The sequence below is a fragment of the Cucumis melo genome, chromosome 5 (genome assembly GCF_025177605.1).
Source record: "Cucumis melo cultivar AY chromosome 5, USDA_Cmelo_AY_1.0, whole genome shotgun sequence".
Taxonomy (NCBI): domain Eukaryota; kingdom Viridiplantae; phylum Streptophyta; class Magnoliopsida; order Cucurbitales; family Cucurbitaceae; genus Cucumis; species Cucumis melo.
Window position 1 is genome coordinate 23,932,343 of NC_066861.1, and position 64,269 is coordinate 23,996,611.

Sequence of the window (64,269 nt, forward strand, 5' to 3'; positions counted from 1 at the left end):
CACGTGAGGTGAGAGACTCAAATCTCTAGGTAAGGAGGTCATGCTAATACCACTAAACTAAGCAAATTTTGACCCTAATCTATTCATTCAATATGTTATTAGTAACAAATCATCAAATTCTAAATATATCTAATTGATTTTTAAATGTTTCTTAAAAAATATAGTCTCCAACTTTAATGGTTATGCTTAAAAAAAAACATAGATTACGATTTTTTTTATGTAATAGTATTTCTCTCTATTTGATCATTTTTAATGAATTATTAGTCGTAAAAAATGAATATTTGGATTATACTAATTTAAAAGTTCAATAACATATCAGCTAAAAGTTTGAAAGTTCATAAACTATTTGAACCATTTATTCACAATCTGAAACGCTCACAAGTAAACTTATATTTTTTTACAAAAGAAAAGAAAAACAAATCTTATAACTATAAACATCGTAAATATCTTGGTCTTAATATTACAACAAATTTGATGAAAATGTCAATAAATATCTATTCAATGAATATTTATGAAAAAAAATATAAAAATACAAAATTTAAATTATTAAATATATTTTATTACTTTAAACAAGTTAACCTGTCTATTATCTATAGTATATATTTACACTAATGACATCTTATTGCTTTATTTATATAAATATATAGTATGGACTTTTTTCACGATAAAATGTCAATAGCAAATCATCTCTCGTATCAACGATGAGTCCATAAAAACATAAAAACATCAATGAAAATATCGACATGTCCACAAAAATTTAATACTGCTAGTTAAGTAATTATTTTGTGTAAGTCAAAATGTGATTTTGGATTTTTTTTTTTTTTTTTCTAACAAAAGAAACACTCCCTTTGTGTTGTGTACTAAAAGAAAATTTTGGTTTATGTTAGATAATAAATAAGAAACAATAAATTTTGAATTGTTTTCTAACAAAATTGAGTTAAGGTATAGAAGGAGGAAAAAATCCTAGACGTATACAATACGACGTAGTATGATCAATAAGGGGGTGTAGCTCATATGGTAGAGCGCTCGCTTCGCATGCGAGAGGCACGGGGTTCGATTCCCCGCACCTCCATTTATTTTTCATACTTTTTTCTTTCGTTTTTCAGCTGTACATGAGAGTGCTTTCTTCTCTAATTTATTTATTTTAGTTATTATTTATTACCTACATTTATGATTTAATTAAATGGTGCCAAAATATATATATATATATATATATATATATATATATATATATATATATATATGTGTGTGTGTTAATTAGTTGATTGATTTTCTTGTAAATATATAAATTGTTAGTTTGTTGGAGAAGTTTTTTCACAAATTATTTGTCTAACATAGCCTTTAAATCTTGGGACAGTTAGAAAATGAGGTAATCAAATTCAAAATATTAGCGCATATGATAACATATTTAAACAAAATGGTAAATATAGTTAAAGTCTATTAGTGATTAACTTTTATCTTTAGTATTTGTCTATCACTAGAGATTATAGAAGTTTATTGGCAATATAATAGCCTTTGTTACATTTGCAATTTTTTAAAGAAAATATTGTTATACATTTGGTTAGTATCCCTAACATTGTTACCTAGTATAGTTAGTACATGTTTTTTAAAAAGTTGTCTATAAGCTTGGACAGTGGGGGAAGAATTTAAGCATAATTGTACTAAAGAGCAATGTTAGAGATAATAACCAAATGTATAGCAATATACCTTTAAAAAAATTTACAAATGTAACAAATTTTTTTAACTTACGTCATAGTTTTTATGGGCTAGCAGTTTATTGTATTTGTAAATGTTTTAATTCATTTTTTCGTGTCCGAACAAAAGTCAAATATTACGGCGTTCCTTTTTTTTTTTTTTTTCTATCTCTCTCTATTTCTCCCTATCATCTCACTTCCCTCCTGCCCATAACATTCTTAGACCAACAATTTTTATTGCTTGCTGTGTTTTTATATGCAGTGAAAGGATTTAAAGACTTTCTTGAAAACCTTCATTTTTTTTTTTCAAAAAGAAAATGTATACTTAAACTTTCTTCAATTTCTCGTTTCTTAGCTCTTAATTCTTTAGATTAATTCATATACTGCCCTTAAGCCACATTTTTTGTACTTTCATATTGGGATTTGAGGGATACTGAAAATCAACACTAAGTTGACCCAAAAATAGATCAATATTGTTATTATTAGATTTATTTTGAAATTCAATCCAAGCATTATTAATGTTTAATCTTACACTTTTTAAGAGTAACGACTTTTCATATCATTTTGAATAACTAAACACCTTTCTAAATATTTTGATAATGAAAATATGGTTTTAACATTTTCAGAATTAGTGTCGATGAACTTCAATTCTCAGTTAAAAAAAAAAACAATTTTAATCTTTCTTTCATTGTATAAATTTCATCAAGCAACACCAAGACATATAATATAAGGCAAAAACCATATAGAGTTCATGAACATCATCCATACATTAGCATTGAGCTTATAGCTCAAAATAATTTAAATCCTTTATTTAATTGATATCATATATATTAAACTTAAGAACAGTACACTAAAATCCTCTTAGGAATGATAACAAACCAGCATTCTATTAATTTGCCAAGCATTATTCCAACTTGAAGGCCTTCCAAATGAAACCTTCTGCGTATTTCCCACGTTTAATGAATCGATGAAAGATGATGGTGATGAAGAAGACGACGACGTCGAAGACGACGACATTGGGTCCCGAGGACTAGGAGACGCCATGAACTCACAATCAGAACTAAGAAATGAAAAGGTTTCCAACTTATCATTATAGTGATCTATAGGAGTTGTTTGAGCAGCTCTCCCACCATCCCTACTCTTCATGATCTTCTTCCAAAACCTAAGCCTCATCCGAGGTAGGGATCGAGATTTTGGTTGATCGATGCAAGCTGGTTTTGGTACCCCGAGGCTGAGAACCGCAGGCGGAGGGCTGAGAGGTGGAAGCAAGTCTTGAGGGGGAGGATCTTTGGGAGTTCCTGGCTGTGTTTCCCATTTGAAAGGGACTCCTTGATTAGCTGTTCCAGAGTAATAAATGCTATGAGAAGAACAACCAATTGAAGATGTTCTTGATATAACTTTGTTCTTCATATCCCAATGGAATAATTGCCCTTCCATTTTCCCCTAGAATTTGAGTGAGTTTCGGGTTGGTTTTATCGAAGTTTTTCTTTTTTCTTGAAGTTTTAGTGTTTGAAAGTAGTTGTATGAGATGAAAGTGGTTTTTTGAGGTTGTATATATAGAGAAATGGATTCAATAGGAAAGAAGCTGTTTTTGAGGATTGTGATGGAGTTTTGTGGCACATGATCCTGTTATTATGAGGATTAATTTATAAGTTATAAGCATGTGTAAAGTTTTTGTTTTTATTTTTTCTTCTTCCTAATTGGTTTGTGTATTTCTTGTTCTACTTAGTTTCTTCATATTTGAGTTTTAATTATTCTTTCCATTTCTTCTGTTCTTGGGAATTTAAATTTTGTAGCATATTATAAAAGAAAAAAGAAGTTGACATCATTTCATCATATTCAGTTCTGACTTTTGTGATTACAAGAGTTGATGAGTCATCTCACGCTACAATTTTCTACACAATTAAAACCTATATGGATTCTCGTCATATAGTTAAGTAGGTTAGAAATTGAAACTAAAAGGAACAAGAAAACTATTCTGAGATTGTTTAGGCTAGTAACTGTTCTGTTTTTTTAAATTAAGCTTATAGATATTACTTTCGATACCAACTTTTTTTTCTTTGTTATCTACATTTTACCGATGCTTTAGAAAACAAGTCAAATTTTGAAAAAGAAAATATATATTTCTCAAAAAGTGGTTTTTGGAATTTGGAATATAGCTAAGAATTTGATCATTGTATTTAGTAAATATGTAAATCATGGTAAAAAATGGAGGGAAACTAGGCTTAATTTTCAAAAACTAAAAATAAAAAACAAAATTGTTATCAAACACAGGTCTTAGTGTGTTGAGTTAAATTCTAAAGTCGAGGGTTAATATGTTAGAGTTAGAAAATCCACGAAGATACAAAATTGTTTAGCGTTTAGTTAGGAAATACTAAATGGGGGGAGAGAGAAAAAATATGGAGCTCTACGATAAATATATAAACTTCAATAGTAAACACAATTGAAGTTAGTAGAGTTGAGTTATTTAACACCAACTTATAAAGTCAACGAGTCAAACCTTCTATAATTTCAGTGAGATGAAATTCAAATAAGGAAGATATAGATAATAATATATATTTTCATATTGTGATGTAATGATTCCATCTGTCATATTTATAAAAAGATTAAATACATGTTTGAAATGATTTAGATGAGAAAACTTTAGAGAACAAATCCGTAACTTGATTTTTCAAAGTCATGCAACAAACAATATTTTTACAAATAATTTTCTCACGAATAAAATGATAATCAATTTCACCTCGACCGGTAAGGAGAGGAGCTCATTGATAAAGTCAAAGAATATTGCTAATTAACAAGATAATAGAGACAAAAAAATGACTCTTTTGGCTTTCAATTCTAACGACAAGTCCATTTTCTAAAATATTGTTTTTGAAAAATCGTATGCAAGTGAAAAGCCAAAAAAGCCCTCATAGAGTTCAACTATCAAAATTCTCATCTCCCACCGATAAAGAAGAAAGAAGATGGAAGTGTTTGAACTAGTTTACACTACTTTTTATAAACAACCACTCCTAAGAGAAAGAGTCTTCCCCGTTGCTTGAACTATCCAATTTAAAACCATCTGTTATGTGCATGGTTCATATAGGCCAGCACATGGAATTCAATAGTAAATTAGTTCATGATATTATGTATTTCAAAAACCTAATATTGTGATATAAATACAAAAAATTAATATTGTTCAACAATTTCAAATTGTATCGTAAGTAGATAACAAAAAAAAAAAAAATTAAAATCAACATTAACTAACCTAATATTAATGACTAAATTCAATATTTATTGAAATTGAAATTACATGGAGGAAGATTAAAGGTATAAAAACCAAAATGAAATTTAAGACTTCGTTTGATTCGTGATCCTAAACTTATTTTAGAAAACAAAAACAAATTCTTAATTTCAGTTTAAAATTTTAAAATCTAAACTCAAATTTCAAAATTTATGTTTGATTATGAATTTAAAAATGAATTAGTGTATTTTGTATTCATAATTACTGAAAAAAAAATATAAAAACAAATAAAACTGCAATTTATTGTTTTTGAAAAATGAACTATTTTGAGGGTAGTTTTTCTTAAAATCGTTTTTCAAAAAACAAGAACGCAAAACATTTTACTTCACTATTTTACTTCACTTTTCTTGTATCTTTTATTTTTTAAAATATGAAAACAAAAATAAACCACGAACAAACATAATCTTTTAACTTTATTTTAATATCCAAATGTGTTTGGATCAATCTACAAGTACTTCGAGATTAATAATCTCTCCAAACAACCTGACTATCCCGAGTACAAAGGAATCAATAGTTCAATACAAAAATCCAAAGCTCAAAAGAATAGATTATAGCGAGGCTATAGTAGGCCAAACCTAAGTTTGCTTTAGTTTCTTACTTTCAAGTTACACAAACATTAACTTATAAACCAAACACTCTCTACACTAAGCTTCTCCCCCTACCCTAAAGGCTTGAAATAAGGTCGAGTAGGTCACCAAAATTGGTTTTTTTTTCTCTTTAATGATTTGTATTTCTTGAGTTGACTTTGAATCGATTGAAGTATTATTTAAAAAAGAGATGTAAGAATAAAATATTTGGATGGCTAAAACGAGAAATGGAGAAATTGACCTTAAAAGAGAAGCAAAGTATTCTTTTTGGTATTATATTGGGATTGATCAATTCAATTAAAACCATAAAGCTTCAACTGTCTGTCTAAATGCATCTGTACAATATCTTACTTCACGGGTCACTTGAAAGAAAACTTAGAAACTAAATCTAAGTTAGGGTTTCCTAGAATGTTTTTGTCTAAATTATCAATACATCTACGCTTGAGTTTCCTAGAATGTTTTTTTTTTCCTGGGGGGTTCTAAAATATCAATACATCTAAATTTGAATTCCCTATAATGTTTTTGTCCAAGATATCGACACAACATTATTGGGAGAAAGATTTGCAAATTAAACACTATCTCCCATTTTAAAAAAATGCCAAACTTGAAAAAATAAATAAACAAAAAGGAAAAGGAAAGAGAGAGAGAAGATGGAACAATTTTTTTTAGTATGTTTTCGTTAAATTTATCCTTTACATTGAATTTGCTAAGGTAAATAGGAAAAATCAATGTAGATCAATATTATTTTGGTTCTTTAATTTTTTTTTTTTTGGTTACTAAGACATCTTTGAATAAATAATATTTGCTTTTAGTTTTACATTTAGAAGTTAAGTTTGTATTCTCCTAATTTTTCTCAATAATGTTTTTTTTGCCATTAGAGAAATACTTCACACTTCAATACCTCATCAAATTCTAAAACAAAAACAAAAATTCTGAATCTTTTTTTTTTTCAAAATGTAAAAACTTATTAATGAAAAGCTTAGTTTTCAAAAACTCAACCAAATAAAATATCAAACAAAGTCTAAATTCTCAATACTCTCTAACTTAAATTTTGTTAATCATATATGTTTTTCTTAGTTCAAGATGGAGAATTCAAATCTCTAATCTCAAAAGGTACATACTTTATCCTGAGCACTGCTAATGTCCTTTACCCCTCACACTCGTAGTAATAAAGCAACCAAACTTTCATTGAGAACATACGAGAGAATACAAAGAGCATAAAGAAAAAAGTTCCCCAAAAAAAACATAGATTAATACTAGAAGAAAAACTTGCTAAATAACATTTAAGCCAAAAATAAAAAGAACAAATAGCACAAGGTAAAAAAAAATTGCATATATAACTCAAAAATTAATAAAAGACTAAATACTCATGCAACCACCATTTTGGATACTACTGAAAGCTATCACTGAAATCAACAATAGCAACAACCAATTACTATCCCGATTAGTTGCTATCACTAATAGCTACTATAAGTTGTTATCAGTAATAGCCACTATCATTTATAAACTTCTAGTCGTCATTATGAGCATTTCCTCCCAATTTTCTTAAATTGAAAGCTATCAATACCAAAGATAGCAATTAACAACTGCTAAAAGTTGCTTTCATTGATAGATAGAGATATTATCGATCATAGTTTTCAATTTGAGAAATGTGTTATAAGTTGCTATCATTAATAGCCTCCACCAATGATAGCCACCAAAAAGCAGACTTGCATTTTAAAAGATTTTACATTTAATTGATTGGCAATAAAAGCTGTCTTTTTAGTTTATTTCCTAAATTGTAATATTGGATATATTTTTTTTTATAAAAAAAACTTACAAACCAAAGCCCATAAGAAACCATGAAATTGGGGGAAGAACCAAGCATCATAAGTTCGCTCAACCCCTGTAAAGATTCTATTGTTTCCCTAAAAGCTATATATTTCCCCACACATTTTTAACTTGTCCATTTAGATCATGTCGCCCCATAAGGTAGGTGAACCAGAGAGCACCTCATCAAGCAGTTGCTAAACCATTCATGAAAAATAAGATAACAAAGACAAGAAATATTTACACGCAAAATTCAAACGTTTCATTCACCAAATTTGTAGACCAAGACAAAACTACAAATTGAACTCAAATATACCGTTAAAATCCCACAATCTAGAGTCACAAGAACTGAGCCACCTATTAGGGACTCAAACGCTACAAAAATCATATTAGCAGCAGTCACAATTGGTTTGGAAAATATATATTTCATAAATAAGCTATAGAGTGGCTTTCTTCTTAAATGTATGCTCTAAGCCTCATTAGCTCTATTACCTCAAACATCATGGTGATTTTAAAATAGTTAAAAATCACTTTTTGACATGTTCAAAATCTCTCAACATATCTATTGTTTGACGTGAGTGAACAAAACAAAAAGTACGTTTGAAAGTGGTTTTGAAATTCAAACATATCAAAAGTTATTTTAACCTTTCCAAAAAGACTCCCTTAATTCTTCGACCTCATTTCTAGGCAAATACACAATCTATCTAACACTAAAAGGTCTTACTTTTATGGTTTGCATCCTATAAATTTAAGAAATCAAAACAAATATAAATATAAAGGAAACTACGCGACGAATGGGGCATTAATAATTTAAAGGGAGAAGGCTACATACTAATTACACATTAGTAATTAAGGTTAGAGCTATATATTCGTTTAGTGTGTGTATCAATCAAACAAGTAGAACAAGACTCCTGAATCACCTAGTTAAGAATTGCTATACAAAAAGATGGGTCTTACTCGTTTGCTTGTCCTTGCGGCAACTCAACTCTATAATACTCTATAGCCGCTGAGCTTGTTTGTTCCCTACTCCCTGCACGTGAGACCAGAAAGGAAACCAGTTTAACAACATTGTGAGAGGTCTAAAGTAGGCAAGAGAATTACAAATTAAGGTAGACTAGACAATTTCTGTAAATATAATATAATTCGTTTAATTCAATCATACCCTTAGACTTTGATAAGTTTCATTAAACTTTGAAGGTGTTCCAACAAATCTCTTTTCTGTTAGAATAAAGGATAGGAATGGACATGGCAGTTGTTAAAATGACTTTGGAAGATATACGGATGTTAGAGGATTAAAATTGATTTTAGGATTCATTTCATCTCAAAAGATATTGTTAGCATTATCTAAATGATCCATTTTGACACAACGACACGTCCATTTACATTAATAATGTTTGTAAATGATTGTAAATGATGCACATGTGCTTTCCTAGTTTTCCACATCCGTAGTCGCATAAATTTTAATCTTATAAAGAAAAACTCTACTGGGGTATTTTTTCTTAGAACTTTCAAAAGCTCGAACACAAAATTGAAACTTCTCATAATTCCTGAGTATTGCGATTTTAGAATCCCATTACATGGGCTCTTTTGTATATCCTTTGGATAATTTCATTCATCAATGAAATCGCCAACGAACACAAACGAAGAGAGAAGTTAACTAAAGAGATTTTGATTTGTTTTTCAACTGGTGGCCAGAAGAAAAGTTAGATTTCATATTCCAGTTTAACGTGGCAGACCATCTAAAGCAACCAATAACAAGACACGACTAGAATCGGAGGGAAATAGGACTTTAAACTTTATCCTGCGTATTTCATTTTCTATTTCTTATTTTGGTTTAAAGTTGTGTCTGTGTGTATTAGTTTCTACTACGAACCTAGTGGGTTTTTTTCTAATAGTACATATTCTGAGGCTGCAGTCGTGTTTTCGGGTGTTAAACATCTGGAGGTAATTTTGGGTTCTGCCAAAAAATCTATTCAGCTAACAGTTCTGCAACGCTATGGCATTATGCCAAATGCCATAACATGGTAGAAAAAAGATAAATAAAAGTTGTACCACATAGCATGGCGACGGCCGACTATTAAGTGAGTAAAACAGAATATCACATAGTAGTTTACAGTTTATTGTGGAAAGACTACTCGCGCACAATAAACCCAAATACTAATTATGATTAAAATTTGAAGAACAAAAGACAAAAAGGGTCTACTTGACAAAAAGCTGAATGATACCTACCTCGGTGGGAGATGAAATGATGGATTCTCTGCCAGAATCAAAAGGGCCATTAAGATTTCTGAAAAAGATGTTGATAGTATATCAATTTAAATCCAAAATACAATAATATGTGTAAGGAAATACGTTAATACCTTGGCCTCTCCGACTTGGCAAGATGTTTAGACATGATCGATGCCTGAAATAGAAACCAATTGTACAGTTATTAAGTACTAGAAACTTTTAGCTTCCCGAAAAAGATCATTGATATGCAGGTTTGAATCATTTGATCAGATGGATAAAAGAAAATTTAGGCTGAAGAAAGAAAGTCCAAACATTGAGTCAGACAAATCATCAGAGCAACTGCAGTCTCAATACCATGTTTTTTTTGTTTTCAAACAAGCGGCAAGCAGCTTTACCAGCACATCAAATTCAGAGAGATGCATGCTTTCAATGTGTAAGAAGTAAGAACTACAGATCAAAAGGAACAATCACAATTGATTTATACAGTTTGAATGCTTTACACACTACATGTTCAAAGACAAAAGGGCAAGGCCCCAAAATATTAAATGTCATAAACATCTACTGATATGCAAAGTCTAAAGATCTTTTGTTTTTCTGCAGACAGATATGCACAAGGCAACCGATCCAAAATATGACAATAAAATAAAACAAAGAATGGCATGTTTGAAACTTAAGAATAGCTCATTAACCAAATTGGAAACTAAAGAGAAGCTTGTTGAAATTGAAAATGTGACACAAGTTTTATTTTTCTGAGCAAGAAAAGTAGAGTACCTGCTCCTGAATTATGCTCCTTGCCTCTACAAGTTGTGCTTCTAACTCAAGTTCCCTCTCCGTAGCTTCAGAAGTAACTTCAGATTCTTTCTGAGCATCTTGCAGCTGACCCATCCGCTCCTTCAAATTTCAAGATACTATTACTGACAAGCATCCATCTCTGTCAAGAAGAAAGTGATGTAGTGGAAAAACAAATCACCTTTATAGAAGCCATCTTATTCCGAAGGCTCTCTTCAATCTTATCTCTTGCCATATGAAAGGGAAGGTCAAAAACATCCTGCAATAGAACAATAGTAGTCATTTAACCAATGCATTAATCAGGTGACCAAATGAGCATTGTTCGGCTCATACCGTCCTCCCACCAAATGGAGACTGTGCACCTTCACTTTCAACTCTTTCATTAATTGTGAGGGGCTGCTTAGGTAGTCCATTAGGAGCATTTAAGAAATCCCGCATGTCAACCTGCAAATCATGGTACAAGCTGAACTGAATGCTCATTGGCATAAGCATCAAAAGTACAGTAAAAGCAAAACTCAATCATACAACAAAAACAGACTATATATGAGCTTAAGCAACCAAAAAGATATAGGTCAAGAATTCAAGAAATAAGGAACAGATTATGTTTAATAAGGGAGAAACAAAATCCAACTTGTACAAATATTCTGGAAATCAAATGAAATAAATGGAGTGAACACAAACTACCATCATAAACATCCAGAAGGTTCAAATGTTGTACGAATAGACTAATGAGATTCAAAAATACCAGTCATACTTGCATAACAGACTGAAAAATTGTAATGTTTCCAAAAGAGGCCACACATCTCAAGTCCATTATAATAAAACCTAATGTTTGTCAGTTTCTGGTATCAACAATGCATGAGTAGTGTTGAACATGCTTCCGTGTCACTTACATTTCTTGGTCTGTGAACTACCATGGCCTTCCTCTATTCTCATTCATTCATCATTCGATCAAACAAAGTTAAAAGATTTGGACCTTTTCAATTTTAAAAAAAAAACAAATAATTCAAAAAAGTCTAAAAATTATACCAAACAAGGAATAATTAATTAAACATAACGGAAGGGATGACTCTTAAGAAAACAAATTACCAAAAGCATATCCCCATCCAAATTTAGGGGTTTTCTTGTCTCTGAAACAATGAACTTCAAGAATTAAAATTCACAAAAATAATTTAGTAAAAGAATGGCAGAAAACCTTGACATTATAAAATCCACCATAACAGAATAGATGCATTCTGCAAATTTATTTTATTGCATGCCCACCCCTTCCGAGATTTATTGTATAAAAATTTTCAGTAAACGTATAGCACAGACAGTAACAAAATGGTTGCAAACCTGCATTGACCGTAACAATGTCTTTAAATCAGCATTCTCTGACATCAATTCTTGATTTTTTACTTCATAAGCATCCACCTGACCGTGAGACAATTGTGAGAATATTTTATTTAACCACTAGAAAAAATACTAAAAATCAAGCTCATGCACAGAATTTTTTAAGTAGAGTTGTTAACATACTATCTTTTTATAGAAATCGTTATCAGTCTTCTTGCCATTCCAAGTTCCCCGTTGTCGCCCTTCTTTCTGCTCATATCATAAATTATAAAAGCCACTAAATGACTGGAATGATCCATTATCTATAGAACATTAATAAATAACTAAAATATACCTGTAGCAAATTCATTATCTCCATTCCTGATCTAGATTCCTTCTTTTTCTCCATTAAGACTTGGTTTAGCCTTTCCTGCAAACATGCAACAGCTCCTATCTGTAAATAATAAACTCCTCCAACAGAATCCAACCTGAGCCTAGAACTGAAAAATAACTCAAAGATATCTCACCTGCAATTTGATGTACTCCTTTTCTTTCTTCTTCATCTCATGTATTTGTTGAGTTCTTACTTGCTTTGCACACAAACAGAAAACAACGTTAGTACTAAAATTATTACATAGAAACTAGTATGTATCTCACAGCATCCAACTACAATAACCTGATTTCCAATAACCATTCTCTGAAATTCATCCTTTTCCTGCTGTAGCTTGTCAATTTGAGCTTTGAAAGCAGCCTTAGATTTTGCTTCCTAATGGAAAATAATTTCCTTGTTCAGTACTAAATAGAGAGAAATAATAGAATTTAGACAAGTCTCAAGATTGTACTGTTCGTGTAATTGTTGCAATCTCCCTATCTTTAGCTTGTACTACCGACTCTAGCCTCTCAACTTTGGTCTCCAATCTTGATATATCTGAAAGTAGCCTGCCACAAGAAAATGAAGGGACATGTGAATAGATAGAAAGATAAATTGATATGATAGTATTTCAAGGAGCCATGATGTGAACTAGGAGATGACACTCCATCATATAAATGAACATAAACAGTCATTTATAGGTCGTTTTCCCTTTTGTGTTGCCCGAGTTCATCTTTGTTTATTTGTTTGGATGACGTTGTCTTTCGCTTATTTTGCTCTTAGTAAAAATACTCTTATACTCTAAGCATTAGTCTCATTTATTAATAATAAAGAGGCTTGTCACCATTTACAAAAAAAACATAAACAGTCATCAAAATTCAAGAACGAAAACAAACTACAGATTTGATGCAAAGAAGTGAATGTCCTCCAAAATATTGAGTAATAAGGAGCTAACCACTTCAAATCAGAAAAATGATTTGCATCCCAATGAACAGAAAGCTTTCTAGACCACTTCAAATGAACTACTAAAGTAAAGATTGTATTGACTGTTCGAGAGAGTATTGTGCTTTATTTTCTCTTCTAGGGTTTTGACTGATAAATCTTTCAGTAATTGTGAGCTATCTCTAAAATGTATCAAATGGAGAAATCTTTCGTAACTCCTTTCGTTTTTGTAGGCTGATATTAGTTCCATTTCAATTATCAACAAAACTGTTTCCTATTAAAACCAAAAAAAATGGAAGTACTTACAATAAATATCCATAAGATAACCAAACAAAGCATCATTTCATAAATTTATTAGCATAGTCATACGAATTTACTCATAATTGAAGCGTTTGGTAATGTCGTACAACACATTAACTTCAGAAAATGCCGTTACCTCTGTCTCTGTTCATTAGCAGATTCCCTAAACTCAATGTCACGCTGCCTCTGCTGAAGCAAAAAATATATACAATTGCAAGTCCTCGCAATCGAAACCTACATAATTCAGTACACACATCACAAACAAAACAAAAACAAAAACGTAAAAAACAGAAACCAGCTTATTTACAAAAAAAAAAAGTTCAAAACAAACCGGATCATTCGAGAACAGATCGAGCGAAGCCGGAAATCCAAATGTGATAAGTGTCTGGTTCAAATACTTAGCGCAATGGTCCAAGTTATTAACATCCGCAAAAGTATAGTCGCTGAAGCAAATACAACAAAACCTCAAAGCATCAACACATTTGGCTTATACGTTCGTCAGAAATGCAAATGTAGACAGAAAAAGGTCCGCAAAGCCCTAAAATGCAGAGGAAACTAACCCGACGGAGTAGATAGACTGCGGAGATTGCTGAAAAGGAAGAAGCAAAAAACACAGAGGAAAACAGAAACAGAATGAGACAGAAAAGAAAAGAGATGAAATGAAGTATCGAAATGTGAGAGTTTCTGAGGGAGATTACTCTGAGATCAAAGTCTGTTTCAGTAGCTGCCATTGTTGAGGGGTTGAAGAGAGAGAGAAAGAGAGAAAGAGAGAAGGGAGTTATGAGAGTGGTTGAAACATGGAAGGAGGAGGAGGAAGAAGAAAGGGCGGATCAGGTGGTGGATAGATCCATGGGAGAGCGGTGTAGAAATTTAAAAGGAAAAAGTAGATACGAAAATTTTGGAGTTTGAAGAGAAGGGGTGGTAAAATTTTCCGTTAACGGACGTCGTTTTGTTTGTGCTCCTCCTATCCTTTGATTTAAAATAATCATGTGTGGCCCGGTGACGGCAAAATTTCTCCGTCCCCATCTTCATTCCCTCTTTCTTTTCTCTTATTTTCTTTTCTTTTTTTTCTTAACTCTCAAATTTAGAAAAATAGAAGAATAAATTGAGATCAGATCTGTGTTTCATATCATCCTACTAATATAAAAGTATGATTAAGAAATATTATTCTTGTTATTTTTTATGTTTTAATTATAGGAATTTTAAAAGTTAAAAAAACTTATTCCGAAAATTTTTGAATGAATTGTTCTTTGGACTGTCTTGGTATAATAAGTAAAATGGTATAATAAGTAAAATGTATAGAGATTTAAACTTTTTAGTCGAACAAAATTATTGAAAGATTAATAACCAATGAACTATATACACGTGTTAGAAGAACATGCTTATGATATTTAGATGAATGGAAACATCATATATCAAGAAAGAAATGAATCTTATTGTCAAGTAAATCAATTTTTTTTTTTTTTTTTGTTATTAATAGATTAGATTAGATTTCATGTAATTACTGATTAATAGTTGTTTAGTAAAGTCTTCATGTGTTTGAATATGCTAATAAAATGTAGGGTGTATTCTATTCAATTTTGAAAATAAAATATAGATCATTATTTGAAAAAAAATGAAGTATTTGATAATCACCTAAAGTAGATATTAAAAATCTATTTTAAAATATTTTTAATGTTCACTTTACATATTTTTTATTTTTTATTTAAAAAAAAAAGAGTTAAAAATTAATATTGTGTAAATTAAATTCAAGTTACTACTTTATTTGGGTTGGTACAACATGATTTGAATTACCATTAACCTAAGCTTACTTTGACATTAAATTACTACGTTTAATTATATGTTTAAATAATCTACGTCATACTTTTTTCACTAAAAACATATAACTATGAACGGCTCTAAATCATCCAAACCTAAATATTTAATGATTGTGTTACATTTGATTTATTAAGAGTCATTTAGACGAAGAAGTTTACATCCCGAATAATTGAAGATATATAAATAACAAGCATGCTTATACATCTAACTAAATCTCATCAAAGTACACACAAATTTCTTGACGTAGATGTGTGAAAGTTCAAAATTTAGACCCATTAAATAAGATTTCTAACATCTAAATTATTGGACGATATTGAAATTGTTATATAATGTAATAATGCACCTTCGTATAATAGAAATTAGAAAAAAAAATATGGTAATTAAAATCAATACATGCATACATATTATAAATAATACTATATTAGTTTTGGTAATGAAACTCAATACATGCATACATATTATAAATGACACTATTAGTCTTTTTTTTTTTTCCTTCTAATAACATCTACCACAAAGAAATTTCTTAAACTTGTACTTCAAAAATTAGTAAATTATTTTAAAATAATAAAATTTCTAAAAAATATTTACAATTATAAATTAACTATCATGTTATAGATCAAGATAAATCAAACTATTTATATTTTTTTCTCTTGTTTATTGGGACATGTTAATAAATTATAATATTTTATTATATCTTATAAATATTTTGATTTGTTTTTTTATACTTGAAAATAGCCTTTAATTTTTTTTTTCAAACAAGTATATAATTGAAAATTAAAGAATAACCAAATGAATGGAAGGGATGGAATTGAAGTAAACATAATAAAAGTAAACCCTCCACGTGTGTTGTTTATGACGTGGGGAAAAAAGATAGAATTATTAATCTTTTCTATGAGAAGAAAATAATTATTAATTATTAAAAGTTACCCACAAATTTTGTGGGTGAAATTTGGAGAGGAGAATAATTTTGTCATAATTCAACCATTCCTTCAAAGTAATGTTCTCTCCTCTCATAATGAAAATTGAAAATATCAATAAACTAAAATATATATATTCAACATATCTACATAATATGCTATATTTAAAATTAGTTTGGCAGAGAATCTTTACATTTTTCTTTTATCTTTATATTTTTCATAATTTTCTATATTGTTATTTTGTCGAGTGATTGTAGTTTTTCGAGTACATGTGTCCGATTGAATGATAGGAGATATAACCTTTTCAAATTTTAGTTTACAAACTAAATTTTATATGTTTAGAAAAAAAAAAGTAGTCAAATAAGTATAATTAATGTTGATGATAAAATGGAGCTAAAACGGATGTATTTGTGAGATTTCGAACCTGACTTGATGTTTCTTTGATTAATTCAATTATGTTTTTACTAGATTTTGATTATATTATCAGACGATTGGGGATTTTATAATCCCGCTTTGATTAACTTATAGTTTGTGATTGATTATATGATAATTACCGGAAGCGATAAGTTGGGTTGACTTATAATTTGAATTAGATGAATATTGACCTAACCAACTTAGGATTAAATCAATCTAATAATTAGTTAGGCACTTGAAAGTTAATTGTTCCACTTAACTTGTCTTAAATTTTGATAACATTAGTATAATTCGACTAAACTCATGCGTATTAGACTAATTTGGTTATTTAGGACAATTTATTTAGCTTTTCTGATTAAATTGGTTTGACGTAAGCAATAAACCAAGTTTAGTGATGATAGTTTGATTAACAAATATTTGATTAGAGAAAATCTATTTAACCCAATCTTGACTTTCTAACATTGGCCTACAACTTTTTGTTCTCTGCTCTTTATTTTTTATTTTTTGCAATAAACTGTTCTTTGCATCAAAACTCCTTATTGAGTACTTAGGGTTGAAGGTTATATTAAAGAAATTTCACGTGCTTTCTATGTTCGACTTGGTCTTGTCACTAAAACTAGTGTTTGTAATAATTCGGTAAATCATTTGGTATGAATTTATATAACAAAAATTTATACGACCAACATGTGTAAAAGAAAGAATAAAATAAATACTTGCATTTACCTTTCGAAAAAAACAATTACGAAGAGATTCAAGTTTTTGAGGAAGCAATATATATAGGGAAAGAAAAAACTTAACCGAATAAAAATAAACATTATTGCATTATATAAATTACAACACTTAAAAAATTAACATATTAATTTGATAATTTAATTAGCACAACAAACTTTCTCCCTTTCTACTAAATAATTCTCTTTTTTAAAACGATAATACAAGAAAATTTAAATAAAAATTGTTACATCATCTAACTTTTAAGAGTTCACAATAACTAAAACAAAGTAGTAATAATATTTAATTATTATATGCTACAAAACCATTATTTAAAAAAAATTAAAATTACAAGATTTTACGAGTATTATACCTATTTATTTTTTATTAATATAAACAAACATGTTATCGAGTACAAATTTTTAAATATCTATTTTGTCGTTACATTATTTAATAATGTTTATAATGTCCTCCATTACAACTGTATTCAAATTAGTAGGTACACAATAAAGTTATGTATATTTTTTTTGTATTATATAGATTATAGATATGAAACATTTCAAACTAATAGTTGACACATACTATAGGAACGGACAACACGTTAGTTGTCATACTACAACTATTCTGGTTGAAATAACATATCTTTTTATGTATAGGAGTGATCTAGACTATAAATATGAAATATCACGATCTAATAGTGAATATATGTTTAAAAGGAAAGCTATCTTTTACCCTACTACAAATATTTAGATTGAATTCATGTAGTGTGAATCAAATTATGCATAATCTACTCACGAAGAGAGTGAAAATACATTTGAATGAACTATCACTTAGCTAAGAAAAAATATTAAGGTTTGGGGTCATTAAAAAAATTAATTTGCACCACTAAATTGAGTTTTGGAAACAAACAAATGACAAACTTCAAAGGTGTCATGTGCGTTCTTTTCGGGGTTATTTGATCAACAACAACAAGATAGGCTTGATAAAATGCCAAACTCCCCCTGTTTTTGCCATTCTCACAAATATACCGATAAATGAAGTCATTCGAGGCCATTGTCATCCAAACAAGTTCAAGCCCTTGATGGAGAATTGAGTTGAGTAAAATGTTGGACCCATACCTAACTTTGGCCGCCCTAGTCGAAATCCAATTGATGAGCCCAAAAGCAATTGGGCTCAAGCCTATGTAAGCTTCCGATACTTCCAAATATAAAAATGGGCTGATAAGAGAAATGACAAAATAGCAAAACAGAAAATTTTTAAATAAAAAATGGGAAAACAATATCTCAAATGCTCCGATCTCAGTGACAAATGTGATTTCTAATTATACTTGTAACAAAATTCATAAATACCTTATAATTAATACAAACTATGCACCCACACTTAATTTTCTAATTTCTCCTAAAAAAGAAAATAAACTATCAAATAATCTGTAAGATATCACATCCCATTCAATTTGTGCATACCACCATTTCACATCTCATTTATTATTTGGAGTTTGGAATCAATTGAAATCCCTAGCATCTCCTTCTCCACTTCTGAAAACCCAAACATTTCGTTGGTCCATCTCCTTTCCTTCGATTAGCATCTCATTTCCTTCACATCTTCTTTGTTTGCGTCGCAATATCTTCTTCGTTCGATTAGCATCCCCTTCGTGCCGCCATATCTTTGTTCGCCGTTCACTGTTCCTGACTTTTCGGTTCGCCATTCCTTGCTTTTCGTTTGTCGTTCCTCACTTCTCCCTTCGCGGTTGAATCTTTAACGTTGAAGAACGGGTCAACTTCCTTTTGTTGGCATAATTTTAAGGATTCAAGGTAATAGTCTTAATTACATTAAGGTGAAATGTTTTAATTTTAAAAAGATTTGAAATTTTTGAATTACAACCGTGACTTGTGGAGTAAAATTAGGGTGGGATACATATCAAACATTATATGTGGCATAATTGAAGAATCTAAAATTAATGTGTATAATTTGTATTTTAAAATATTGTTAAAAATTTAAATTAAAACTAATTTTACAATAAATAACAAATATATATATATATATATATATATATATTAGTTGGAAGGTCCGATTAATATATATATGTACATTTTTCATAAATAATTTAAAAAATAAAAAAATGCTAAAATTAAGGGATTATCTATTGTATTCTGCATAATGTTAATAATCTAAAATTAATGTATTTATATATGCTTTTTCATAAATAATTTGAAAAATAAAAAATGTTAAAATTAAGGGGTTATCCATTATATTTGGCATAATTTTATAAATTCAAATTAAGATGTATGTTTTTTATAAATAATTTAAAAAATAAAAAAGGTAGAATTAATGGATTATCTATTATCTTTCGCATAACTTTAGGAATTCAAATTAAGAATCCGTGTTTTTCGTAAATAATTTAAAAAATAAAAAATTGTGAAATTAATGAATTATCCATTATCTTTGGCATGATTTTAGGAATTCAATTTTGAATCTAAAATTAATTAATTTATGTATGCTTTTCGTAAATAAATTGAAAAATAAAAAGGGTGAAATTAATGGATTGTCCATTTGGCATAATTTTAGAAATTCAATTTAAGAATCTAAAAATAATGTATTTATGTATATTTCTTTTGGTATAATTTTAGGAATTCAATTTATTAATCTAAAATTAATATGTATAATTTGGATTTTAAAATAGTGTAATAATTTTGAATTAAAAGCAAGGGTGGAAAATAATGTTAGAATATCAAATATGTATTATGTATTTTTATGTATATTTTTCATCAATAATTCGAAAAATAAAAAATGCAATCTTTGAAGTTATTTTAGGGAATTTGAATTCAAATTGACGATTTTAGGGATGGTGTAGATTGAAATTGTTATTATTAATATGTATTATTTAATACAATTTTTAAAAATAATATGAAATATACAAATTCGTTAATTACTTGATTTTGTATTCTAATAATTAGGGGATGTTGAAACTAATGCCCATATCTTTAAGAATTGTTGGAACAATATAATATTTTTTTGATTTAGTTAAGAATTATCATAAGTGAGTATTTTTTTATTTTTTTTTATCTCAACAAATACACTGTATTTGTCTATGGACAAAAAAATGAAAAAAATTATTTTAGCAGTTAGTTTTGTTATAAATCAAAATAATTTAGCAATTTGTTATTTTTCTTTTTTCTATTCATAAATTTTTTATTTACACGGTTTTCCCATGGGCTGACAATAGAGATGATAAAATAGGAGATTCACTTTGGATAAATGACAAATTTATTTTTAAATTGACAAGATAGCAAAAAAGAAAATTTTGAAAAGAAAATTGGAGGAGGAATGTCTTAAATGTTCCTACTTAAGTGACAAACTTGAATCCTAAATACAATTGTTCAATAAACCCAAATACCCTATAATTAAATAAAACTCCCGACACACAATTAACACCTATCACCACCAAAGCTCCACATAATTTCTGAAGTCGTTTCATATATATTTTTCAAATCATGTGCATTCAGACATTCAAACGTTCAGGCAGAAACGATTGAAGCTAGCTTCCAGCTTTGTCCCCTTCAAATCCTTCAAAGTCTTCATACATTTTGCGCAAACCAAGAAATTTTCTTCTTGTCAGCTCCTTCGACTGGAGACTCACGTGTTGAATAACCCCACTGCAAACCCCAAGAAGAACCACGACTGAAAAACAGAACACCCATGATGAAACTCACCATGAAACTCGCCACAAACCCATGACCGACATTGGACGCCGTCAAACACTGCTCGATAAAGCCCGACGTCGCTTATGTCGAAACTTCGATGTCTTCATCTCTGTCGGCGACACCTTTCTCCTATCTTGTTTGCAAGAAAAACTCTCCCTCTAATATTTGTCTCTTGAGGCTATCCCCTCTTTTCTTTTCTCAAATAAAACCTAAAAGAAGAAGATTCAAATAATTGCAAAAATGTCATTGAGGCATAATTTCAATTCTAAAATTGGGGAGGAAACGACAATGCAGGGCTTGAGGGCTTAAACACAGGACCTCCTTGGACCACCTGCTCTGATACCATATTAAACTGTCAATTCATCCAAAAGCTTAAGCCGGTGGTGAAGCCAAATTTAATTATATATCACCAACAAAATTCAAATTTTTATTAAAAATATTTATTGTGCATTATTTAATAAATTGTTTAAAATATAACAAAACTGAAAATATTGTATATATATTTTCCATTACTGTATGGGAGGTTGTTACAATCTTGTTCAATAATAAAATAGCAGATTTAGTTAAGATTTACCAAATTTGAATGTTGTTTGCAAAAACACAGTCTTCGTGCTATTTCCAATATCCTATCTCATTTTTTAGCTATTCAAATACACTGTATTTGGAATATATGAATTATCATATACTTAAGGGAATGATACTATATATTGATGACCAAATCTAGATCTTTTACCTTTTTGCGTGTGTCTCAATATGTTGTTTATAACATCATTCATACTCGACATATACCATGTTTGGCAAATCTTAATTCTATTAGTTATTATAAAGTTCATTTAGTTAAACAACCGTTATTATGATTCAATGACATTATTTAGAAAATCGTTCTTGGTTTTGTAACAAATGCATCTTAAGGTTAAGTTTTTTGGATTTGAAAAGTATATGATTATATGAGTAAATAAATATTAATATTTGAATATGTGATCATGATATAGAACGAATAGTTTATCACATTACGTAACAGTATAAATTACAATGTAATTGTGTCAGCAACCACTACTACAAAAATAGACTCTCTTGACATTTTTAAACCGTCAAGAATTATTATTCTTGACGATTTTAAAATCGTCATTGAAGCCAGTGTCAAGAAAGTCGAAGTTCTTGATGGTTGAAAAAAACGTCAAGAATAGTGAACGTTGACGTTTTATAAACGTTAAATATACAATTTTCACGACAGTTTAAAACTGTCAAGAGTATAAGTGTTCATGACAGTTTAAAACCGTCAATAATATGAGTATCCATGACAAAAACCGTAAAAAATATGTATGTCTATGACATTTAATAACCGTTAAGAGTTTGAGTTTTCATGACATTTAACAACCGTCAAGAAAATGATTGTTTATGACATTTTAAAACCGTCAAGCATTTTTCAAATTTTTTTAAAAATTGTAATTGAATTATATTTTTGTTCCTATATATTTTTATAAATTTTAGTTCAAGTACTCAACTTTAGTTAAATCCACACACGTAAATACTTCATAGCAAAATAAATACTAATAACTTCCATTCATAATCTATTAAATTTACAAAATAAAGCAGTACATTCTTATCATTCAATAAAAGTATTTGACATCGTCAGAAAACTTCTCCTGCCAGATACACCCTTATAATTCAAACCTGAGGCTGATGTAGATAAGATGTTACAAAATTGTAGAAACCCTTTCTATTTTTTTGGACTATTCACATGATTTTCAACAAAGTGTACAGGGAAAAGAAACACAGGTATGACCAATTGACGAAGGAGAAGGCAAGATAGTGCACGGTAGACTCATCTTCTGCAAGAACTTTCCATGCAACAACTTGTTCAAAGGAAGCATGTCGTCTCATTCTTGACATACAAATTCCAGCAGGAATGTAAGCAAAGCCCTGATGAAAAAATAAGATTCAATTTAGTTTGCATTGTTCCATTACTGATTGATCTTAGAAATAGTAAATCATCATAAATCTCCTTCAGTGAGATCTTAAGAACTTCATACGCACCAAAACAAGGGATTGTCAATAATGTAAACACTGAGATGCCACCACCATCTTCATTGTGAATGTCCTCAGAACTAGTAGAAAATTCTATGAGTACACTATTACTTGATCTCTTAAAATAACACTTCATAAGTCTACTAGCATTGACCATCTGAACTACAACATCAACCTACAAAAAGCTTTTGAAATCACATATGTTACGGAACATTAGTTGAATAAGAAACCACAAAAATTATAAGAAAGGAGAAAAAATTTCCATGAGTTGGTCATTTCTGGAGACAGAGAGAATTAAGTTTGGCTTATGGCATACAAATTCCTCATACCAGAGTTTACTTCGATAGAGTTCCTGAAACAAGAATGAATTATACAATAGATAGTAAGAATCTGGTGTAGCCTAAAAAATTAAAGGAGAGAATTTTCCCAAAATCAAAACAAAAGTCCAAAGGAAAGTTATTAAATGCATGAAAGGAATCTCTATTTGCTGCAAAATAAAATTTGAAAGGAAACTAAACAGGAGAACAAAAATTTGAATAGGAAATTAAAAATGATTAAACTCGAATTTAACCAAGGTGAATATGAATTTGCCTCAGTATATTCTAATTCTAATATAATCAATAATTATGCTTGCTAGATATAGAAATTTCATCTGCGGTTTAAAACTCGAAAAAACAAGCAAACACATTGATTGAGATAAATTGGTGACACTGATTTGAAGATAAGGTTAAATGACTAATGACCCAGTATTCAGCACAAAACTCATGTTAAATGACTAAAAAACAGCAGAGAAAGCCGTGCAGGCTGAATCATAAAATTTTTTATCCAGAGTGATGTCTTTTAAGGCAACCAATGGTTGTCTCAAACATGTCAAGGCCTCCTTGGTTTGCAAACATGAACACTGGGGGCAGTGACTACAAACCATCCATCAACGTAAATTAGAAGACAATTATATATAAATTACAAGACTATTATTAAGTTCATTTTTGTTCACTTGGGTGTTTATTTAATTTTTACCTTGAGGGAACAACACAGAATTGCATCATGATGATTCCATAGATGTTTCGACGCTGAGTCACCATCTAAAAAATTGGCATACATCCACCTTTTTATAAAAATTCTTAACGGTTTATCTTTCAAATCACTTTTTCTTGACGTTTTTTCCAAAATACGTCAAGAAATTAAAACCACAACCGTTAAGAAAGTCCATTTTTCTAGTAATGAACATATGTTATGCATTCTGTCAAACTCTGTGGATCTAATATGGACAGAATATTATTCTCATGTAGTATGTACACATGCACTGTAACTCTATAGAAAATCAACGCAATCAAATTTAACCAATAAAACGATTTTGTTAAATTAAGAAAAAAATAAACAATAAAATAAATTGAACAAATTAAATATATTCAAATACTTCCGTTATATTTTCGAAACAAATATTTTCTAGTAGGTTAATAAAATGTATTTATTTACTAAACATAAAAATATTTTTAAGGAGTTCAATAAAATATTTTGGATAAAATCGAATTTATTAATTTTTTTTAATAAATAAATAATTTTGGAGATTATAAAAATAAATTAAAACTAATAAATTTGAATAGTTATTTTTAGCATTTGAATCTAAATTGGCTATATTTTTTAAATAGTTTTTTTTGTTCCATCTACAGTAATTCTCCTAATATTTATTTTAATAAATTTAAATATATTTATGTAATTATAATATGAAAAAACCACAATTAATAAAAACAAGAGAAATTATTTCAAATAAAACTCAATAAAAAATATTTATAAATATAATAAAATATCACACGATAATAGTTTACTACATTTATAAATATTAAACCAGTCCTAAAATGCAAATGTGTTAACATACATGGTTTGTAGTTTATAATATATATATATATATATATATATATATATATATATAGATAATAATTTACACGATGATTAAAAATTTTACAATATACAAACGTTTTCTCTATAATTGAGTACCATTATTATAGGAATTTACTTTCAATGTGATTATCAATCAAATAATTATTTTGTAAAACACACATACTTAGTTTACTTAGTTTTGTAATTGGTTTTTGAATATTGATCCATGTGTTAACAAAATGCATAGAAATTTATGTTTATTAAATTATCATTATAAGTTTATAATAAGTAGAAATGGACAACATATATTGTATATAATATGTTGCAATTTATAAACTATTAGCTGACATATATTTTCCATATATAATAGCGAATCAAATAGTCAAACACTCCTCATATATATTTTTATTTTAGGTCAGATTTACAATAAATATTAAAATATGTAGCATGTGATTCAAAAACATAATTTTCTTTTCAGGTAAAAAATGGACCATCCAACAACAAATTCTATTTCATATTTGATTTTTTTAAGAAAAAATATATATAATAAAATACCTACATTATTTATTATTTATAATGAAAAATAAAGAACAAACCAAATTCATCAAAAGATGATAAATTGTGCCAATGCAAAACAAAGCTATTGCAGTAATTTGATGCCTATAAAAAGGGAAAAGACTTTATCCGCCCACCACCCAACGAAAACTTGGATCTAAGCGATTTTTTTGGATGAGAAAATTTGAACATAGATCTATGGGTGTAAGAATAACCCGAAGAATTCGATAATCCACACTACCCAACTCGAATTAATAATATATATATATATATATATATATATTTATATTATAGACATTTTATTATCTATTTAATATTTATGGATAATGTTTGAAATGTTGAATATTTATAGATGTTTGAAACTTTGAATTTATAGATGTTTGAATTTTAGGATATGAGTGTTTATCGACGTCGTACAACAATTTTAAACCGTACAAACATTAAGAATGAAAAAAAAATAATACAACCCGACAACCCAACCCGTTGGGTTGGGAATATAATATGAGTTATTTGGGTTGTCAACCCAACCAACCCGAAAATATGGGTTGGGTTGAAGATGTCCTCAACCCAACTCATTTACCCCCCTAACGAGACCTCTTGTCTATGGGTACATAGAGGTGTCACTTGAGCTAAACTTATGATAGCAATATAACTGGTTTTTGTAATAAAATGAGACAATAATAATCAATATTCTAATTTGGAGAAGAAATGAACAACATTGTGCTGGTTTTTCTTAGAAAACTAGAATACCAACAAGAACACACCTAACAAGTAGCAATAAGTCCATATATCATCCAAATTGCACTCCCAAATGATATCAAAATTAGTTATTCTTTGCTAATGAAAATCTATTGAATCATCAACTTTTTTGATTTACACTTCCGGAGTCTAAAGGTATATTAATGTTAGATATATTTTCAATTTAATATTATTATTAACGTGACCGTTTACTATTTTATCTTAGGCCTATCATTTTATTGAATTAAGTAAACGATAATTATTAGATTAGATTAAAGATCATTATCTAATTAATTAAATACCTTATGATAGGTGGTGTTATGTAAATATAAACTCTAGAGATTGGTTCTCTCTACCTTTAATAAGTAGTTAATTTTTTCATCAACAAGAAACCTAATGAAATTTTAAAGGAAGCCAATAGTAAGAAACACAATTCTCTCCGTTATCATATATCAAGATAAGTTATTTTAACTAATGTTCTTGTGAGAATTCTTTAATTCAAATATCTTGATATTTATTATTTAATACAATATTAGAATTTTATTGTATAATCCTAAGTTAAAACTTACGCTTGCTCATAAAAATAAATATTGTGTTGGATTTGAGCAACTTTTGTTGTAAGCCTATTTATTAACGACTTACAACTTCATTAAAACATCTAAGTCCCAAAGACTTTCGATGTTTCTATTATTCATTTTATTCTTGTTAGAGTTAATATACCCTACAAAGCTTAGCAATTTTATTTATTTATTTGTATCAAAGAAGAGAGATGAAAAAAAAAAGAAAAATAGAGAATTAAGACCTTATTAACTGTATTGTGCAAAATAACCACTGAAGATTTTTATTTAACTTTTTTTTTTATATAGTTTAAGAGTATTTTTGAAAATTTGAAAGCCTTAAGGATATTTTTAAAAGTTTAGTGTGCCTTAATGATCAAATATTTTTTTTATTTGACTAATTATTGTTAGTATGCTTGAATTTTTTATTTTAGATTTTTCCTTTATGATTTTGTGGAATTTTATGTTTTAACTTAAAATTTTTGTTAGTGAGAAAATTGGTGTAAATTTTGAATTTTTGAACTTTTTTGTAGTTCAGTTGTTTAATTGTTTGTGAGTATTTTCGAAATAAAACTTTAACGGTTTCCATTCAAAACAAACGAGTCTTTTTAACCACTTTTTTTTTTTTTTTGAAACTTTAAAGAGATCTTTTTAAACTTTTGAATGTTTAAAAATCTTTTTTTACAAAAACTATAAAGTTCATGGACATTTTTATAATTTAACCTAAAAGTACGCCATGTTACGTTTGCCTAAGAAAAGAATAATAATAATCGACGTTAGAAACATGTGCATTGACAATAATATTTGAGCATCCTATAGTTAAATATACACCAAAGATTTTTTTTTTTGTTATATTTGATCATGCCAACAAAGTCCAAACTCAAATAATACTTTTAAAGAAAAAACAATATTTTTCTTAAAAAAAATAGTATTTTTAAAAATGTTCCAAATTCGGATTTTGAACATATAATCATTTTAAAGTTTACTCTTTTAAGAGACGTTTGGAGGAAAGGACTATCCTAAAACGATAAGAACTTGTTGTTACGATAGATACTATTTTGTAATCCCTAGTTAACTAGAAAATACTATTTCAAAACCATCATTACTATTTAACATTTATTATTTTTTTATCTTATATATGGCAGAGCTTACTACTTTCTTCTATAAATAAAATAGTCTGCACTTCAAAAACATTTTATTGTAAACATAAACTAAAATGTTGCCCAAATTAAAATAGTCTACGAGCTAAATACAAGTTATTATAATCTACTATAATAATTTATAACTATCGTTAATTAATTTTTTTCCCAAATGTCTCCTTTAATTCTTTTATTATTATTATTATTATTATTAAAAAAATTTGAAACAATGAATTTTTTTAGAATAATTTGAAGCAATGAATTAAGCAATAGTTTATCCTCGAAAGTCAAGTTACCAAATTTCACCTTTTTGTCTCTAAGGTCTAGGAATTTGTGTTAAACTAGTCATGCTTTAATTAAAATTCAACAATCAACTCTCTAATGTTTATAAAATAATCTATTTTGATCTTTGAATTATAGAATTTGTTAATAGTTAATAATGGAAATTGACTCCGCACAAAATTTAAAATAATAAATAGCAATGATAATTTTTTTCGTTCAACTCTTATTTGGTACTCTCTGTAAGTTTTGGTTCTAAAATATTTTAAAAAGGCATATTTTAGTCGTCGCGATTGGAATTTCGTTTAGCTCTTTAATGAAATGACGAGATGATTTCTATATGTGAATGATTAAACTGTCAAATAAGATGATCACTCTTAAAGTCTTGTATTTTAATTTTTAATTAAATGCCATATGGTAAATCAGAGAATTCAAAAAATCACTTTATTTTTAGTACTTTGATCGTCATTGTTTGAAAGACATTTTATTTATGTGAACTGTACTTGTTCTATTTATTTATTATTTTATCTTGCCATGGATGTTAACATATCTTAAAATCGTTAAACAAAAGTCAATAGCTCAATCTATGAATCTTAATTTGCTCGATGAGCCAATGATGGATTGATTAGTTTGAGTTGAGCCTTTGGATCGGGCTCGAATTGATCGTTCTAAAAAATATTAATATTTTATTTTAAATTTAACCATAAGTTTGAAAACTTATTTGCATAGCATGGAATGCAACCCTACCTTCTTTTAGAATTTTCATAAGTGAGACAATAATCTAGAGTGGTTGATTGTTCATTTTTTTTAATTTTAAATTAATTAATATTAATAATTATGCATAAAATACATATTGTTATATATTGGGCCGTATCAATTATAGTCTTAAGTTCCAAAATGTTATAGATTACTCATGATATTTAAGTTTTGTTTCAACATGATATTTGGGTTTTAAAATTTTGCACTCTCAAAATCGATGCATTTTCATAAAATACCTACTTTCAATCATTAACGTATACGTCTTTTAATTAATTAAAAATAATTATGATGTAAAATACAAACTATTCTAATGAAACTATAACTTACTTCTTGTCCCCAAATATTCTAAAATAACTAAAATTAGAGTATTTTAAAACTTAAAAACCAAGGGAAGATTAGACTAAAAACATCTTCTCAATCTACTCGACACGTCATCAGAGAATTATTATTTAAGAAAAGGGTAGTTGACATGAGGACGGCAGGGAGGTTGGGAGTATTGGTTGGAAGAATTAGTGGTTTTAAGAGGGTGAGCACGTTTGCAATGGAAACACTCGTTTTTCTTTGGTTATTTCATTACCACATATCTTATCTATCTTCTTTCTTTTTTGGAAACGTCCAAACAAACATATAATGTTTCTTCCACGTGTGGAGGTTAGCTTCTACAACTTATTTGAGGAGAAACAAATACATTTGATAACGAACTATACTTGAAAGTTTATAATTTTGGATAAGGATGTCGATGCTTATAATGTAATGGATAAAGAACTTATATCCTATTTAACATGTTGATGTCGACAAAAGTATTGAGAGGTCGATCTTTATTTTATGAAAATATTGATGTTGATGGATATTTATGAAAAAAGTTATAAAAATGGAGAATTCAAATACGTTGTTTAAATTGTTTTTTTCAAACTAATGACACTTTTTTTTTTCTTCTAATGTTTTGTGAATTTTTTTATATTGATAGTATGTCTATTAAAATGTGAAAATGTCAGGCAAAATTTTAATATCATGCTTATGTTGACTAAAATATATGAGGTTTTAAATTTCAAAATGAAAATAATATACGAACTTTAAAATCTTGTATGATCGATAATGATGATTATGTTTTTAGTTTTTTAAGTTTATGTTTATTTACTCTCAAATTTTTATTATGTTTTTTCACAATTTCAGATACATATTTAAATTTTTAATCAAAGTCTAAAATTAAAGACGAGTTTTCAAAATTGTATCCCATTAGTTAATCATTTGATTTGTTTTGGAAACTTCAGTCTCTTTTTTCTTTAAATTTCTTACAATGGTTTTCTTTTTTTCAGGTAAGACTTGAATTAATTCTTAATAAAATTCTAAAAACAAAAACAAATTGGTTAGCTAACGAGGATACAATTTGCATCTCCACACAATCCCGAAAAGTTGACTTGTGATGGTTACTTTTAGGGGACAATATACTGAATATTAAATAAACTAACTTTTAAAACAAACCAATGAAAAACCTAAAAAATCAAGTAAAGGTATGATAAACGGTTACTCCAAAATGATCCAACGATCACTTGGGAATCATTTTTAGCTTTTAATTGCTCCAAATTAACCTCGATCAATCCATAACAATACATGTATTACTCGAGATCCTACCATTATAAATATTTAATCACATTAAGTATTATAACCAAACAAAATTAGAGTTCTGTTAAAACAGTTCTAGGATAGTACACTAACAATAGTGTAGAAGTGTTGTCCCTCCCGTTATACCTATGTATTCAACACTTATTGTATTTGTGTTCAATACAACCTTCTATCTCGTGCAGACAACCTCCACATGTAGATGCTCATTCATCGAACTGAGTTAACAAATGTTGATGCGTTGATTGTTTCTTTTCATATGACTATAGTTTAGTACTCTATATATTATTGTCACATAGATCACTAAATCCGTTCATATTTCAAACGAAAATTCAACAAACTCTATTTATTCATTATTTTGCTAGGTCATCTACTCGTTGTGTGAAAGAGATTTAGATAATTTTTTTCTCCTATACAATTTTCTCTTTAGCATGTTACGAAAATATAATTTAATTCTCACTTTGAAATGATTTTGTGGTAGGGTTATATAATTTATTTTGAAGTAGATCAGAGTTGTTTTAATTAAAATCATTAATTTAAAATAATTAAATTTGAAGATTTTGGTATCATTAAACAAAGTATAAAAATAAGATGTTTTTGGTTGATTTTGATTTTACATATTTGTTTAAAATTTGAGTATACTATTTCTTATCCAAAATCAATTCGTTCCTTGTTCAACTTCAAAGGTTATATAATTATTTCCCAATTTTTTTGATTTGTTTTTATAATTTTTTCCACATAAAAGTTTAAAAGAATGTGTTTGCAATTCACATTTTAAAAAAATCTCACTCTCTCATTTTATTTAAATTTCGGAAAAAAATCTTAAATAGTCTAATATTAGACAAAATCACTAATCAAGATTAGTGTTATAATAAATTAGGGAAAAGATTTTAAAAGATAGTTTTATCTTTTATGATACTGAGTGTTATGAAATTTATTTTTTTAAAACATATTTTCAAAATTCATATTCTAAATCCAATATACAAATTGTCTTATTTTCGTAAAACAATTTTAAGTAATTTCTTTAAATGTGACGTCTATTTTCAGCATTTTTTACAAGATCATTATGTGCAAATAAATTATTAATTTTTTTAAAAAAATTCATATTCTAGCTCCAATATACAAATTTTGTATATTTAATTTACGAAATCGTCATAATTTTCATAAAACAATTTGTCAAATCTTTTTTAAGTAATCGTGATGTGAGAATAAATTTTTTAAATTCATATTCTAAATCAAGTATACAGATTTTGCATATTTAATTTAACAAATCGTCTTAATTTTTGTAAAACAATTTGTCTTAATTTCTTTAAATACAACATGAGATTTTCAACTTTTTTTTAAGTAATGTTAAATAAATTACTGTTTTCCTTCTAAAATAAAAATTATAATGAATTAATGAAGATATAAAAATAAGAAAGAAGAAAGAGAAAAGACTACATTTTAGAAAAGTATGAACATAATTTGGTAAAAATTTTAGATTCAAAATATAATTCAAATAAATCTTAAATCAAATTTCGCCATTAAATTAATTTTTTTAAAGGAAAATCTTATATATTTAAAGTTTAAATAATTTTAAAAATATTTGTTTTATTTAAGAATTCAAATGTTATTTAATTTAATATTACATCGTCTGATTTGATTTTGTTTTGATTTTTTATAAATTTAATAAAATCCGTTTTTAGGAATTCATTCGACTTAAATTTATCAGAAATAGTTTAGATATAGATATATTAGTTTTAAAATAAAATATTTGAAAAGGTAAAAAACAAATAAAAGATATGAAATAATAAAATTAAAAATAAAGGTTAAATATAAGAACTAAATACGTAAACTAATCACAATTAATATTTAATTAAAATCAATTTCATAGGTAAAATAAATTAAAAAACAATATATTTTTAAGATCATTAAATTAATTTAAAACAAATGATATTTGATAAATAAAATAATAAAATTTTAAAGATAAATGAAATATTAAAATTACGAAAGAGTTGAAGAGGTAAGGTTTTAGGGTTATTATAACCTCTCTTCTCTCTCTCTTTCTTCTTAAACACGGGTTATGATAATCCTTTTCTTAAACAAGGTTGGGGTTATCATAACCCTTAAACAGGGTTAGGATTACCATAATCCAACTCAATTGTAATAATCTCGAGACAAAGGATCCCTCAGTTTTGTTTTTTATATTTTTTTTTTCTAATTTTTCATTAAAGTGTTTGTTTCATTCAAGTAATTTCTTTTTTAATTTGGATTTCATTATTCCAATATTGTGTGTGTGTTTTTTTAATAGTCTTTTAACATTTTGAGTTTTGTAAGGGTAGCATTGCCTACAATTTTTCTATTTCATATATCACTTATTTTTCTCAATGTCTTTTTTTTACTTGTCCCTATTTTTAAGTATAGCAGTGGATATAGGTATAAGTTTGTAATATTTTGTCTAAATTAAAGTTTAAAATTCATATGAGAATCAAGTAATTCAAATATGTTGTAAATATAATTATATATTAAATGTTCGTATATCCATGTAACCTATATAAGTGACCAATTTTTATATAATTCTTATTCAATTTTACGGTGTAACATTCGTGTTGTTGAGTTATATATTGTACGTTATACCATACATCCTTACTATATTAAAAGTGGCTTAAGGTGAGAATCATTTTTAGACGATTTTATCCCTTACCAAATTCTAAATTTACAATATCAACCAAATTTAATTATTTTTATTTATGATTATTTAATTGATATAAAAATATAATTATCATTAACCATTTATAATCTTTTCAAACTCTCACTTTATGCAAAACTTATTATTTAAGAGATCAAATGGTTAGAATGTGAAAATTATCTCTAAATTATATATTTAATTTTTAAAATTTATCTATAGTCTATAATATATATAAAAACTTGGATGAGGAGAAATCCTTTTTTCCATTTTTGACATTTCTTCAGAAGTAACTTCCTATAATTAGGTAGATGACAATGTTGTCTTTTTCCTTTACTATTTTTATGCTAATTGAAGAAGAAATGAGATGATTTTATGAATTAATTAGGTTAATTGTAACTTATGAATAACTAACTCGAGAAAACCGAAAGTCTTTACAACTTCTAATAGCTCAAGAAAACCGAAAGTCTTTCAAACTTCTAAAATGCAAATAATTAATAATTTATTTACCTTATTAGCGAATTATGCTTATTGTAACTGATGAACAATTTTATAACTAAGAAAATAAAAAAAATCCATCTTCTAAATGGAAAGAATTAATAATCCATTTAATTTTAATTCTTACACAAAATACAATAAATGAACCTTTAAGAATTCTTAAACATAAATGGCTATAAAACCTTTTTTTCTACGTCAGTTTGCACAATTTGGATAGCCTTCCATAAGTCAATTTCATTGCATGTTTCTAGTCTTGGGTTGTTCATTTTTCTTTTCTTTCTTTTTCTTAATTCTTTTGTTTTTTATGGATTTCTATTCATCTACCCACCTAGAGGCTGGGTTGATCAAATTGAGAAGTTATTGGGTTTGATCCAAGAAATCCATAAACATCGGTAAAAATGAAAGCATATCTAAAGACCAATACAAACAACAATAGAAAAAAAATTGTACTAATAAAAGAATATATCCTTAATTGATAGTATGTGATTTATGAAGTTATTGTTCTTTTTCTAAAAAAAAAAAAATTATCTCATCAATTGACATTTTTAAGAATATCTATATGTACAAGAAAACTTCAAGGTTTGCCATCTTCTCTTAATTTGTGTTTTTTTTATTCATTCATCAACTCTCTTCTCTAAAATTTTTTAGAATTTAGTATGCTAGACCAATGTAGTATAGTTAATTTATTTTTCAAACGGTTGCAAAGTAGAATTGTCTAGCAATTATTAAATCATTCCATTTTAAGAACTATTTATGAGTTTAATCTTAAACAACAATTGGAAGGAAAATTAATAAATTGAAAATGAAGATACTTAACCAAAAAAAATGTTGTTACAAGAAAAAAATCAAGTTAGGCAATAAAATGAAACTTAAATGTCACGTGCATGACACGTGTTAAGAACTAGTGTTCTATAAATAGAGGTGTGTGGTGCATTTGTAAGATATGCCACAATTGAGCTCAATTGTTTTCTATATTTTTTATTTTTTTCTCCAATCTTCTCTTTTGTTTTGTTTATTTGTTTTTATTTTATAATACGTTATCAATACGATTCTCCATACTTTGATCACTTGCAAAAGATGTATTGAGTCACTTTTGACATAGGGCGAGATGGAAGAAGTTTGTTCTTCAATTGTGGTTTCATAAGAGTACTCTTCGATCTAACCGCAATGTCTTCCTTTGAATGAGTTCTTTTGTTTATTCATGAATTGGAAATGGAATGCCATGAACAAGTTCAATTGAAAGACAACGAGAAGATTATCATATCTCTACCGTCTTGGTCTTGCACAAAAAGATAAAGAAAGGGGAAGGATCGCTCTTCCTTCAATCTTTCATTTTGGTTTTCATTGGACATGAATTCTTAATTCTCTCATTCTTCCCACTTTTAGAATAAAAAAATGGATTCACTTGATTATTTGTAGTCTACGTAGCGGTAGAGAAAACTCAACTCCCCAACTGCATCTGATGACGAAGGTGAAACTTAGGCCTCAGGAGGCCAAACTAGGTTATATGGGGATCCGTTGTCTCGGTTTCGGGACTCAATCAATTGAGTAGGGGAAGAAAGTCAAAGGAATCCTCCTGGTAGTGGACTAATATTTGTTTTTTAACATTGGCATGAGTATATATAATTTATGTGGAAATATTTCATGTACACATTCTGCATGGTTTAAACGTTTACGACATATTCTTTTATACCTATTGACATGTTTTTTACTTATTATATCTACAAAGTTATTATTTGTTCATAGTAAGTCTATGGGTTGATTCATTTTTTTTTATGATTTATGAGATTGTTCATGTTTATGATTTGTTCTTATTTCTTTTATGAACTATGTAGTTTATGGTTTCTTTATCATTTATGTCTATAATTTGATTGTCTATCTTTAATGAGTATAAGTTTGGTAATTGTTTTCCATTAGAATTATCCAAATATTTTTTTTTATAAATTTATCTAATTATGTTGTTGATCAATTTTTTTTACCATGTTGCAAGGTTTGAGTATGTTTAAAATTAATATATATTACAATTTATTTATTTAAACTATATTTAAAATACTGTGGTTTTTTAAAAAACATAACAAATTACTAACATATTTACACTTTATAGAACAATTTCGAAATCGAAAAAAGCCGATAGGTCCGCAATGAGAAATAACAAATATACCCCAGTCAACACGCGATTAATCGATCACACACACGCGTGAGTAATCTTCTTCTAAACGATCATCTATTGTAGTCTAAACGAATACAAATGGTCTACGATCATTTAAGTAATGATACATGATTGTGTAGTTCTTTTTAACGAAGGGAAAAATGCTTCAATTTTAAATGATCGTATTGACCATACTAAACGATCGTTTAGATCATATCCACACGATTGTATATTTCTTTTTAAATGATGGGAAAATAACTTTAAATCTAAATGATCGTATTGACCATGGTAAGCGATCGTTTAGATCATGTCAACGTGGTCTTTTAGATATTTTTAAACGATGGGAAAATTCTTTAAATTTAAACGATTGTGTTGACCATTATAAACAATCATGTTGACAACGGTAAATGAGTTTAAATCATGTCAAAGTGATATTTAAATGATTTTGATATTATCAAATATGAGAAAGATGAAGTAGCTTCGAAGAATCTTGTCGTAAACGGTGAAAATAAAATAGGAGATTTAAATAGAAGAATAAATCGTTTAAAAAATAAAAACAATAAAATTTGGAAGAGGAGATGAAGCAATCAGTTGATTCATTAATCTATTATTATGCTTCTTTAAATGATATTGATTGCTTATATAATATTTTATGCAATAATTGCTACTTTGATGTTCAATTTAATATTTCTATACGTGTTAAATTTCTTTTAAAACATTTGAAAGTTAACTATATTAAAAAGAACGTCCTTAAGCTATATATTTTGTAATTACTAAAAAGAATTAATGCATCGTTTCAAAGCTTTCAAATTCTTTTTTATTAATTATATTATTTTTATAAACTTTCTGACGATGGAATCTATAATATTTTTAAAATTTTGAGGTGAAGAAACAAATTTTTTGGAAGTTGGAGATCGATCTCCATTATATATATTTTTATATTAAAATATGTTATTTTATATTTACTTAATTGGTTAAAATGTATCTTTACTTTTGTTTTTACTTATCTAATTTTCCTATAATCTCATTTTGATTTCTATTTAAAATTTGTAAATCTTTCAAACTAAAATTTTCAATATTTTAAAATCCTTCTAACAAATCTTTTTAAGTTTTAAAATCCATTTGCAAAACTCTTACCTTTTGTCTAAATCATTTAGAAAAAATTTCTTTAAATTTATAAATTTTTTATGTTTTTAAACTATTAGAATTTAATTTATTATTTCATAAGGTTTTTTTAATAAATCTTTTCTAATAACTTAACAAAATTCTACAACAAAATCTAGGAAAATCTAGGAAATTTGAGGGTCCGATTTAGTAGGATTCTGATGGCTAAAATAAGAGATTAATTTTTTTAAAAAAATTTGGAGTAATGAGAGGCAAAATAAAACATCATTTAAAAAAAATTAAAGAATACTTTTAATTCAATATTTGAAATTTGACAAGTGTTTTATAAGGTATTGTGGGATATTAATACCTTTTAATGCTAATACTAGGGGTGTAAACAGGTTGGGTTGGGAGACATTCACAATCCAACTCTCAACCCAAACCCATATTTTTTGATTGGTATGTTGCCAACTCGAATAACCAGAATTAAGTTTTCAACCTACCTAGTAAAATATGAATTAAGTTGGGTTGAGTTGTCGAGTTCTATTATTATTATTATTTCGTTTCTAATGGAAATCATAAGTCAAATATGTTTTGCATCAAGTTAAGCACTAGGAAAAAAACAACTTTTATTAAATAAATAAATAATAATAAAATATATTATAATAATTCGGGTTTGGTTAGGTTGATTCAAATTTTCAACCCTCCAACCTTAAGACCCAATCCAACTTGAAAAAAATAAAAAATTCCAACCCAACCCAACCCATATAATATGGGTTGGGTAGTCTGAGTTGTCAGATTATTCGGGTTATTTTTACACCTTTAGCTAATAGCTTCCTCATATACAACTACCCAGTTTGAAGTAAGCTATTACGGGATCACCAAAGTGATGAGTGTTCCTAACTAGACTATTCGGGATCACAAGACTATTATAACTGAGGGTATACCTCTAATGAGAAGTTAATAGTTCACCTAGCGGGGTCAACAACAGATCCTTTAGTGGGTATTTTTTTATACTCATCATTTTTCTACGTTTAATTTTTCAGATAAAGGTAAAGAGAAGAGTAAAGTGACGAGCGATAAGGACATGTCACCTGCCATATGGGAATTGATTGGTTTATGCTTCCGCTATTGTTTTTAGAAAGTTAAGATAATTAGATTAATAATGACATCAACTTGTTTTTAAAAAATTCGAGTAGTCATACAAGTGCTTTGCCAACTTCCATTTTTTGTATGCACGTTTGACACAATGACCCTTTGACCTTCGACATAGCATTTGTGAGGTGTGATCTTACCATCAAGGGAGACAAAACAATAAACCAAAGATGGTCGCTCTCTTACGTCTACTTCGATAAGTGAATTCTTAGGAAGACCACCTTCAAACTTCTATTTTCCCACCCCTGCGGCCACTAATTATTTCATTAGAAGCATTTGATTTGACAATTGTTCAATTGAAAATTTTATCATTTCAAAAATATCGAAACTATCATACAAATTCTCTTTGCAAGCCCTTTTTGTTTTGATGTATTTTTTTTAGCATTACGACAAAAATGATATCTTTCCACTATACAAACTAGCTGAATCAAAGATCCAAGATGTTTCATCATTGTCAAAGGCTTGAAATGCCTAAGATATGGAAAACATTATTGTATACAAAAATACATTAAACTAAACTTGTAATTTATTTTTAATTATTATTTTTAAATATACAAAACTTAACCATGGTTAAGTAAGATGGGGTTAGGTGGGTTTGACTCTTCGGGTTTGGTAAGCGTTCTCTCAGTTTGGTTCACGAAGCTCTCTCAATAAACCCATCAATCTCTCTCTCTCTCTCTCTCTCTCTCTCTCTCTACCTACAACCAACCACCGAGGGAGAGAAGTTTCCATAAATTTTCCTCTGTTTTTCCGGCCACTGTTTCTCCCTTTCTCGCCGGAATCCGGTGCTATTCTCTTTTCTATTATCATTACGTCTACCGGATTCCGCAGCTTGTTTCTACTTTTTTTTTTTTTTTCTTCTTCTCGTTTTCTGTTTAGTTCCGTTGTCGCTTTGGCCGTATGCAGCCGGAATCCAGGTCGATGAAGGTCTCTCCGTTGGAGCTTATGTCGGCAATAATCAGGAAAGCGATGGATCCGTCGCAGGATTCATCTGAGTCGGTTCGGGAAGTAGCTACGCTAATCTTGGATAACAGAGAGTTTGTCATGATATTGACTACCTCGATTGCGGTTCTGATCGGCTGCGTTGTGGTATTTGTTTGGAAGAGATCTAGTGGTCAGAAGTCTAAACCGTTCGAGCCTCCTAAGCAGTTGATAGTCAAAGAGCCTGAGCCGGAAGTAGATGATGGTAAGAAGAAGGTTACTGTGTTTTTTGGCACGCAGACCGGCACCGCTGAAGGTTTTGCGAAGGTGTGCTTGTAGGGAACACGTGTTTGTTCACCGACTTGGAACTTTTTTCTTCAATTATTGGCTTTGGATTGAATTGTTAGTTAGGTTACTGCTGAATGCTGATGGTTGAATTTTATCTGATTTTGGTAATTAGGCTCTTGCTGAAGAGGCGAAAGCTCGATATGATAAGGCGACATTTAGAGTGGTTGATTTGGTATGCACGAACCCTGTTTTTCTTTTCCGTCAGTCTTTGATTGGCATTTGTTAGATTCTGATTGGGTCTAATTTACACGTTGCTCATTTCGGAGCTGAACTTTTACGCAGGATGACTATGCAGCCGATGACGATGAGTACGAAGAAAAGTTGAAAAAAGAGACTTTAGCTATTTTCTTCTTGGCTACGTGAGTTTCAACGCACTTTTTCTGTCTTTTTTGTTTCTTTTCCTTCTTAATTGAATCTTTCGGTGGACTTTTGAATATTCATTTCCGTATAATTTACCCTTACATGCAGATATGGGGATGGTGAGCCAACGGATAATGCGGCAAGGTTTTATAAATGGTTCTCTGAGGTATATTCTTTCCCTTTCCTCAACTTTTTGTTTGTTTGTTTGCTATTGCATTATTCTACTCTTCAAAGTTTGACTGAATTATGTATTTGTCTTATAAGCTATAATTGAATTTTTTACTTTATATTAGGGGAAAGAGAAGGGAGAATGGATTTCAAATCTTCAGTATGCAGTATTTGGCCTTGGTAACCGGCAATATGAGCATTTCAATAAGGTTCAATAACATGAACATGTTCAGTTTTGGTATCCATGTTAAATGAATTTAAAGGCTCACTCTTGATTCTTTTTCCCGTGGTTGAAATAGATTGCGAAAGTGGTCGATGAACAGCTTGCTGAGCAGGGTAAAATTACCATTTCGTTCTAACTTCCTCTGGTTGAGTATTATGGAGCTTCTTATTACTTTTATTATTCAATAATAATTTTATTTGGATGATACTTCTCCTATCTTGAACCAAAAAACATGTAATTGAAGGGCTGTTTGGCCTCTTGTCTTTTGTGTAGTAAGTATGATCTTCTGTAGAAGCCGTGGGTTAAAGTATCAAAAACATCTATCTGTTAGAATGAAAAGGCAGAAACATTTTAGCTTTGTGTAGTGAAAAATAAAAATGGATAAAAAGCATGCAAATTGTTTGTCATGAATGCCTGTTTTCCGACCCTCTTCAAACGGAAGCTCTTGTTTAATAATATGGTTATGACTTTTTCTGTTTTTTAGTGAAGAAACATTTCATTGAATAAACTTCACGATCTTCTGTTTAGCCAACAAAACATCAACACGCCTTACCTAAGAAATGGCGGATCTAACTGTTTAATGAGCTGTGCGTGAAATAAATAAAAGGTACAAGAGAGTATATGAGAATGGCAGCCCCATAGTCAATGGAGGTTACAAGAAACCCTCCAATTAGCCTAAATGTCTGTAGAAGAGTAGTTACAGAATGAGCTGTGAGTGGAATAAATAAAAGGTACAAGAGAGAATATGAGAGAAAGACATCCCCACAGCCAATGGAGGTTACGAGAAAGCCGTCCAATTAGCCAAAATATCAGTAGAAGAGTAGTTACCTAATGATCTACTTGCCCTACTGAGGACGTTGTTCCAAGGAGAAGAAAAATCACTCTTTTCTGCAGGAGTTCGGCTTTAAGTTTTTTGGCCAAAGGAGCGTTCGTGCTATGATCGAGGAGTTCCTCCTCCATCCGCCCTTAGAGAAGAAAGGCGTTTTCTCGTGTCTTGCTAGGGTGTGTGCTGTGATTTGGGATGTTTGGGGAGAAAGGAATGATCGGGTGTTTCGTGGGATCATAGTGAGGTTTGGGTTTTGATTATATTTCATGGGTCCCTTTCGACTTCGGTTTCAAAGACCTTTGGTAACTATTCCTTAGGAAACATTTTAATTAGTGGAACCCCTTTTTATAGGTGGGGTGCTTTGTTGGCCTGTGTTTTTTTGTTAGCCCTTGTATTATTTCATTCTTTCTCAATGAAAGTAGTTGTTTCATAAAAAAAAAAAAAAAAAAGAGAAGAAAAATCACTCTTTTACTAGAATAAAAGGTCTGCAATTACTTTGAATAGAAGTGCTCCCAACTCCAAAGGATGCTTCAAATACAATGTTACAGAAGACTTTGCCTTTCTTCTTAAATGGATGATTTAGACAAAGATAAGCAAGAGAGACATTCATTGAAATCAAACACCAGACCAGCCAATAAAAACAATAAACGAAGAGATGGTGTTTAGTTTCCAGCTTTTTAATTGATGGGACATCTGTGTGGAGGATTGGTGAGGTTGGATTTCACTTTTGGAGTAGCCACTCTTCCAAGTGATAGAGCATAAAGGACTATCTGACGCTCTTTTGGAAGAGGAATTTTCATTTCTTAGAATAGGTCGAAATCTGCTACGTCTGCCTACATTGCATGTATATTGAACTTTTTCTTAATAACTGCCGTAGATAGTTATTGATTAACAGTATATGCAAGTGTAACCACACCACTATGGATTGATCAAATCATCAAAGGACCGTAGCCTAGATGTTTGGAAGTAAAGTGTGGTGAACTCTGTTACTATTTGGTCTTTGGGTTCATGTTTTGTCAGTCCCCTATTTCGGACATTAATTTTTTTGAGTTTCTTGATACCAAATATAAGAAGACTATTTAAAGAATGAGTTAGTTTTAGACATGATTAGAAAAGGGAAAATTTTAATTAATTAATTTTATTTTATTATTGTTATTATAACTAATGTAATCAAACTTGGAACGTTATACGAGCATGTGCCCACAGCTTATCGAACTTAAAAAGCCATGAAAGTTGAAAAAAAAAACCACAAAATTTGATGGCTGTGTAATTTCATTGGATGTATTAGATATGGCGAAAAGCGTGGGAAGCTTGAAATGTTTGTCTGTATTTGCAGGTGGAAAGCGTCTTGTACCAGTGGGTCTAGGAGATGATGATCAGTGCATTGAGGATGATTTCTCTGCGTGGTATTATGAACATCTATAATGAACTATTAGCTCATAGCAGTAGATACTCTTTATTCAGTTTTGTGTATGGAACATGACTGGTTTGCTGATTCCTGTTACATCTTAGGCGTGAACAATTATGGCCTGAGCTGGATAAGTTACTTCGAGATGAGGATGACTCTACATCTGTTTCTACCCCATATACTGCTGCTGTATTGGAGTACAGGGTTGTATTCTATGATGCTGCTGATGTATCTGGTGGGGACAAGAGATGGGCTTTTGCCAATGGTCATGCTGTTTACGATGCTCAACATCCATGCAGGTACCTTAGAAATGATTACTTGGGATTTGAGTTTGCACAATTATTTGCTCCTACTTGCCTTACTTACGGTATTATTGCTTCAGGGCAAATGTGGCAGTGAGAAAGGAGCTTCATACTTCTGCATCAGACAGGTCATGCACCCATCTGGAGTTTGATATTTCTGGCACTGGACTGACGTAAGTTATCTTGGTTGATAATTTCTTTTTCTAAACATAGATTTCTATTACTTGCTAAAAACCTATGCTAATAATCTGATGTATTTGTAGTATGTGATAATCCATTGACTTTATTAAGCTGTTTTTTTCCCATCAGATATGAAACTGGAGATCATGTGGGTGTTTTTTGTGAGAATTTGGATGAAGTTGTAGAGGAGGCTATTCGGTTAATTGGTATGTCACCTGAAACATATTTCTCCATCCATACTGATAAGGAAGACGGCACACCGTTAAGTGGAAGTTCATTGCCACCACCTTTTGCACCTTGCACATTAAGGACTGCATTGACTCAATATGCAGACCTTTTGAGTTCACCCAAGAAGGTTTGATTTGGAGCTGTCTTGCTATATGATTTCTTATTATTATTCCTCTTTCTTTTTCTTATTATTTTTCCCTTTTTGCAGTCTGCCTTGGTGGCTCTAGCTGCTCATGCTTCTGATCCAGCAGAAGCTGATCGACTAAGGCATCTTTCATCACCAGCTGGAAAGGTATCATACAAGTAGATTGATTGTTACAATTCTTTCATAGATTTGTAACCTTTGCTTTTCAACATTCGTAGGATGAGTATTCTCAATGGATAGTTGCGAGTCAGAGAAGTCTCCTTGAAGTTATGGTTGAATTTCCATCTGCGAGGCCTCCACTCGGTGTCTTTTTTGCGGCAGTTGCCCCACGCTTGCAGCCTAGATATTACTCTATATCGTCTTCTCCAAGGTACAAATTTTGCTGTCAGATCTTATCACTGCAAAAATTAATGACTAGGCTGAATGTAGCTCTAAGTGTTTGGATAAAAGGTGAAATAGGTTTTCCTGAAGTACCAGCTCCAGAGCAGCCATTAGGTTGTTGAAATTATTCTTTAGATGAAGCTAGCTTGGTCCTTTAACGTCATTTTTTGAAATTGAGAAAAAGAGGGGAAAAAAACTTGATAAGCTATTGGTATTGTAATTGTGTATGGAACTTTTAAGATTGCATCCGGGGAACTGGGAAGAATTTGGATTCTTCACAAATTTTGGTGGTTGTGTTATACATACAAAAACACATTGTTGATGTGCATGAAAGGTCACATAAGAAAATGAATAATTTCATATGATTCAGTTTTCGGAATGAGTGAGGTGAAAATGAAAATAAGTGCTATTTATTAGTTATCTTCTTCCTGGAATAGAAAAAATCTGCCCTTACATGCCACTGCGAGCATTACAGCTTGAGTTATGGATAAGAGGTTTGTTAATTTTCTACGTAGAGCTCTCTAGACTACTCCATATCATCAATCTAAAATATATATAGGCTTACAAGGGGAAGGGGAACCTTGATCACTTTCTCATACTCTGTCCTTTTGCTTACCCGCTGGACCTTCATCTTCATAGAGCCGGGCCTCTCCTTTTATCTCCTAAATTCTGTGGATGGTTGTTGGAAGCCTGGATGGGTACTAGATTAAGAGGGAAATCTAGGATTCTTTGGTTTTCTGCATCTTGAAAGAGAGAATCTTAGTGTCTTTGAGGACCAGGTGTCTATACTACAGAGTGTTCTTTTGGTCTAGCATACAGAATTTCCTTCTTGGAGTGCAAATTAGAAGGATTCATTTGGTAACTATATTCTTTCCATTATCATTTCAAATTGGTAAACCATTATGTAATTGCTATCGTGATAGGTTGCACATAGGCTGTCATCTTTTGAGCTCTTAATGGAATTCCCTGATCAGTTTTCTTATAAAAAGGAAGAAATATATATAGGCATTTGAGAGCATGAATCATCTGTAGAAATTAGACTTAACTATTTCTACTTAAAGATGGGTGAAACATATACCCATGGTAAAAAGAAACCTCATGAAGCTTTGTTTACTCTGCATAAATAGCTACCAAGTTTAAAACTATGTCTCCACTTAATGTTAGTATTTCCTTTCCTTTCCTGTGCATTTAATTTTTATTAAACGTTCTGGAAATATAATTCACAGGATGGCCCCATCTAGAATTCATGTAACTTGTGCATTGGTCTACGACAAAACACCAACTGGACGAATTCACAAAGGTGTATGCTCAACTTGGATGAAGGTACTTTAAACCTAAAAGAACTGTTTAAACCTAAAAGAAACAGTTTGCTATTTCCTTAATATGAATATGAATTCACGTGATGATAAACCATTGACACCACATAAGTGTATGTAGCATATATTGGGGAAGGGATAAAAGTTTAGATAATTTTTTTTCTGCCAGAATGCTATTTCACTGGAGGAGAGCCAAGCATGCAGTTGGGCACCCATTTATGTTAGGCAATCGAACTTCAAGCTTCCCACAGATTCTAAATTGCCCATTATCATGATTGGTCCTGGAACGGGGTTGGCTCCTTTCAGGGGGTTCTTGCAGGTTGCTACTTTTGCACTTGTTTTTATATACTGAATTCATCTTCACGAATCACAGCTACAAAACTATACTAGTTTATATCAACCCATTATTACATTTTAATTTTATCTCTGCAGGAAAGGTTAGCTCTGAAAGAATCTGGTGTTGAATTAGGACACTCCATATTGTTCTTTGGGTGCAGGAACAGGAAAATGGTAAAAATGATGCATGGTGGATGCTATATTCTTTTGAATCCATAATGAGTTTTTATATAAACTGTTGTTATTCTCTCTCTTTAGGATTACATCTACGAGGATGAGCTGAACAACTTTGTCGAAACTGGTGCACTTTCTGAGCTGATTGTTGCATTCTCACGTGAGGGGCCCTCTAAGGAATATGTGCAGCATAAAATGGTTGAAAAGGTGAACTTCCAAACCTGTTTCTACCGTATTCGAGAGTGCAAGTTTGATGTCTATTCATCGTACTGTTCCACCTACATGCTATAACTTCTTGATTTTCCTGCAGGCGTCGGATATTTGGAATCTATTATCTCAAGGGGCTTACATTTATGTTTGTGGTGATGCTAAGGGCATGGCCAGAGATGTCCACCGAACTCTTCATAACATTGTGCAAGAACAGGTTTCTTCATTACGGTCCATCTTTATTTTGCGTTTACTGGTTTGATCAATATATGTATTTTTTTGGATAAGAAACTGATATATTCAAGAGAACAGCCTAAGGGCAAGAGACGAGAGGGCCCTCTCCGAGAAAAACTAACAAATAAGAGCCGCCTTTTAATTGTTGAAAATCATAGAAGGGCTATAATTACAAAACTGTTTAGTGTAATTGGTACTCGACTAAGAAGCTGTATATTGAACCACGGTCCAAAAAGAATCAAAAGAATGATGTTTATCATAAAGAATTCTACTATTTCTCTCATTCCATTGCTCCACAAAAGAGATGGGAGTAGCACATCTCCACATGACGTTACCCTTAGGACGAAAAGCTTTGCTATTTAGCCCATCAAGCATCCAACTATCAATCTTGCTTGGAAAACAGAAATCCAGATTGAAAATTCTGAACAAGAGAGACCAACCTTTCATTACGAAATTAGTGTAGGAGTAAGTGGTCTAGGGTCTCCTCACTATTAAAGCAGAGCGGCACATAGATTGGCTAAGAGGGGCATTTTGAACCTTTTCCAGGACTTCAATCTTCCAAATAGTGCACACCAGGGGAAAGGCGACAGTGGGAGATCTTTTGGTTAAGAAAGGTAGATTTTGCAGTGAAAGTTCCAGAAGAATTGAGCTTCCATTTAAGACTATCAAGCTTCCCATTTGGAGCCCACAAGTGAAGAATTTCCATAATAGTAGCCAAATTGCCAAACTCACTATCTAATACATTTCTTCTGAGACCCAAATTCCAGGAATGACTGACGGTGCACCAACATTCAGCTACAAAAGCATCCTTATTCAAAGATAAGGGAAAAACATCTGGGAACTTCTGTGAAAGGGGTTGAGCCTCGCAGCAGCTATCCTTCCAAAATTTGATGTTTTTTTTTTGTCTCCAAACGTATAAGCCGAGAAATTAAAGAACATCTCTCTATGCTTCAAAATACCGGCCCACTGTCTACAAGACCTTCCCCATTCGGTTGCTTAGTAGACCACCCATTCACACCCAAGCTATAAATAGCCACTATTAGACGCCTCCACAGAGCGTGGTCTTCTTTACAAAATCTTCACAGCCATTTTGTGAGGAGAGCATTGTTTTTCTGACGAAGGGACCCAATTCCAAGACCACAATAGCATTGGTTTGATCAATATATGTTGGAAATGGAACTTATTAATATGAATTTTACCCTAGAAATTCTGTGCGTCAAACAACTTTTGTTTTTTTTTTTATATTCGTGAGTGTCCGAGCCAACTTACATGCACCTCCACTAATCTCACGAGACAATTTGCTTGTTCCTACAACATTTTGATGTTAATAGTTCCTAGGCAGTTGGCCACCGTGAATTGAATCCATGACCTTTTAGTTAGATGTTGAGACTAAACATCAAACAACTTTGTTTGGTTCCCTTTTTAAAACTTGTAGAAATCTATTGCCTCGACAAGACAAGATGCAATCATGCAACATCTTGTCCATCTCAATGAACTCATTTATTTAAGCAAAAAATATTTGCATATATTTTGGAAGAACAACCTAATTAGTACTTTATTTTGACCATCTTTTAATAGTAAGGTAGATCTTGTTGTTTTTTGTTATTCCTCGTTACACAGATTTTGAAAGGCGCGGTAATATTAACTCGTCCTGAATCAAATTGTCATCCGTTTATGTCATTGAGACTGGAGGTTTTTTATGTGAGTTTATTTTTTAAAACTGTGCTTTTAGCTCTTTCTAATCAAAATTCTCTTGCATCAATATTTCCAGGGATCGCTTGACAGCTCCAAGGCTGAAAGTATGGTTAAAAATCTTCAAATGAGTGGCAGGTATCTCCGTGATGTGTGGTAAAAACTTCCCATTCATAAGCTTTTGGAGGAATGAGGAAAATATGGAAAAGACAAAGTATTATTATTATTATTATCATATCTCCGTCAAGTGAATGAATTCTTAGAACAAAAAAGGGAGGGCGCTCTTCCAGTGCTTATCGAAGGGAGCAAATTAAGGTCAGCTTTAACCTCTGCTCATTATTATGGCAGATAGATCTGTGATTCTTTTTTTTTTTTTTTTTTTTTTTTCTCTTCTTCTTTCTTTTTTTTTTTCCATCTCCTCTCTCCTTATACAAAAGGATTCTTTGTTGTAATTTATAGACCTAATAAGTATGATGAGTAGGACTAGTTCATGAACTCTTGATTTTCCCTGTAAGAGCCAACAAAGATGGTTCAAGTATCCACTCAAGACTCTTGTAATTCTCAGCTTATTATATATATACGCACAATATATTAGGGGTCATATTTGGTTTCCATAAATGTGTTTTGGAGGACGATTCAAATCTCTAAGCTCTTTGGCCCAACATTTAAAGACCGAGGGATTCAGAAGACATATCCAATTCAGGTATGTTTTAAGCTACCATTTTTATGAATATATTTTTTTCTTTCTTATTGCACTTGCTTTGTCCTCGGAATAGTGGAATTTGGTAAATTAAAAACATTTTTTTTAAATAATAGTGGAAATTGTATATTTTATTGGTTTAGATATTTCTCTATTATCATGTTATTGGTTTCTCTTATATATGTAGAATTGTGTATTAATAACTCTCAAATGAAATTCTTTCCAAGGGTCAACATTGGCCTAAGTTTTGAAGTTTATAGGGTTTTTATAGATATTGTTATTACTAATTTAGAGTTTTGATGGATTTGAGGTACTAATTGATTTTTCCTAAATGATTTTACACTTTTAATAATATATTTCGTACACTTATTTTATTGGTTATAATTTAATATTTTACTAAATAATCTCCAATCGTATTTGCTACAGTTTAATTTTATTCTAGGTTTAACTTTTACATTCGTTTATTTTGGTATGTCTTATTTTATTAATATGTTTTTATTTTTTATTTTTGTTTTTTTCTTTTTGAAATTTTGTCAAGGGAAATTCTTATGGAGGAAAAAAAAAAAAATAATAAAAAGAGTTATTTACAAAATATAGAAAAATGAACTTAAATAGGCTATAGAGTTTGATAGATATTGTTATATTTTGTAAATAGTTTTAATATTTTGCTAGATTTGAAAATACTCGTTAGTTTTGATTTTTTTTTTAAAAATTTAAATTACATATTTAGTTGTTTATCAAACTCTTATAAATAATCATTACACTAAACATTTATCAAACTATATGAATTATGAGGACTTATAAAATCTTAAGGACTAACATTTTTAGAATATTAAATCCCATCGTCTTTAACTATAGATCAAATTTGTAACTACGTTAACAAACAAGTATTTAGAGGAAAATGAAATAAATGTTTATACAAAATTAACATTGTATTTTTTTTAATATGTTTTAGTACTTGTCACTGAATTCTTATGGAATAAAATAATGTGTTTAACCTGTCATGTTTTGTATACCTTGTACATGAAAAATTAACATTAAGCCTCTAATTTATACAAAGTATACCCAATTAAAACAGATGTTTTTCATTCCCAAGTAAAAACAATTGTATGGTGGATAAAATCTTTAAGACTTGAGGATGATTGTGAATTGGCTAAAAGTAGAGGAATTGTCTAAGATAGCAAATCTGATAAAATAATTTCAATATATAGTAAAATTTTAGCTTTTATCAATGATAAATATCAATAGACAGTGATATGTTTTTATAAGTGACATTGAATTCAAAATTTTGTTATAATTTGTAAATATTTTAGTTTATTTTTCTATATTTAAAAATATTACTTAAAAGTGTTATAAATAAAAAAAAAACTAAATGCTCAAATCATCCTTCTATGATTGACAAATTAGGTAGGATTTAAAATAGGACAAACAGGAAATATAAGAAAAGGTTTAAAGGTCTTTTATATTTTAAAATATCACAAAATATTTTAAAATTGACCCAAAGAAGAAAAAGTATAATCAATTGAGAATAGACGTAAGACTTTATGTGGTTTACTAACCAAGTAATTAGCTATATCAATGAATAGAGAGACACTTTTAAGGATATAGAGTTTATATAGTGTACTCTAAAACCTAGAGTTAAGTATGAACAAAGTAAAATAGCAAATATGAATATACAACTTAGGTTTTGGATGTGTTGCCCTTGAACTCTCATCAGGGCATTTCATGCTTGGTCATTTGGTTATAACAAAAGCTCTTGAGTTGGATCTAAATACAATCTTAACTCAAACTTTATAACAAGTATTTGATTCCAAATTAGATCAAACAAAGAAAGAGAGATTTTTATTGTCAGACTTCTCGAAAACCTCTCTTTTTTGTTGGGTCTTCACTTCGTGTAAAAGATGACAATGCTCAAACTAAAGCAAAAGAACCAAAAAAACATAAAGGAAGAAATAAAGGAAGGAAAAATAAAAGTCTTTGTTGGAACATAGATGAGTTTTTTCTGTCGTTACCAATTGGTTTTGAAACAAAATCTCATACTACCAAACATGGTATGAGTTTTCATAAAGCCCAAATCGGTATTTGGTCTAGTACAATGAAATTGAGATTTGATCAAAATCGGTGAACTCAAAGCGACATCGTCTTGAGAGGACATAACAAGTTGTAGATGAGCTATTCCTCATCCATTCCAATTGGTTTTAAGATGAAATCTCACTAATAAAAGGCTTTTTTTTAAAAAAATTAAATAAAAGTACTTGACATTGATACACCCACTATCACATGATTTCCAAATAAAAATTAGGGTTTATTTATGAGTTTAAATTGATAGTTAGAAAATTGGCTTCCGGTAAATTGTAGATTCACATTTTTCTGATTATACACTTGGGACGTTTGGAGTAAATGACTATCTAAGACTATAATACTTCAGTAAATTCTATTTAAAATTTTCCTATATGAACACTATTTCAAAACTTCCAATTTGCCACAATATTTACTATTTGTTATAGTTCTTACTATTTTACATTTATCATTATTTTTATTCTTGGATATCGTGTTTACTATTTTCTTATCAAACTCAAATAGTTTACACATCAAACATATATTATTATAAATTAAACTAAAATATTCTACATCTCAAACATAAGCTATTATAATTCGACTATAATAACCTAAGACTAACAATTAACTCCTTGCCCCAAATGACCCATGAGTTATTAGAAATTTGGATGGAAAATTTTCCTTTTTTTAAAGAATATATGTTAAACAAATATCCAACATTTTAAAAATTCAGAGGAAAATTATAAGTCTTTTTAAATGATAAATTTTCCTTCGGAGAGAAACAAAAGAGATAATTGCAAGTATAACAATTAAATTCAAAATATTAGTATATACAACAATATTTTTAAAAATTACAAATATAGCAAAATATGTTAAATTCTATCATATTGATAGATCATATTGCAAATATTAGTTTATCACTGTAGACTTTGCTATTACTGATAGACTTTGTTATATTTACGATTTTTTAGAAAATGTTCATACTTAATTATTATTCCTAAAATTGTTACACATTATAATTATCCAACACAAAACCATTGTTAGAAAGGGAGAGAAAAATTAAAGAAAAACTTTGGAGAGCCTAGTGAATGTAAGAAAAATTAAAGAGAAACAAGATTTGGAATTCGCAAGAATGGAGGAACAACATATACTTGGGTATGTCTTAAGATGCATCCATCTTTATATATTTCACTCTAATCATCCACGTGCACAATATATATATATATATATATATATAAAGTCAAGTTTTCATAGCTGAGAACTATATAATTTAACAATTTGGTATGGGATGGACTAAAATGGATGTAGCATAGAATATACCTAATTATAAACCTTTTTAAATATATAAAACTTCAATGTGTACTTTCAAAAGTCTTTGAAGCTCGACAGTATTTAAAAAATTAAAAACAAGGATTAAAAAAACAAGTTTGCGCATATCTTAAAAAAAAAAAAAAAACATAAATGAGAAGCAAACTATAAATAAGAATGTGTTATCCAACGAACTCTGTGTGTCCTTTCATAAAACATTATGGTCAACTTTAACAACTGAATGATACTTAGAGAAAAAGGAGGGAGAATTTATAATTTAATTTATAAGGAACTTTGGGCCTTTGGCTATTCTCACCTTCCATTTAAATAATCCCTACGTTAGATCTAATAAATATAGATTAGTGTTAATATAATTAGGTGGAGCAATTAAGTGAGAATTAATTATTTATTTATGATAAAATGATAATGGATTATCAAATAGATCGAGTTTTTGTGATTTGTGATAAGGAACTTGATAGAGACGTTGAGATCACAATAGTTTTAGGTGATGAAATTAAAAGTAGGAAGGAGTTGGATCATTCGGAGTGTAACATTTGAGATAAGTAGGGTAGATGTAACGAATCAACTCCTTATATTAAGCCGAAGTCATTACTAATTTAAAAGATAAATAAAATTTAAAATAGAAAAATAAAACAAAACCTTGAATTTCTCATTGAAAGCATAAACAAATGTATATAGAAATAAGTCTAAAAATAAAATCCTAATTTGGGCCCTATCTAGTTTTAAAGAAATAAAATAAAAATAAAAGAATAAAATAAAAATGCAAATACCGTGGAATCCGAACAATGACATAAAGAAGAAGCAAAATGGTTCCTATGGCTTGCCACGGTCACTTCTTGTCAGTCGCCAGCTTGCCTTTGCCCTTACCTCTACCTCTGCCTGAAAAATTAAACAAGAAAGAGTGAGTATAAAAATATACTCAGTAAGGGACCCATTATTAGTCTCGCTAGGTGCCTGTTAACTTCCTATTAGAGTCCTGTAAAGTGGTACCCCTGAACTGGTACGTTCCCGAACACGTGCAATCTGTGATCCCGTAGGAACATATTTAGGACAAACTGGTCTGTAGTGTACCCGAAAGAAACTCTAAGAAAATCGGGCGGTGAGTCACCCGTCGAATCACTTATAATCATGTCTATGTCAATGTCAATGTCATACTGGACTGGTGATCTCGTCGGACTACACAGTCATAAAAAAGTGGTGATCTCGAAGGACACCCATGTGAGTACGACTCTAATAGAATAAGCTAACAGTAACCCTATCCATTGCATGTAACGTGTCATAACATAATAATCATAGCATACTCATCCGAAATACCCTAATCATAAACATAACACAGTCGTCCTCATCAACATACCACTAGTCATATCATAACATCAGTCATCAGCGTCAATTATCATTACAATGTCAGTCATTATCAGTAACATCGAGTTATGCAATTTAGCTATCGTCTATGCATAACCATATACACATGCGATCTCTTAATTTCAGTCGAAAGTCTAGTAGTAGAGTCTCTTACCTAGAGATTAACTTAATCGAATTCTAACAGCAAAAATCATACTTCCCAAGCAGCAAAGTCCTAAATAGTTAGAAAACACCAAATTTAATAACTTAACCCTCAAAGAATTAAAGGTCCAAAAATTCCTTCAAAGTAACTTACCCAAGATCAAGGTTGAGATCAACTTAGCCTTAACTGGGAGAATTCCTCAGTTCCACTCATAAACGATCCAAACGGCCCTTTAAGAAAAATAATTTAATTTAAACTAAAATTAAATTATTTAAAGTCCAAAATTAAATCTTTGTTGGGTATGCCAAAAACCCAATCAAAACTTACCAAAAATAGGTGGAAAAAGGCCAAAAATAGCTAGATGGCTTAAAAAAGGCTTAGCGGCTCAAGGCTAAAGAGAAGGGCGAGTCGCGGCTGGAGGCAGGCTTGGGTAGGCTACGACTAGCGACGCGGATGGCTGGAGGCGCGACTCGGGTAGGCTACGGCTCGCGACACGGATGGTTGAAGGTGCGGCTCGGGTAGGGGCACTCGCGGCTCGGACTGCACGAGAGCGGCTCGGGGTAGAAAGGACGGTGTGGGTCGCAACTCGGGTCGGGCTCGCGTGGGGCTCGGGTGTGGAGGGCGCTCGGTCTTCCGACCACGCGGCGCAGCTTGGGTTGCGACGATCTTCGACGATCGACGACAGAACGAGGCGGCGGTGCTTTGCGATTGGCGGAGGCGAACGAACGAAAGTGGGCACTTGGGATGGTCAATTTGCGAAGGCGGCGCGCGGCGACTGCACGGCAGTGGTGGCGGCTTGCGGCGAAGGACAGCAACCGACGAGAAGATGGTTGTCGACGGCGGCGGCGGACCTTGTGTTTAGGGTTTGAAAAGTTTGGGATTAGGGTTTTGTGGGTGTGATGAAGAAGATGAATTAATGGCGCACGTAGAACGAGAGTCTATTTATAATAATAATAATATCATTATTATTATTCCTTTTCCTTTTCCAAATAACTCTCTCTTCATTTAAAACTCACATAATCTCCCTTTTTAAACCAATAATTCCACCAATCACATCCACCTTTCTCCAAATAAAATATCATAATTATCTTTTACTAAATAATAATTATATTTTCCATTATATAATTACTATTTTAAATTTCTTTCTTTCTCTCCACAAAATATCTTTCTCCCAAATACAAATCTCATTAAACAAACATCTTTAATCAAAATTCCATTAGCACCCAAATTAATTCCAACACTAATTAAAATTAAATTAAGATAATTAAAATAAATTACCTTAACTTGGGGCGTTATAATCTTCCCTCCTTTGGGAAACTTTCATCCTCGAAAGTTTTAATCCTCGAACAACTCGAGGTACTGGGCTCTCATGTCATCCTCTCTCTCCCAAGTGGCTTCTTCAACTCCGTGATTTCGTCAAAGAACTTTAACCAGTACAATTCCTCGGTTACGGAGCATCTTGACCTCTCTTGCCAAAATCTCAACAGGTTACTCATTGTAGCTCAAGTTCTCATTAATTCGCAAAGGCTCAAAATCAGCTACATGCGTCGAATCTGCTACATACTTCCTCAGAATAGAGACATGGAACACATCATGAACTGCAGAAAATGATGGGGGTAACGCCAAACGGTAAGCTATGGGGCCAATCCGCTCAAGTATCTCAAATGGCCCTACGAAACGTGGACTTAGCTTCCCTTTGTTCTCGAACCTCAGAACACCCTTCATAGGTGCTACCTTCAGAAAAACCATGTCTCCCACACCGAACTCGAGATCCTTACGCTGTTCATCGACATAACTCTTCTGTCTGCTCTGTGCTATCAACATACGAGCTCTAATCTTTTGTATGGCTGCGTTGGTAGTCTGAACTAACTCTGGGCCTAACATTCTCTACTCACCAACCTCACCTTAACATACAGGAGATCTACAACACCTACCATACAGAGTCTCAAACGGTGTCATGCCAATGGTAGCTTGGTAGCTATTATTATAGGCGAACTCCATCAAGTGCAAGTGAGAGTCCCAACTCCCTGAAAACTCTAGCACACAAGCTCGCAGCATATCCTCTAAAATCTGGTTTAACCTCTCCGTTTAACCATCAGTTTGAGGATGAAAGGCTGTACTGAAATCTAACCTCGTGCCTAACGCAAGCTGAAGTCCTTTCTAGAACTTCAATGTGAAACGAGCATCTCTATCAGAAACGATAGATATAGGCACTCCATGCAGTCTCACTATCTCGGTCATATATAACTATCCCCATTTACTGGCAGTGTAAGTGGATTTCCCTGGGATAAAGTGAGCTGACTTTGTGAGCCTATCCACAACAACCCAAATCATCGTATAGCTCTTCAGAGTCTTAGGCAGTCCTGTAACAAAGTCCATTGACACACTCTTCCATTTCCACCCTGGCACACTCAAGTGTTGCAACAAACCTGCTGGCTTATGCCTTGGTGCCTTCACCTACTGGCATACTAAGCATCTACTAACTTCTCTCTTCATATTTCTCCACCAGTAGACACGTTTCAAGTCCTGGTACATCTTCGTACTTCTAGGATGCATGGAAAATGGAGAACTATGTGTTGGGTTTTATGTCCTAAAACTCGTAGATAGTAAATATAATCAATCGACTGCCATTAATAAAGTGTTTTATTATTATAATTTCAATAAGTGTTATTAATTATATTATTAGTTTTGTCTTAATAACCTAAGTCCAATAAACTAACATCCTAAGCTATTTGATGAGTCTTGAACAGTATGTAAAGACATACGGGGATCAATGTTCAAGATCAGCTTAAAGGGTCTATAGTATAGGGTTAAGGTTGGGTACCTTATCCTGTTAATACTATGGATACGGCTCACTTTGTATTTGATACAAACACATTGATCCAATGTGTTCATGTATGCGACATGCGAGTTAGGGTATTCTATGCAATGAGTTTGCATAAGACTAGACCACGAAATAGTAATCACTAGATGTAACTCCGTTAACTAGTTGGATTTCTATTTCATTAGGATGACCTAGGTGACTTAGTCTTAATCCTGAGTGTATTATGAACTCCTGTTTGCGAGGGATTGTCCTTTGATTTGTACGGGTGAGAGTGGCCAAATTGCCAACTCAATATGCTTATCATTTTGGGACAAGACCGAGTGGGGAGTTGGAAACATAATCACACAAGATGAAATTCACTCCTTCCCACCTTTAGGGTAAGTAGATAAGTGTTCCTTTAAATGGTGTGTCTGAGACTTGAACAAAGGGCCCTACCCTCTCTATGGCACGAGAGGAGTTTCTGTTTAGTGGTTGGACCATAAATAGGTTGTTCATTAGAGGAGCATTGATATTTAAGGACTAGAGGTAACATAGGGGTAAAACGGTAATTTGACCTAGCTGGTGTTACGAACACTTGTGAAAGACTAACTTACTGGTATTGGTCTATATCCGTGGACACAGAAATATATCTACAGTGAGAAGAGTTCAGCTGTGAGTCTTTAGTGGAGTGTACACACAGTTAACGAATATTGATTAATGTAGTTAATAAGTTTAGTTAATTAATCTCATATCGTTGTAGCTTCTGATATGTAGGTCCATTAGGTCCCCTTCCTAACTCATAAAGAGTAATGAGATTTATTTATATTGGTTGTAATTTGAAATGTTCAAATTTACTTTGGGAATTAATATAATGTATATTGATACATTATAATACAAAGTTTATTAGACTTTATTATATAAATTTAATTTTGGATATGATTCAAAATTAAATTACGAGAGAATAAAATATTTGAATAAGTTCAAATATTAGTTTAATTTGAATTAGATTCATATTAAAACTATAAGTTAAAATTTAATGTATATATGATACATATTAAAACTATAGGTTATGAGAGAAATTTATATTTGAATATGATTCAAATTATGGATTAAATTAAATATAAGATATTTAATTTAGAAATTAATTAATTGGAGAATTAATTAATAGTTTAGTTTAATTTGATTTAATTAAATTTGATTTAATTAAATTAATTAAATTAAAACTATAGGTTATGCGAGAGATATTCATTTAGATATGATTTAAATGAAAATATTAATTAAATATGATTTAATTAATTATTAAATTAAATTAATTAATTAGTTTAATATATATATTAATTTAATAATTATTATTAAGTTAATAGGGAACGTGGGTGGTTTTCCCACGTTCCCACTTATTATCTCCAACTTTCCACTTCTTTCGTCTGAAGAAGTGGGAATACTTTGCGTAACAAGGAGTGGGTTCTGCAAAGAAGTTCTGCGAAAAAATTTGGCTCTTCCATTTCTCTCTGACAAAAAAAAAAAAAAAAAAAAAAAAAATTCTCTCTGAAAAAAATACTCTCCATTCCCTTATTCCAATTTTTGGTTCCCACAAACCATCTCTCGAAGAGAATAGGAAGGTTTCCAAGTGGTGGTGCCCAAAATTGGTGATTGGTAGATTCAGAGTCGTCAATGAGCGTAAGTTTTCTTCTCTGTATTTTTTATTCAAAGCATGTTTAACCATAAAAAAATTGTTTTTTTTGTAATTTTTTGCCAATATATTGGTAGTTTTAAGGTTCCAATTAAAATTGAGTTTTTATAATTTTCCGCTGTAAAGGGTTTTCATCCCTTCACTATGAGCCTCGGTCAAAAGCCCAGTCTTCACTGCACTATCTGCTGGGACGCACAAATGCCTCTCAAACATAAGCCCACTATCAGAGGATATGGAGAACTCCTTAGCTTACCCTGCTTTTGCCAGACGACGCTTCTCAACCAAATACGAGTCATTTAGCTGAGCTACAATAATCCTCTACCTCAAGGTTGGCTGTACTGACAACTGAGCCAACTGTGCAGTAACTTCTCCTACTGAAACTGCAATCTCAGCTCTCTTAAAATCTCTAAGCAAAGGAGCTTGCTTGGTGATAAACGTCGCTGAATGTGACACCTTCCTGCTAAGCGCATCAGCTACCACATTCGCCTTACCTAGATGATACAGGATTTCAGTCATAATCCTTTACCAACTCCAGCTATCTCCTTTGTCTCATATTCAACTCATTATGGGTGAAGAAGTACTTCAGGCTCTTATTGTCAGTGAAAATCTGTATCTTCTCATCGTACAGGTAGTTTCTCCATATCTTTAGTGCAAAAACCACTACTGCCAACTCTAGATCATAGGTAGGGTAGTTCTGCTCATGACTCTTCAACTGACGAGAGGCATAAGCAACTACCTTACCTTGCTGCATCAAAATGCAACCCAGTCCTTTCTTTGAGGCGTTATTGTAGATCACAAAACTTCCAGATCCATCTGGCACTGTAAGAATGGCGCAGTCACAAGCTTCTTCTTAAGCTCTTGGAAACTACTCTCACATGCTGGGCTCCAAACAAAGGGAGTCCCTTTTCTGGTCAACTGAGTCAAGGGACTAAGTCACCTGCTGTAATAACCTGCTAGACCCAGAAAACTACGAACCTCGTTGACTGTAGACGGTCGAGGCCAACTGGTAACAACTTCAATCTTTGCTGGGTCAACAGAGACTCCCTCACTGGATACTACATGGTCAAGAAAGGACACCTTCTTTAGCCAAAACTCTCACTTAGAAAACTTGGCATATAGCTTATTGGCTCGAAGAGTCTCCAAAACCTGATACAAATGCTCCTCATGCTCAGCCTCTGTCTTGGAGTAAACCAAGATGTCATCAATAAAAACTATAACGAAAGTGTCCAAGAAGTCCTTAAACACACTATACATCATATCTATAAATACAGCAGGAGAATTTGTTAGGCCAAAAGACATTACAATGAACTCGTAATGTTCATATCTGGAATGAAAAGCAGTCTTAGGGATGTCACTGTCTCTAGTCCTCAGCCAGTGATAGCCTGAACGTAAATCGATCTTAGAGAAAACAGTGGCTCCTTGCAGCTGATTAAACAAGTCGTCAATCCTAGGCAAAGGATAGCGGTTCTTGACTGTCACCTTATTTAGCTCTTTGTAATCAATGCAAAGACGCATCGATCCATCCTTCTTTTTCACCAATAGTACAGGCGCTCCCCAAGGTGACACGCTAGGTTGTATGAAGCCCTTGTCCAGTAACTCCTGCAACTGGACCTTTAGTTCTTTCAGCTTGCCTGGGGCCATTCTATAAGGAGCTATATAAGAGCAATGCCTGGCTCCAGCTCAATAGCGGAGTCAATCTCTCTGGGAGGTGGAAGTCCTGGAAGCTCATCTGGAAAGACGTCGGGGTACTCTCTCACCACTGGCTTAGATGACATAGAAACTTTTGACTCTCTAGTGTCTACTACGCTGCCCAAGATACTCCAAGTACCTTGGTTGAGTAGCTTACTGGCTTTCATAGCTGAGATAACCTTGGGTAGGACCACAGTCCCTGCCTCCTTAAACTTGAAACTAGCCGCTGAAAGAGGGTTAAAAACTACCTCTTTGCGGGAACAGTCTATGCTTGCATGGTTGACAGACAACCAATCCATGCCTAGAATTACATCAAAATCTTGCATGTCTAAAACCATCAAAGTTACATATAGCACATGGTTTACTATCTCTACTTGACATGCCTTTACCTTATCTTTAGACAACATGACTTCTCCCGATGAAGTAGAAACAAATAGTATACTACTCAATGGTTCTACCTCTAGACATACATGCTGAACAAATGCTAAAGATATGAAGGAATGGGATGACCTAGAGTCAAACAATATAAATGCGAAGTGCCCCAAGATTGGAAGCATACTTGTCACTACGGTACCAGCTTGCTCGGCCTCCTGACGAGTAGTGGCAAAACCTCTTCCCTGCTGGGAAGTGGGAGTCTGGTTCGAAGTGGTCTCAAGCAGTTTCTGAGGACAAAAGTCAATTGTATGCCCTGACTGCTTGTACCTGAAACAAACTCCACTTCCTGCCAAGCAACGACCTCCATGATATCTCCCACAGCTCCGACATGCAGGTAGTTCTCTCACAGTCTTTCTTGCAGCAACAAGCTCCTGGCGATGCTGCTGGAAAAGACCTGCTGATCTCAGGTCCTTTGTGGCGCTACAGTAGGCTGCAACTCAGCCTTCCTCTTCTGACCTGGGGTTGCCTCTCTTCTTGCAGCCTTGTACTGATTAGCTCTCTCGTGCAGACTCATGACCAGTGCCAGACGTAGTGCATCAGCATGGGTGGCTAGCCTGAAGGCTCGAACGGAACCCTAGAGGTCTAGTCTGAGGCCTCTAACAAACTTTTCGGTTCTGGTGGCCTCATCCTTTACTACCTCGGAAGCAAAGCGGGATAGCATATCAAACTTTGCATCATACTGCTCCACAGTCATGTCGCCTTACTCTAGGTTCAGGAACTCTTGCTGCTTAGTGTACCTCACATTGGCAGAGAAGAACTTAGCATAGAAGCTCTCCTCAAACTGCTCCCAGGTTATCTTGCTAACGTCTCCACCCAGCATCCTCTCAGCAGTCTCCCACCTAGCGATACCTCTATCCTTTAAGAAGAAAACTGCGCACTGCACCTTCTAATCATCATGGCACTTCATGTACCGGAAGATGGTCTCTATCGAGGTTAACCACATCTGAGCCTTGGTGGGGTTATCCATGGACCCATCAAACGTCTTAGGATTGTACTTTCTAAAATCTCTCAGATGCTTGGCCTCTGCCGACAGTTTATTTGGCACGGTTTGAGGTTCCACTCGGGCTAGAGGAGGGGTAGTCGGGGTTTGCTAGGCAGCATGGAACGATGCTAAAGCATCCTTCAGCATATCCTGGTATCTCTTCTCCATGGCGACAAGGTCTGCCTGAGTGATAGGTGCGGTAGGGTTGGCAGCTTGCATGGCAGGCTGCTCTTCGGGCTGGGTACGTCTAGCTCCTCTATCCTCTCTACCGCCTCTACGTGCTCCTCTACGTGGCGACATTTTTCCTAAATTCCACCAACAGAAGTTTTTCACAATAAGCCATAACATTCATACCTTACTAGTTTAATTCAGGCAAGGTAATAAACATAGCATCATCTTAATCATAAAACATACCTGGCGAGTGACGAAAGATCGTATTAGCCATAGGGGTAAAACAAAAACAAAGACTTAATCGTAAGTCAGTCTACAGAACCTAAAACTTAGACTCTGATACCAACTGTAACAACCCAGCTCCTTATACTAAGCCGAAGTCATTACTAATTTAAAAGATAAATAAAATTTATAAATTTAAAATAGAAAAAAAAACCTTGAATTTCTCATTGAAAGCATAAACAAATGTATATAGAAACAAGTCTAAAAATAAAATCCTAACTCGGGCCTTATCTAGTTTTAAAGAAATAAAATAAAAATGCAAATACTGGAATTCAAACAATGACATAAAGCGGAAGCAAAATGGTTCCTTTGGCTTTCCATGTTCACTTTTTGTCAGTCGCTAGCTTGCCTTTGCCCTTACCTCTACCTCTGCCTAAAAAATTAAACAAGAAAGAGTGAGTATAAAAATATACTTAGTAAGGGACCCACTACTAGTCCCGGTAGGTGTCTATTAACTTCCTATTAGAGTCCTGTAAAGTGGTACCCCTGAACCGGCACATTTCCCAACACGTGCAATCTGTGATCTCGTAGGAACATATCTAGTCTTCAGTGACCCAAAGGAACACCTAGGACAAGCTGATCTGTAGTGTACCCGAAGGAAACACTAAGAAAATCGAGCGGTGAGTCACCTCGTCGAATCACTCATAATCATGTTTATGTCAATGTCATACTCGACTGGTGATCTCGTCAGACTACGCAGTCATAAAAAGGTGGTGATACTGATGGACACCTATGTGAGTACGACTCTAATAGAATAAGCTAATAGCTGTAACCCTATCCATAGCATGTAACGTGTCATAACATTATCATAAACATGGCATAACATAACAATCATAGCATACTCATCCGAAATACCCTAATCATAAACATAACATAGTCGTCCTCATCAACATACCACTAGTCATATCACAATATCAGTCATCACCATCAATTATCATTACAATGTCAGTCATTATCAATAACATCGAGTTATGCAATTTAGTTATCGTCTATGCATAACCATATACACATGCGATCTCTTAATTTCAGTCGAAAGTTTAGTAGTAGAGTATCTTACCTGGAGATTAGCTTAATCGAATTCTAACAGCAAAAATCACGCTTTTCAAGCAGCGAAGTCCTAAATAGTTAGAAAACACCAAATTTAATAACTTAACCCTCAAAGAATTAAAGGTCCATAAATCCCTTCGAAGTAACTTATCCAAGATCAAGGTTGAGATCAACTTAGCCTTAACTGGGAGAATTCTTCAGTTCCACTCCTAAACGATCCAAACGGTCCTTTAAGAAAAATAATTTAATTAAACCAAAATTAAATTATTTAAGGTCCAAAATTAAATCTTTGTTGGGTATGCCAAAAACCCAATCAAAACTTACCAAAAATAGGTGAAAAAGGGAAAAAATAACTAGATGGCTTAAAAAAGGCTTGGCAGCTCGCGGCGGGAGGCAGGATCGGGTAGGCTACAACTTACGACGCGGATGACAGGAGGCGCGACTCAGGTAGGGGCACTCGCAACTCAGACTGCACGTGGGTGGCTCGGGATGGAAAGGACAATGCAGGTCGACAGCTCGGGTCGGACACGCGTGCGACTCAGGAGTGGAGGGCCCTCGGTCTTTTGTCGACACGCGGCGCAGCTCGAGTTGCAGCGATCTCCGACGGTTGATGATAGAACGAGGCAGTGGTGCTTTGCGATCGACGGAGCGTGGGCGACGGAGGCGAACGAACAGAAGGGGCGCTTGGGACAGTCGGCTTGCGAAGGCTGCGCGCGGCGACTGCATTGCGGTGGTGGTGGCTTGAGGCGGAGGACAGCGACCGGCAAGAAGATGATTGACGACGGCGGCGGCGGACCTTGTGTTTAGGGTTTGAAAAGTTTGGGATTAGGGTTTTGTGGGTGTGATGAAGAAGATGAATTAATGGCACACGTAGAACGAGAGTCTATTTATAATAATAATAATAATATTATTATTATTATTATTATTATTATTATTATTATTATTATTATTATTATTATTATTCCTTTTCCTTTTCCTTTTCCAAATAACTCTTTCTTCATTTAAAACCCAATCTTCCTTTTTAAACTAATAATTCCACCAATCACTTCCACCTTTCTCCAAATAAAATATCATAATTACCTTTTACTAAATAATAATTATATTTTCCATTATATAATTATTATTTTAAATTTCTTTCTCTCTCTCCACAAAATATCTTTCTCCCAAATACAAATCTCATTAAACAAACATCTTTAATCAAAATCCCATTAGAATCCAAATTAATTCCAATACTAATTAAAATTAAACTTAAGATAATTAAAATAAATTACCTTAACTTGGGACGTTACAGTAGTGATGATGTGGAAAAATGGGTCAAGATGGTACTCTTTGGTTTTTATAATTGATGAGTTTTGTGCTATGAAGAAGGGATCTATTTGAAAAAACACATTACAAGTTGTATTATGACTATAGTCATGATCTCTTTGTGATGTTAGAGGTAAAATAGTCATTTTTCTCTAAAGGAAACATAGGATTGAGGGGAGAAAATAATTGAGATTAAAAAAGAATTAAAAGAAAAATAACTTTTTTATTAAAAACTTGAACACGTGAATTTACTTTATCTGTAAAATCTCGTCCACTCCTTGCCTCGTAAATATCTCTAGTTAAAGAAGTAATATCCGATACAAATGCACACTTTAAACATGTAGATTACGAGGACGAAAAAAAGTTGTACACAAATAAATAAAATGATCGTTTACCATTGTCAACACGATTGCTTACCATAGTCAATATGATCGTTTAAATTTAAAGCCATTTTCTCAGCATTTAAAAAAAACTACACAAATCATATTAATATGATATAAACAATCACTTATGATCAGATAAATACGATTGTTAGATTTGAAGTTTTTAACGATCACTTAGACGTTTACAATTTTTAAAATTAAACACTTGAAAATGTAATCCAAATACACCATTAGACTACATGCACGATCACTTAGATGCTTATCATAATCAACATGATTGCTTTCCTTGACCAATATGATCGTTTGCTATGGACAACACGATCGTCTAGAAGAAGATGACTCGCGCGTGCGTGTGACTGATTAATCATGTGTCGACAAGGACATTTTTGGTATTTTACATTGTGGGTATGTATGTTTTTTTTTTTTGTTTTCAGAATTGTCTTATA

General features: G+C 31.4%; 3 protein-coding genes and 1 non-coding gene across 5 annotated transcripts; 2 read left to right on the forward strand and 2 right to left on the reverse strand.

The window, feature by feature from the left end:
• The first annotated feature begins 999 nt into the window (after positions 1-999).
• On the forward strand, positions 1,000-1,072 carry TRNAA-CGC (transfer RNA alanine (anticodon CGC)). The gene has a single exon. It is a non-coding gene; the product is annotated as a tRNA-Ala (tRNA).
• A 1,433-nt stretch (positions 1,073-2,505) lies between these two features.
• LOC127149603 (uncharacterized) lies at positions 2,506-3,192 on the reverse strand. The gene has a single exon (XM_051085394.1). It carries the CDS (start codon positions 3,129-3,131, stop codon positions 2,556-2,558), a length of 576 nt encoding a protein of 191 aa, XP_050941351.1. The 5' UTR covers positions 3,132-3,192; the 3' UTR covers positions 2,506-2,555.
• A 4,955-nt stretch (positions 3,193-8,147) lies between these two features.
• On the reverse strand, positions 8,148-14,248 carry LOC103492899 (uncharacterized). 2 transcript variants are annotated; one of them, XM_008453448.3, is made up of 16 exons: positions 14,013-14,248; positions 13,875-13,903; positions 13,646-13,757; positions 13,451-13,548; positions 12,545-12,641; positions 12,379-12,468; positions 12,230-12,292; positions 12,058-12,132; positions 11,907-11,972; positions 11,727-11,804; positions 10,725-10,835; positions 10,573-10,650; positions 10,374-10,493; positions 9,734-9,777; positions 9,603-9,660; positions 8,148-8,403 (listed from the first exon to the last, which is right to left on the reverse strand). In XM_008453448.3, exons 1-16 carry the CDS (start codon positions 14,043-14,045, stop codon positions 8,371-8,373), a joined length of 1,185 nt encoding a protein of 394 aa, XP_008451670.1. In that variant the 5' UTR covers positions 14,046-14,248; the 3' UTR covers positions 8,148-8,370. The 2 variants fall into 2 exon arrangements, with proteins under 2 accessions (XP_008451670.1, XP_008451685.1); XM_008453463.3 differs by having other exon boundaries at positions 9,603-9,630; positions 14,013-14,236.
• Positions 14,249-38,636: 24,388 nt separating this feature from the next.
• LOC103492914 (NADPH--cytochrome P450 reductase-like) lies at positions 38,637-48,046 on the forward strand. Its single transcript, XM_008453473.3, has 18 exons — positions 38,637-39,244; positions 39,378-39,437; positions 39,548-39,624; positions 39,734-39,791; positions 39,919-40,002; positions 40,093-40,129; positions 42,179-42,248; positions 42,355-42,549; positions 42,633-42,725; positions 42,862-43,087; positions 43,169-43,252; positions 43,324-43,475; positions 44,713-44,809; positions 44,972-45,121; positions 45,235-45,312; positions 45,397-45,519; positions 45,623-45,736; positions 47,525-48,046. The coding sequence occupies exons 1-18, from the start codon at positions 38,897-38,899 to the stop codon at positions 47,603-47,605; spliced, it is 2,127 nt and encodes a 708-aa protein (XP_008451695.3). The 5' UTR covers positions 38,637-38,896; the 3' UTR covers positions 47,606-48,046.
• The last annotated feature ends 16,223 nt before the right edge of the window (positions 48,047-64,269 follow it).

Excerpts from the sequence above, each read along its gene's own strand:
- LOC103492899 (XM_008453448.3), bottom strand. The coding sequence starts at position 14,045 with ATGGCAGCTACTGAAACAGACTTTGATCTCAGA. Across the intron at positions 13,758-13,874 it reads CAGTCTATCTACTCCGTCGG|CGACTATACTTTTGCGGATG; the intron begins GTTAGTTTCCTC and ends TATTTGCTTCAG. Across the intron at positions 12,133-12,229 it reads AGGAGTACATCAAATTGCAG|GAAAGGCTAAACCAAGTCTT; the intron begins GTGAGATATCTT and ends GCATGTTTGCAG.
- LOC103492914 (XM_008453473.3), top strand. The coding sequence starts at position 38,897 with ATGCAGCCGGAATCCAGGTCGATGAAGGTCTCTCCGTTGGAGCTTATG. Across the intron at positions 40,130-42,178 it reads TGAACAGCTTGCTGAGCAGG|GTGGAAAGCGTCTTGTACCA; the intron begins GTAAAATTACCA and ends CTGTATTTGCAG. Across the intron at positions 45,520-45,622 it reads AGCATAAAATGGTTGAAAAG|GCGTCGGATATTTGGAATCT; the intron begins GTGAACTTCCAA and ends ATTTTCCTGCAG.
- LOC127149603 (XM_051085394.1), bottom strand. The coding sequence starts at position 3,131 with ATGGAAGGGCAATTATTCCATTGGGATATGAAGAACAAAGTTATATCA.